At 36.3% G+C, this 72,089-nt stretch overlaps 2 protein-coding genes across 2 annotated transcripts in view; one reads left to right on the top strand and one right to left on the bottom strand.

Annotated features, from left to right (window-relative positions):
- The window catches only part of LOC148311485 (isocitrate dehydrogenase [NADP], mitochondrial-like), a 28,535-nt gene extending 15,592 nt beyond the window's left edge, over positions 1 to 12,943 (bottom strand). The window contains exons 1-4 of the mRNA XM_088256623.1: positions 12,761 to 12,943; positions 7,573 to 7,688; positions 3,251 to 3,395; positions 355 to 554 (exon numbers count right to left, since the gene is read on the bottom strand). Coding sequence (XP_088112749.1) covers positions 355 to 554; positions 3,251 to 3,395; positions 7,573 to 7,688; positions 12,761 to 12,860 — 561 coding nt within the window. The 5' untranslated portion in view covers positions 12,861 to 12,943. The remainder of the gene's footprint in view (positions 1 to 354; positions 555 to 3,250; positions 3,396 to 7,572; positions 7,689 to 12,760) is intronic.
- A 21,955-nt stretch (positions 12,944 to 34,898) lies between these two features.
- On the top strand, positions 34,899 to 71,870 carry LOC148311484 (NAD(P) transhydrogenase, mitochondrial-like). Its single transcript, XM_088256617.1, has 23 exons — positions 34,899 to 35,192; positions 44,140 to 44,351; positions 45,086 to 45,240; positions 46,302 to 46,442; positions 47,900 to 48,022; positions 48,828 to 49,015; positions 49,737 to 49,892; positions 53,294 to 53,498; positions 54,252 to 54,467; positions 56,862 to 56,942; positions 57,191 to 57,336; positions 59,434 to 59,522; positions 60,399 to 60,483; positions 61,506 to 61,619; positions 62,787 to 62,953; positions 63,638 to 63,775; positions 64,385 to 64,602; positions 66,364 to 66,515; positions 67,098 to 67,251; positions 67,544 to 67,648; positions 68,386 to 68,505; positions 70,305 to 70,396; positions 70,780 to 71,870. The coding sequence occupies exons 2-23, from the start codon at positions 44,158 to 44,160 to the stop codon at positions 70,924 to 70,926; spliced, it is 3,186 nt and encodes a 1,061-aa protein (XP_088112743.1). The 5' UTR covers positions 34,899 to 35,192; positions 44,140 to 44,157; the 3' UTR covers positions 70,927 to 71,870.
- The last annotated feature ends 219 nt before the right edge of the window (positions 71,871 to 72,089 follow it).

Here is a 72,089-nt window from a genome sequence, read left to right as displayed (position 1 = left end):
CAACAGATCTTTTCAAGTAAAACCTGAATGTTTTTTCTCCATTTGAAAAATATTTAGTATATTTCAAAAAATAATTAAACAATACCTTTTCTTCAAAATGCAAAAACAACATTTTCTGCCCTGTAGCGGGTAAATAGTAAGTTAAAAATATGCCGCTTTTGCTGGGATATAGTACATATTCTGGGCATTCCGAAAACACGCACAAGTGAAAATTGTCAATTTTTATATATGACGTTGTTGAAAGGAGTGAGCGATATCATTAGGGCTGTATATGATCCCAAATGTCACCGAGACCTACATGGATCCATTGCAAAGTGATCAGACGTGAGTCGGTGAGATTGGAGGTGCACTTACCTTTCCGGGGTTGGACACCACCATGTCCTGCGCCTTGTACTGGTCCCCGTGGGCGTGGCGCCCGATCACGATGGGCCGCGTCCAGCCCGGCACCAGCTTGGGGATGTTCTTGCAGATGATGGGCTCCCGGAACACGGTGCCGCCCAGGATGTTCCGGATGGTGCCGTTGGGACTCAGCCACATCTTCTTCAGCTTGAACTCTGCGCAGACACATCCACATACAATAACGTCTGGCTAATTTTATGATTCTTATATATTGACATTTATGATATCTTACATGTATTTATGGTATGTATGAGGAGTTAATATACTAACTAACTAACTAACCATCACGCCGCTTCCCCGCAGGGGTAGGCAGAGAGAATCGAACGCCACACCACTCTGTCCTTGCAAACATTCTTTGCCTCTTCTACATTCATGCATCTCCTCATACATACCCGACGATTATTACGACTCCTGACCCGGCCGCTTTCAAGTATTTGACATACCTGATTGTGCCAAGTTTTCCTCCGTCGTCCTCTGCTTCTTTTTCCAACTACATTCGCCTCATAAATTTGTTTAACCGTTCTTTCTTCACTCATACGCTCCACATGTCCAAACCATCTCAACACACCTTTCTTAATTTTATCGATAATGCTTATCTCAGCCTTACATTCTTTCCTTATTCCATCATTCGAACATCTATCAAACATCGTTTTGCCACACATTCGTCTGAGGGATCGCATTTCGACTGCATTCAGTCTGCTTTCATCCTTCTTTTGCCAACTCCATGCTTCGCTTCCATACATAAGGGTTGGAACAAAAAAATTAATTTACAATAAAAGTTATTTTTATTATTATTCTTTGAAAGGGAAATCTTTAAAAGCGGACTTGAAGTTAAATTCCCGTGGGTTTCTCTATCTTAATTCAATCTCGTTCAAATAAAAAAAATATTTTTTTTTACAAAAATGTTAGTAATGTTATATAATATAACCACTCACCTAGATTTTTATGTCTACCGGTTTCAAATACCCTCAAAATACATACATAGATACTCAAAATATTGAAACTGGACATACCCTCAAAATACATATGTACATAGATACTCGAAATATTGAAACTGGCATACCCTCAAAATACATACATAGATACTCCTAATATTGAAACTGGCATACCCTCAAAATACATACATAGATACTCAAAATATTGAAACTGGACATACCCTCAAAATACATATGTACATAGATACTCGAAATATTGAAACTGGCATACCCTCAAAATACATACATAGATACTCAAAATATTGAAACTGGACATACCCTCAAAATACATATGTACATAGATACTCGAAATATTGAAACTGGCATACCCTCAAAATACATACATAGATACTCCTAATATTGAAACTGGCATACCCTCAAAATACATACATAGATACTCAAAATATTGAAACTGGACATACCCTCAAAATACATATGTACATAGATACTCGAAATATTGAAACTGGCATACCCTCAAAATACATACATAGATACTCAAAATATTGAAACTGGACATACCCTCAAAATACATATGTACATAGATACTCGAAATATTGAAACTGGCATACCCTCAAAATACATACATAGATACTCCTAATATTGAAACTGGCATACCCTCAAAATACATACATAGATACTCAAAATATTGAAACTGGACATACCCTCAAAATACATATGTACATAGATACTCGAAATATTGAAACTGGCATACCCTCAAAATACATACATAGATACTCCTAATATTGAAACTGGCATACCCTCAAAATACATACATAGATACTCAAAATATTGAAACTGGACATACCCTCAAAATACATATGTACATAGATACTCGAAATATTGAAACTGGCATACCCTCAAAATACATACATAGATACTCCTAATATTGAAACTGGCATACCCTCAAAATACATACATAGATACTCAAAATATTGAAACTGGACATACCCTCAAAATACATATGTACATAGATACTCGAAATATTGAAACTGGCATACCCTCAAAATACATACATAGATACTCCTAATATTGAAACTGGCATACCCTCAAAATACATACATAGATACTCAAAATATTGAAACTGGACATACCCTCAAAATACATATGTACATAGATACTCGAAATATTGAAACTGGCATACCCTCAAAATACATACATAGATACTCCTAATATTGAAACTGGCATACCCTCAAAATACATACATAGATACTCAAAATATTGAAACTGGACATACCCTCAAAATACATATGTACATAGATACTCGAAATATTGAAACTGGCATACCCTCAAAATACATACATAGATACTCCTAATATTGAAACTGGCATACCCTCAAAATACATACATAGATACTCAAAATATTGAAACTGGACATACCCTCAAAATACATATGTACATAGATACTCGAAATATTGAAACTGGCATACCCTCAAAATACATACATAGATACTCCTAATATTGAAACTGGACATACCCTCAAAATACATACATAGATACTCTCAAATATTTAAACTGGACATACCCTCAAAATACATACATAGATACTCAAAATATTGAAACTGGACATACCGTAGTCGTACAGGAGAAAGTGACCAACTACCAAAACGTAAAATGTTTAGGAGGGCCATTTAAGTCACTTTTGCTTGGCAAGAAAATAAACACCAATGCAGTTAGTCATTAACAAGTCAATATATTATACTTCCAAGTTTATTGTCCTTATATCCTTTGGGATGTTTTTCAGGGCAATATTAAGCTAGTAATATATGAAATAGTCAATGATCACGTTTTTGTAAAACAATGCACTTGGTCACTTTCTCCTGTATACGATACCCTCAAAATACGTACAAAGATACTCAAAATATTGAAACTGGACTTACCCTCGACCCTCTGCTCGTCGGGCGTGATGGTGGCGCACTTGACGGCCACGTTGTACTTGAGGGTGGCGTGCGCCGAGTCGATGGTGACCTGGTCGCCGGTGGCGTCCCGGTGGGGCAGCCCCAGGTCAAAGTACTTGCAGTCAACCTGCGACCAAACAGGCAGTCAGACACACAACTTCACATCACACGGGCGATACTCAAACTTACTGTCAATACCACCCTTTTGTGACACACACAGTCCTGTGTCGGGTTTCCAACACAGATTCAAATACAGTGAAACCTCTATCTATCGTTCCTCGAATAATCGTTTTCCCGGATGTGTCGTTTATTTCTTCTACCCCAAATTAATTTTATACAAAAATAGATTGCTTCTATCCACCGTTTTACCGCATTCATTGTTTGAATAATGCTACATATTTGACATAATTTGTCTGTTATTTTTCCATTCTTTTTAATTCTACACTTTACATTTAACATAGACTTCTTCGAGAATAACCACAGTAGTGTGTGGCGTTTACTCTCTGAATAATGGTTAATTGTGCATATGTATATATATGTGTATGTGTATGTGTGTGTGTGTGTGTGTGTGTGTGTGTGTGTATGTGTCCATGTGAGCGTATGTGTGTGTGTGAGAGTGTATAATTGCGAATGAACGTTTTTATATATCATGTATCTATTTGGGACCTGAATTTGGCTTTATTTAATGTCTTGTATTTGTAACTGTTGGTTTTCCTAAAAATATATATAAAAGTAAAAAGTAAGAGAACAGTTTGTACTAGTATCACAAAGAATTAAAATCATTCATATTTTTAATATAGTTAGAGCATTTTGAAAATTTCTATCTTGTCAGCATATAGTGACGCAATATTTTTAACCTAGGGAACGTTTTGATAAATATAGATATAAAATAACAGAAAACTAAAATGTAATAATAATAACTATCAAAATTATTGTAATATATTTACGTGTTAACAAGATTTACTGCTTCGAAATGATATGATCCGTGTAATATCGTAGTGACATTGACCCTACTAGATAACAAGTTACAATAATTTACAGTCAATTCCACTTCATTGGGACACATCCCGGGGCCTGGGATATTAATCCCGATCAAATGGATTTGGATATACAGTGACTGCATTACTCCTATTCTATTATACAGCTCTGAGACATGGCACCTTACACGGGCCAAGATCAGCCGTATACTCAGCAATGAGAATAGATTTCATTAACCGTCCCTTCCCGGTGTTGTGTACCTGTACACATTGCTTCTTCTTCTTCTCTGGTTTCAATCCTGGGATTGGTTTGCAGCAACTTCCTCTGTTCTTCTCTTCCATTCTTCCCTGTCTTGTGCGGCTTTTTTGAAATGTGCATATGATGAGCAGCGCACGTCCTAGTCTCAACACAGGTACTCTGGGCGTGGGGGTCCCCTAGAGTTTGTCCCCTCGATCATACCCTCCATTACGGCATGCAAGAGACCTTCTTGACGTATTACACGACCAATCTATCTTGCACGCCTTTCCTGAGCAGGTGCCTTCCTCCTTCGATGCATTCAAGAACTTCCTCATTCGTGATGTGGTCTCTCCAGGAAACTCTTAAGAGTCTTCTATAGGACCACATCTCGAAAGCCTCTAGTCTCCGCTTATCCCTTTCGGATAGACAGCATGTCTCGCAGCCGTACATCAAGACACTCTATACATAGGTCTTTATGAGGAGTATTCTCAGTTTTAGGTCTATATTATATTATATATTGCTTCTAATAACCATAATATCTCTATAAATACAATAAATACAAGGCTAAGATTTTAAGCATTCCTCCATGACATTTTTGCGCATTGATTTAAAAAATAATATCAATAATAATCAGAATTTATCGGGTACATCGGAGGTATTTTGTGAATATCGAAAACATGTCGCGTATAAACAGGGCGTGAAGAGTGTGCGGGAAGCGCGACACTACATTCGCACCTCACTCTCGCATACTTGCACTGTGCAAGCGTGAGGAGCTCAAAGCTCAATGTTCTCTGGCTAGCGGCAGTAGCTCTCGGGCTTCCGACAAGAGTGGAGCTTCTTGCATACTTGCACTGTGCAGCGTGAGGAGCTCAAAGCTCAATGTTCTCTGGCTAGGGGCAGTAGCTCTCGGGCTTCCGACAAGAGTAGACCTATGCTTGTTCCGTGAGCGTTGCCAGATGGTTTTTTAATGTTTTTAGCAAATAAATCTATATTATTATTATTTTTGACTTCATTTAGATTTAGATTTAAAGAAATAGTGGTATTTACTTTAAGTAAAACTTAAATAAAAAATGGATAGATTTTATCACAGAGTGACTGCTGAACCAATTAACCTTTCCCTTCGGGTGCTAGAATAAAAATGTGCATTCCGGTGTTGGGTAGTCACTACACAATAAAAAATTAGCGATTTTAAAAAGGAAATATACAGATATTCATAACTAATCCCCTTAATTAATTATAATAATTTAGATTTATTTGCTGAAAACATTAAAAAAACCATCTGGCAACGCTCACGGAATAAGCAAAGGTCCACTCTAGTTGGAAGCCCAAGAGCTACTGCCGACTGCCGCTAGCCGCTAGCTAGAGAACATTGAGCTTTGAGCTCCTCACGCTTGTACAGTGCAAGTATGCAAGAGTGAGATGCGAATATAGTGTCACGCTTACCGCTCACTCTTCTTGCTCTGTTCGAATTTGTTTCCGATATTCACAAAACGCCTCCGATGTACCCGATAAATTCTGATTATTATTAATATTATTTTTAAAATGAATGCGTAAATATGTTATGGAGGAATACCTAAAATTATAGTCTTGTATTTATAATATTTATAGAGATATTGATGGTTATTAGAAGCAATGTGTACAAGGTACACAACACCGGAACGGGAGGGTTAATGAGAATAGACGTCTGAGAGGAATTTTCAGCTTGCAGTGATTTGACATCAGAATGAGGAAATATATAATATTGACTTTTGTCAACGGACTTTCCTTTCCAATAGAAGAGATGAATCAATAAAATGTTTTATGAAGTATATGGATCGTTCGCTAAGTTAAAAATGGATATATAAAAAAGACATATTATTTTTGACATCTCATCAAAGATGAAGAAGAATATGGAAGTCTGGGCATTTACGGGGCTGACGACCGTCATAGGCTGGTTTAAGTGATCGCTTTACACACGTGTAACATTCACCAATTCTACCCATTATTGACAACCACACTACTTAAATTCTTGGAAGCTCTATATATATATGAACCAATTTAGAAGAGACATCACTAGAGACATCTATTGGTGAGATGTAAAGAAGCTTTTTACTAAGCAGAAACTCTTATATTAGTATGTGAGGTCCGAATCCTGGATTATAATCACACACATGAGAAAAGCCAGAAAATAACATTTTCATTTTTATTATTAAGCTTATAATTTTTATTATTAAGATTGTCAATAATGGGTAGAATTGGTGAATGTTACACGTGTGTAAAGTGATCACTTAAACCAGCCTATGACGGTCGTCAGCCCCGTAAATGCCCAGACTTCCATATTCTTCTTCATCTTTGATGAGATGTCAAAAATAATATGAAGATAACTCCTGTAATTGGAGATAATCCACATTTTGTGAACAAGTATTTGGACACACTCAAAATGTTGTAAAAAAGACAGTTTCTTTGCAGTACTGTCCGCCTCCGTAGTGTAATGGTCAGCACGCTCGGCTACCGTTCTGGAGGTCCCGGGTTCGATTCCCAGGGGGGGTCAAATAAATAAAAGTGATTTATTCACTCTAATATTTATTCAATACTGCTGGTGTTCCGTGTCTCTAAGATTTGCTGGTCGGGGTCGTGGGCATCTGTGTACCGGCCAACGTCGAGTCGGAATCGGATCTAGCTGACTAATTGAACTTAACAATAATCCCTTTCACTGCCTACACCGGGGTACTTCTAGAAAATTTGGTGATGGACTTACAATCTTGTATTTATTTAGATTGGCAGTGACAGGGATATTAAAAGCTTTTAAATGTAAATTCACAGTAAAATCAAAATACAATTTTATATTGTTTCACATTTTCAATAAATTTCGCAACAAAAAATTGCTTAGCAAGAGCAGATCTGTCAGGAAGCCTAGATGCTTCTGTATCAGATCTGGGCATGCGGTGGGACAGCTTTCAATACCCTGGACTGGTACCTGAAGCGGAGGGCTGATCACCTTTCCTTCGTGTGTCAAAGATCAAGATAACACTGTGTTTATATAATGCAGTGCCCTATGCACCATTGGGGTGCGGATAAGGGTTTGAATTGAAAAGTTTCTTTAGGCATACCTTGACATAGGGGAAGATGAGTCTCTCCTTGATCTTCTCCCAGATGATCCTAGTCATCTCATCTCCATCCATCTCCACGATGGGGTTGGCGGCTTCCACGCGTTTGCCCGCGCCATCTACGCAACAAAAAGAATAACAATGTAATTTGTTTAACAAAAAATCAACCTCTCATAGTTCACTATCCATTCACGCAAATTAAGCCTAATGTGTAAAGGCAACTAGCCGTAACTCAAGATGCGGCCGTTTGGCGTAACACGGCTCAAAGCATTCTTATAGCTGGCCTCTATCATATACAATCACAGATTTTACTCTATCTCTTTCCTTTACCGAGATATTCATTATCCAAATAGTCGCAAAATTGTATTCATTTGATATATCGCTCACTCCTTTCAAGAACGTCATAAATCAAAAAATTTGATTTTTCAGTAAACCGTTTTTAAAATTTAATAATATAATACAATGTATTAAAAATAAATATCAAGCCACTTACTGAACTTTTAACTTTGTAACCGATCTTTTAAGGTAAAACCTGAAGTTTTTTCTCCATTTGAAAAATATTTAGTTTATTTAAAAAAAATAATTAGACAATACCTTTTCTTCAAAATGCAAAAACATCACTTTCTGCCCTGCAGCGGGTAAATATTTAGCAGTCCGGTTTTGAAAAATAAAAGCAACTACGACAGTTTAGTCTGATTGAATTTACACGCACCGTAATTACGCGCCGATTGAACACACCGATCCGAAGAAAGAAAGACAAAAGCACAAGCCAATCATCCGTTTTATATGCTAACTGAAGTGCCGGAAGGTGAAATTCCGTGTAGTGCACAAACGCCCTGAGGCGCCGTTTAAGTAGTATTTTACGAAAATGGAGCCATATAAATTATCCAAAATTATTTATTAAATATCGGTTACTAAATAATAGGTCCGCCTCCGTAGTGTAATGGTCAGCACGCTCGGCTACCGTTCTGGAGGTCCCGGGTTCGATTCCCAGGGGGGTCAAATATATATATTTATATATATATATATATATATATATATATATATATATATATATATATATATATATATATATATATATATATATATATATATATATATATATATATATATATATATATTCATTTTTTTATATAAGTGATTTTTTCACCCTAATATTTATTCCATATTACCCTGGACTGGTACCTGAAGCGGAGGGCTGATCACCTTTCCTTCACGTGTTAACAATCAAGATAACACTGCATTTATATGACGCAGTGCCCTATGCACCATTGGGGTGCGGATAAGGGTTTGAAAAATTTGAAATTGAAAAATAATAGGTTATAGTGACACAATCATATAAAAAAAAAATCACATTTTTATGTATATTTTGGCCCGACCATGCTTATATCGAAATACAATAGAGTGAAATTACACGTTCCTGCTCCATAGTGCAATGGTTAACGCATTTGGTTACTATATGCTGGAGGTCCCAGGTTCGATTCTTAGGGGGTCAAAATAAATTTTAATAAAACACCTGTAAATGTGGAGTATTTAAAATCAAACTTTTTTTATAATAAATAAAAAGTAATTAAGAGAAAAATTAAAATACTACTAAATTTAAATACATTAAAGAGATAATATTCTGGGTCCGTGGGGTAAAAATACTCGATACAACTAGTTTAGGAGGTCAAATGTCAACAACCAGTTTTTTTATCATTATTTTGTCACGGTTGAATACTAATACATTTTAACAATACAGAAACATAAAAAGACATAGAAAGGAGAGTGAATGCTGGGAACAAAGTGAATAGTGCACTGAAATCAGTTATAGCAAATAAAAACCTATCAGCGGAAGCTAAACTGGCAGTGCACAACGGAGTCCTGGTTCCAACTCTAATGTATGGAAGTGAAACATGGAGTTGGCAAAAGAAGGATGAAAGTAGACTGAATGCAGTCCAAATGCGATCTCTCAGAAGGATGTGCGACAAAACGATGTATGATAGATGTTCAAATAGTGAAATAAGGAAGGAATGCAAAGCTGAGATAAGCATTATCGATAAAATTAAGAAAGGTGTGTTGAGATGGTTTGGACATGTAGAACGAATGAGTGAGGAAAGAACGGTAAAACAAATTTATGAGGCGAATGTTAGTGGGAAAAGAAGCAGAGGAAGACCGAAAAAAACATGGCACGATCAGGAATGCCAAATACTTGAAAGTGGTCAGGTTAGGAGTCGTAACAATCGGCGGGTATGTATGAGGAGATGCATGGACGTGGAAGAGGCGAAGAATGTTTGCAAGGACAGAGTGGTGTGGCGCTCTATTCTCTCTGCCTACCCCTGCGGGGAAGCGGCGTGATGGTTAGTTAGTTAGTTAGTTAGGAATGCCCAGAAAATGTACTATATCCCAGCAAAAGCGGCATATTTTAAACTTAATATTTACCCGCTACAGGGCAGAAAGTGTTGTTTTTGCATTTTGAAGAAAAGGTATTGTTTAATTATTTTTTTAAATATACTAAATATTTTTCAAATGGAGAAAAAACCTTCAGGTTCTACCTAAAAAGATCTGTTGCACAGTAAGTTCAATAAGTGGCTTGATATTTATTTTTAATACATTGTATTATATTTTTAAACTTTAAAAACGATCTCCTGACATTGTTGAAAAGAGTGAGCGATATGTTACCATAATATGGTAAATATGCACCTCTGAAATTTCTTAATTGCGGAACACTGGCTTATCTCACGAGGACAAGGTGATCAGTCCTGCATGCTGTGAAGGGATCATCAAATCGCTTTGATTATCTCGTCATTCCAGTTTTCTGAAGGCCGCGAGAGATATCACACTGACGCGTAACAGTATCACGCGTTACCACTCGTGGTCAAGGGTCATATTGAATAGTTGCATTCCATATTGCGCAACGCTATAATGTTGATAACAACATATGGACGGGTCAAAACTAACCTGAGGTCAATTTTGACTTTTTTTTTTTGAATTACCTAACGTCCGAGTGACTCTGAACTCTCTAGCTACGGCTTATGCAACACCGCTTATCATGACCCTACTCAGACTTTTTTAAGTTTCATAGCCTATGCCTACTTGTGAGTGGATTTACTCTTTATGTTTAAAGTTACTATAACTTCATGTAATTCATGAGTGAAAATTCTAGGCAAATGACCACTCTGCACGAGGACAAAATGGCTCTTTTTTGTATTGAAACATTTATTTGATAACTACATAAGTATTTTATTTATTGTTTCGGCATTAACTTTGTGGTAAGACATGTTACAATGATTAAAGAAAACACTTCGTTTTTTACCACTTGAGTTTTATTATAGACTACATGTTTCAGAAGTTAAACTTCCATCATTCAGGTCTGTATAATAACTAAAATATAAAATGTAAAATTGTTCTATAAATAAGGAGAGGGGAAAGTAAGGGGAAGGGGTTAGTCAAGGGACGGAGTTTAAAAACAAAGGAAAAATGGAATTTTCAAGATAATTCATTATTTGGCCTTTTATTTGAAAATTTAGAAATCCAAAAAAACCTGAATTCTAATAATAATTTATTAAATCATATATTGTTTCAAAATTCTTCACCATTGCTTTCCATTTTTCCTTTGTTTTCAAACCCCGTCCCTTGACTAACCCCTTCCCCTTACTTTCCCCTCTCCTTATTTATAGAACAATTTTATATTTTATATTTTAGTTATTATACAGACCTGAATGATGGAAGTTTAACTTCTGAAACATGTAGTCTATAATAAAACTCAAGTGGTAAAAAAGAAAGTGTTTTCTTTAATCATTACTACATAAGTATATGCACATAAATACATTCATTCAAAAATTAATAAACATAATTAACTTGTGGCGGAGACCCACCAAGCACCTTGTGTGTCTTGTCGGTGGAGTTCTTTTTACATAGGTTTTTTTTAAAACTATTTTAACCTTATATACAATTCTCTCTACCTAACCCTACGGTAAGCGATGTGATGGTTAGTTAGGTAGATACAAATTCCTTTCCCATGAAAATTTACTGATGGTGACCACCCTTTCCCCACCTAAGTCACTTACTTAAACCTTAAAATATATTATTTAAAGTAAATATTGAAAGAAAGCATATTTCAAAAGAATTTTATAATTCTACTAAATTAAATCTTCTCTTTGTGCCAATTTTTTTAAATTAATTAACAAATAAACGTGAAATATGACCATGCGTTAACTTTATAACTACTACTACTACTACTACTACTACTACCATCACGCCGTTTCCCCGCAGGGGTAGGCAGAGAGGATGGAACGCCACACTCTTCTGTCCTGACATACACTCCTCGCCTCCTTCACATCCATACATCTAGTCATACATGCCCTCCGATTACGCAGACTTTTAACACCGCCAGATTTTAGGTTCTGATTGATCTGATAGTGTCAAGTCTTTTTCGGTCGTCCACGTTCTGTTTTCCCTCTCACATTCGCCACATATATTTTCTTAGATTCTTAGATTCTTATATTTCTTTTTTCATGTCCATACCACCGCAAAGAGCTCTTTCTAATCTTTTCAATTATTCCTCGTTCAGCCTTACATTCCTTTCTTATATCGTCGTTTTTAATTCTGTCACTAATTTTTAATTTTAAACTTTATAACCCTCTTTAAAAAGTGGTAAAATGATTTTTTTTGTTAAACACATTTCAATAAAATCACCTAAAAACACGTCATTTTAAATTGATACATTACAAAAAACCCTAATAAAAAACCAAATACACAAAAAATATGTTAAAATATACATTATATTATTTTCCCGATAAATATACATTTTACTGTCGAAATCTTGAAAAAAAACGCACTCAAACGATTGAAAAGCAGCTGAACCAATAAATAAATACAAATATTTACATAATACACGTAAAAAATATTAATTACATATGTATTTTAGCGTTTATCCTGTAACTGTTTAGGATTCTAATGTCACGAATTCCGTCAATTCTAACCGAAATTTATCAGATTACACCTTTATTTCAAGCTACAAGCAGATTAGCAATCAATAATGAATTAAGATTAGATTATTATAGAATACAGTCTATGTTTTCTGAATGAAATATATTTATTGTACGATTCAAAACACGTACGCGCCGGAGTAACCAAGCGCTGAACGAAAGGATGCAAAAGGTGTTTTGAAACATAACCTTATCGGGGTATTATTTGTGAATTTACTTACAATTTCTGACTTGAGAGAGGCAGGGGAGCGAGCTGTTGACACCGGTGGTAGTCACTGCTTTGACGCTGGCACCAATTACCTTCGCTAAATTACCGGCCATTTCTGACGCTTCGGATAGAAAAATTAGACTACAAACGTCAAACGGGAAGGCACGTCACGCCAAGAACTCGCCCTCTGAAAACTGGCCGAAATGTATATCACAATTCGCAAACTCAGAATCTTGACTTTCAAACATAATTCCTACTAGAGACAGAGACAACGCTCTATAAAATCCGCCCCATTTCTGTTTAACGACAAATAGGCTGGTGGTTTTGTTTCTTTTTGTCTACGTTTTGCTACATTAGATAAAACGAGATAAAGATATTCAGTACCTTTATCTCTGACCCTTCTATTAAGCTTAGAGTACTTGCGTTGCAATTTAGCAATATTCGAATTTGCCAGTTGGCAACTTTGCCATTATTCGACCAATCAAAAGCCATGCTTTATCTCGATGCGTCAAGGAGTTGACTGATAAATTAAGCGTTATCGTAAAATAAGTATGATAGCAAAAGGGTTTGATATCGATACTAAGGAAATTATTTGACTTTTTGATAACAACATAAAACCAGATGATTTCATCAATCCATGAAAACGTACCGAAATGGCGCCAATTCTTTAAACTTCTATACATTTTCAATTGCTCATTCCAATAGCTCAAAGATAAGATTTCAGGGAGAAAACATAATTATATTTTCATATTTATTTTTTTGTAAAATTTGTTATTCATAAAACCGTTTCGTCAAAGTTCTAAAGCTCGTTCTTTGAATTATATAACAATACCCAGGATTTTTCCATAAAAGGTCTTAGATTCCAAGAATTTCCATACAAAAGTACGAACAATGAAGGATTTAAATATTTTTTTTTACGTTAGTATTAATTTCACTTATTTACATTTTTTAAATAATACCGTAGGTAAATGAGCTTAGAGAATTATATACATATATGCATATTTAAAAGTAAATCAAATAATCAAAATTAGGTATATTATAATTCATAAAAGTAGCCATCTTTTGGATAATTTATAGCGCCATTTTCGCCATTTTCGTAAAATACTACCTCAAGAGCGCTTAGTTTTAAAACACTCCTTGTCATTCATCGTTCACTTTGTGTAATACCACTTTAAAACTTTATATAATAAAACAACAACTATTTAATTTTTTTCACGTATATTTTATTTGACCATTGACTGGTCTGATAACGACGAAACCCAGTCACTGACCAAATAAAATTATGTATTTATTGTAACTGCAGACAGTTGGTAGAATATATGTGTAAAAAACTATATAGTTGTTATTTTAACTAATTTAACTAACCAAAGGCGTGTTGGGAAAGTTTGGACATGTGGAACGAATGAGTGAGGAAAGAACGGTAAAACAAATTTATAAGGCGAATGTAGTCGGAAAAAGGAGCAGAGGAAGAGCGAGAAAATCTTGGCACGATCAGGTATGCCAAATACTTGAAACCGGTCAATCCAGGAGTCAAAATAATCGTCGGGTATGTGGAGGTGCATGAACGTGGGAGAGGCAAAGAATATTTGCAAATACAGAGTGGTGTGGCGTTCTATTCTGTCTGCCTACCCTTGCGGGGAAGCGGCGTGACGGTTAGTTAGTTAGTTATATATTTATTTTTAAATAATACCCTAAGAAAATGAGCTTAGAAAACTATATGCATTTAAACAGAGCTTTTTTTATAAACAGAAAAGGTCCCAGAAAATAGTTGAAATATTGAAATATTTATTACAATACCATGTTTTGTCATTTTGACGAATTTTATAAATAAAGGTATAATTATGTTAGCACAAACATCGTTTCGTCCAATTGATTTAAAAAACAAAAATATACCTATATGTTTATATAAGATATATTTATATATATATATATATATATATATATATATATATATATATATATATATATATATATATATATATATATATATATATATATATATATATATATATATATATATATATATATATCTGTGAAAAAAGATGCCGGAAAGCCGTTCTACCGCGTTGCATGGAAAAAAAAGTCCTGCATTTATATATATACATAGTTAATAATGTTAAATAATAAGTTTAAAGTAACAAAAAAAAGTGGTCTTATATAAGTGTTTTATTTTAATATTTAAATCGTGATGTTATTCCGCAAAGTTAATGCCAAATCATTAACGGAACGGAAAGCCGTTCTACCGCGTTGCATGGAAAAAAAATCCTGCATTTATATAAACATGGTTAATAATGTTAAATAATAAGTTTAAAGTAACTAAAAAAAGTGGTCTTATATAAGTGTTTTATTTTAATATTTAAATCGTGATGTTATTCCGCAAAGTTAATGCCAAATCATTAACGGAACGGAAAGCCGTTCTACCGCGTTGCATGGAAAAAAAATCCTGCATTTATATAAACATGGTTAATAATGTTAAATAATAAGTTTAAAGTAACTAAAAAAAGTGGTCTTATATAAGTGTTTTATTTTAATATTTAAATCGTGATGTTATCCCGCAAAGTTAATGCCAAATCATTAAATAATCTTGTTTTAAATTTAAGGAATTTTACATCATAAATTTTACCTGTAAGATAAATATTATTGTTCCGTGCAATGACCGGGTGTTCTTTAGAAATTTTAAAGATCCTGGGTTTTTTTTGCTGAAGATAACCCAACATACAGGTAACATTGGCAACCTCGCAAATCCTTACAGCTGGAATCGTCAACTTGCGAATATTGAATTAGGATAGGATGAAATAGTATTAAAACAAAAAACTTGTAAAAGACCACATTTTTGAGTTTTATTGAACTTATTATTAAACATTATTTTTGACCACGGGACATGTAATTAAGGGTTAAGATATTAAGACATTTTTCATGCGTTTTATTTCAGGAGACTGCAGAAACCTGGCATTGAGCTCACACAAATCCTTACGTGTCACGATGGGTTCATGAGCTACCTACATCGCTTCAAGCTCTCCTATACCAACAGCTGTACGTGTGATGATGAGACACCTCAAGATGCCCCTCACCTGTTGATGCTTTGCCCTCTTTTCAGCTTTTAAAGACAACAGCTGGAGGCGCGTTGCAGGAGCCTGGGTGAGGACCTCCAACATCAGATCCGTGATAGTTCATAATGAACTGTCACGAGAGGTAGTAGTATACATGATAAAAATAGCGAAGGTAACATAAACCAAGCTAGGACACAAAATGCCGAACACTCTTCTAGCGGAACGGAAGGTCTGCTGATGACAGTCAACAGCCTTCTCCTGAGGAGTTTTACGTGGTTTCCTCCCAGCAATGAGCAAATACTGAAAACTTTCTGATTAGCCCACACTAAATTATCCCTTCTGTTCCCAATTTGGATTCAAATAAAAACATATTGAATTGAATTGAAAAGACCGATAAAAAGTTGGCACGATTAGGTATGCCAAATAATTGAAAGCGGTCCAGTAAGGAGTCGAAACAATCGGTGGGAATATATGAGGAAATGCATGAACGTGGAAGAGGCGAAGAATGTTTGCAAAGACAGAGTGGTGTGGCGTTCTATTCTCCGATTATGTAGACTTTTGACACTACCATATTTTAGGTTCTTTAAAAGGTTTGTGGCCTCTGTTTGTGGCGTCATCAGGACTAAAAACAGTCAGAAAGATAGCAGGTACAAAGTGGCTTTATTGATGAATTTGGGTTCGCAAAATATACTTGCAAAACAAGTAAAAAAAAAAACCCAAAACATGTTATAGCGGTGAATGGTCGAATGGTATATCGCTCACTCCTTTCAACAACGTCATATATCAAAAAACTTGATTTTTCAGGATATCGTTTTTAAAGTTTAAGAATATAATGAAATGAGTTAAAATAAATATCAAGCCACTTATTGAACTTTTTACTTTGCAACAGATCTTTTTAGGTAAAACCTGAATTTTTTTCTCCATTTGAAAAATATTTAGTATATTTAAAAAAATTATAAAACAATACCTTTTCTTCAAAATGCAAAAACAACGATATACCAACTTCAGGAAATGGCAAACCAACTAGTTATGGCCAAAATTCGAAGAATGGAAAAACCTTGAAGTGGTTAGATAGTAAATATGGGAAATCCAAAATTGAAAAACCAAAACAAATGACTTTTTTTCTTGAATGTTTCTTGCAATATAACCACTTTGTGGCACATTTTATGAAACTTCATAAAACAAATCGGTAATGTAAAGGCAAAGGGGTGTGTACCATATCGCTCACTCCTTTCAAGAACGTCATAAATCAAAAATCGTAAATTTTGAGTTATGCATGTTTTCGTAATGCCCAGAAAATGTACTATGTATATCCCAGCAAAAGCGACATATTTTTAACTTAATATTTACCCGCTACAGGGCAGAATGTGTTTTTTTTTGCATTTTGAAGAAAAGGTATTGTTTAATACATTTTTTTTTTAATACTAATATTTTTCAAATGGAGAAAAAACCTTCAGGTTTTACCTAAAAAGATCTGTTGCACAGTTAAAAGTTCAGTAAGTGGGTTGATATTTATTTTTAATACATTGTGTTATATTTTTAAACTTTAAAAACTTTCTCCTGAAAAAACAAGTTTTATGATTTATGACGTTCTTGAAAGGAGTGAGCGACATGTGGAAAAACTAAATTGTTGTTATTTTTAATATGTTTTTAGATTAAAACCAATATTTTTAGCTTTTCCACTTTATAATAAAGTGGAAAAGCTAAAAATATTGGTTTTAATCTAATAATGTATTAAAAATGCAATTCCATCACGAAGTGTCAGTGGATAAAATAAATCTGTTGTTATTTTATTATATAAAATGCAGTTGCACCAAGAAATTTCAGTACAAAGCTTAAATCTAATTTGCATTGGATAGTACCAAGTCACAAGATAGCCATTAGCTTGTACGAGAGACTGGATTATAATTGATGGGTCCACTTGTATGATCTAGGAACACGTAATTCTTGATCTTATACTCAAACTTGTTTATTTCTCTCCGTTCAAGACTCAAGGGCATTCTAATTTATAAGTTTTTATTTTTATTTTGGCGGAGCTTGTCTTGTTAACTTCGGTTAGCTATGTTAAATGGATCTTTGTCAGACAGAAGGAATATCTAATTTAACATACTCAACCTTTAAAGGATTGTATTAGACTTGTTTTGTGTTTACAACAGCCGAAATAATTAATATTTTCATTCATCGTTTTCTTTTGAAAAAATTACCTTCGAAAAAACGTTATTTTCGTAAGTTGGCAATGATTGACGTCACAGAAACGATGGAGTTATTTTAATATTGGTAACATTGCTAAATTATTGGCGGCTGTATTTATTGATGTCTATTGCCCACCCTCCCCTCCCCTCATATTTGTATAACACAATTGGTAGTGTAGTGGTAAACAAACAATCCACACTACTACTATTACAGCTCTATAAACCAAACACAATAAACCGTATGACGTCATAAAACGTTCGATGACGGAAATTTGATGACGTATGCGAACGCACGTTTTTCGTTTTATTCAAATATGTAAAGTTTAAACTTTCATATGTCCCTTAGTTCTCTACATATTTAAAAAATAATGCTAACGATAGTCTAGTGATTTTTCATACTAATTTATCAGCCAATAATCACACATCGTGATATTAATCCATCGGGTATTTCCATTTCCCGAGATAAAATCAACTCAAAAACTGTGTATTTTGTATATTGAAAGCATTGTTAACTTTGTGGTATGGTAATATAACACTCTCCTTATCAAAGTGAACGATGAATGATAAGGAGAGTTTTGTAAAACTATTTGAGTATTTGAAGGGAACAACATTTTGTGTGCCCAAATTTTACATATTTTTAATGTGACCAAATCATTCCCTACATTTTTAATGAATCAAAATCGTTGACAGTATTTTCAACTTCAAAACCGTTATCCGCACCCCAATGGTGCATAGGGCACTTCATCATATAAACGCAGTGTTATCTTGATCGTTAACACACGAAGGAAAGGTGATTAGCCCTCCGCTTCACCAGTCCAGGGTAATATTTAATAAATATTAGAGTGAAAAAATTGCTTAAATATTTATTTGACCCCCCCTGGGAATCGAACCTGGGACCTCCAGAACGGTAGCTGAACGTGCTGACCATTACTCAACGGAGGCGGACACAGTATTTTAGGCGTGGCTAAATATTTTAAAATATTTTAGGTGCGACCAAATAATTTCCTGTATTTTTAATGATCTAAATCTGTCACGATATTTTGGGCGTGACCAAATATTTCGGAGTATTTTTGGTGTGACTAAAATATATCACGATATTTTGGATGCGACCAAATCATCCACAATATTTTATATACAGTACTCGGTTTTTTAACTTATATTTAGAATGAATCCAAATCATTCGCGATATTTTTGGTGTGTCCAATCATTCACAATATGTTTGGTGTGTCCAATCATTTACCATATTTTTGGTGTGTCCAATCATTCACAATATTTTTGGTGTGTCCAATCATTCGCAATATATTTGGTGTGTCCAATCATTCGCAATATTTTTGGTGTGTCCAATCATTCACAATATTTTTGATGTGTCTAATCATTCACAATATTTTTGGTGTATCCAATCATTCCCAATATTTTTGGTGTATCCAATCATACGCAATATTTTTGGTGTGTCCAATCATTAACAATATTTTAAGTGTGCTCGAAGTTTCGTCCCCAAATTCTGGATTTGCTACATAAATTTGGGACCCAGAGTGGACAACGAAGAACATCATACTATGTAATAGATACGTAAATAAATGTTACATTTGATGCATCTGACCTTGTCTCGATGTCACTGAACTACTCGGTGACGCATGGAACGGGATTGGATTAATCGAGTCAACTTAAATTGAAACAGATGGTCATAAATATGGACAAATTGGACTATCTGGTAAAATCATAAAAAAAACATATCGCTCACTCCTTTCAACAATGTCATAAATCAAAAATCGTCAATTTCAATTGTGCATTTTTTCGAAATTCCCAGAAAATGTACTATATCCCAGCAAAAGAGGCAATTTTTTAACTAAATATTTAACCGTTACAGGGCAGAAAGTGTTGGTTTTGCATTTTGAAGAAAAGGTATTGCTTAATATGTTTTTAAAATATACTTAATATTTTTTAAATGGAGAAAAAACATTCAGGTTTTACCTAAAAAGATCTGTTGCACAGTAAAAAGTTTATTAAGTGGCTTGATATTGAGTGAGCGATATGGATACGTTATTTAGGATCTAGGTTTTATAATACAAAGATCACGCTGTTTCTTGCAGGGGTAGGCAGAAAGAATAGTACGCCACATTCATGCATCTCCTCGTGCATACCCGCCGACTATTCCGACTACTGGCCTTAATATGTAAAGTTTTCCTCGGTCTTCCTCTGCTTCTTTTACCTCATTATAGACTATTTATTATGGTTATAGAACCACATTCGCCTCATAAATTTGTTGTTGTTGTACTGTTCTAACTTCACTCATTTGCTCCACACGTCCAAACCATTACCGATAAAATTAATAAAAATGTGTGTAGACACATCAACCAAGGCAAAAAAATCAATAAAATTCGTTACATTTATTAATTGTAGCAATCTATCCATTTTTAATTGAAGTTTTTATTTTCTTAAAAACCACTAGGTCAAAAACCACTAGGTTAAAAACCTCTGTCCGCCTCCGTAGTGTAATGGCCAGCACGCTCGGCTACCGTTCTGGAGGTCCCGGGTTCGATTCCCAAGGGGGGTAAAATAAATAGAAGTGATTTTTTCACTGTCATATTTATTCAATATTATCCTGGACTGGTACCTGAAGCGGAGGGCTGATCACCTTTCCTTCATGTGTAAACGATCAAGATAACACTGCGTTTATATGACGCAGTGCCCTATGCACCATTGGGGTGCGGATAAGGGTTTTATTATTATTATTATAAAAACCACTATCCGCACCCCAATGCTGCATAGGGCACTGCGTAATATAAACGCAGTGTTATCTTAATCACATGAAGGAAAGGTGGTCAGCCCTCCGCTTCAGGTACCAGTTCAGGTAATATTGAATAAATATTTGAGTCACAAAATTATTTCACCCCCCTCTGGGAAACGAACCCGGGACCTCCTTGCTTGCTGACCATTACACTACGGAGTCGGACCTAAGCTTACGTTTTACTTTAAATAAACAAATGAGAAAATATAAAAAAATGAGAAAATATTAAAAACAATAGGTAAAAACGGCGCGTATGTATGAGGAGATGCATGAACGTGGAAGAGGGAACAAAGTGAATGGTGCACTGAAATCAGTTATAGCAAATAAAAACCTATCAGCGGAAGCTAAACTGGCAGTGCACAACGGAGTCCTGGTTCCAATTCTAATGTATGGAAGTGAAACATGGAGTTGGCAAAAGAAGGATGAGAGTAAACTGAATGCAGTCCAAATGCGATCTCTCAGAAGAATGTGCGACAAAACGATGTATGATAGATGTGCGAATAGTGAAATAAGGAAGGAATGCAAAGCTGAGATAAGCATTATCGGTAAAATTAAGAAAGGTGTGTTGAGATGGTTTGGACATGTAGAACGAATGAGTGAGGAAAGAACGGTAAAACAAATTTATGAGGCGAATGTTAGTGGGAAAAGAAGCAGAGGAAGACCGAAAAAAACATGGCACAATCAGGTATGCCAAATACTTGAAAGTAGTCAGGTTAGGAGTCGTAACAATCGGCGGGTATGTATGAGGAGATGCATGGACGTGGAAGAGGCAAAGAATGTTTGCAAAGACAGAGTGGTGTGGCGTTCGATTCTCTCTGCCTACCCCTGCGGGGAAGCGGCGTGATGGTTAGTTAGTTAGTTAGTTAAAATCAGACGCTTAGCCCGTTTTGTGAATTGGACTGTGAGACCGCTAAAAATAAATCGTTATCATGTTGAAACAGCTTCCGACGTCTCTGGAGAGGAGCTGGTGTTGGTTAATGGCTATGCGCAAATTTCTTGACGCCTTACGACGTCATAGCTGTCTAATAAACAAATTTTCTTCGTAACTTTTGTAACGGTCTAAATTCTAAATAAAACTAGGCGCCAACGGGAAGCGCCACTCCGTGTTCCGCACAGCGAAAAGAATATTACGTAGTCGTACAGGAAAAAGTGACCAACTAACCAAACGTAAAATGTTCAGGAGGGCCATTTAAGTCACTTTTGCTTGGCAACAAAATAAACATCAATGCAGTCAGTCATTTTTAACAAGACAATATATTATACTTCCAAGTTTAAAATCCTTTGGGATGTTTTTCAGGGCAATATTAAGCTAGTAAGATATCAAATAGTCAATTTTGGGGCAATATTAAGCTAGTAAGATATCAACGTTTGTGTAAAAAAAGCACTTTCTCCTGCATGAGCGATAATCCACAACCTGGAATTTGACAGTCCGGCAGTCCGGTTTTGAAAAATGAAAATGACAGTTTAGCGTGATCGAATTTACGCGCAACGGCTAAGCACAAGCGGCTATAGAGAGCAATCCAATTCAAGCCAATCATCCGTTTTATATGCTGACTGACGTGCCGGACGGTAAAATTCCTTGTAATTCCGTGTAGTGCACAAACGCCTTACGACTACGATATGTATATTCAGGGTGGCGCAAAATTAATAACCCCATCGGAAGATGTCATAATTTTTGCAGATGGCGTCGTAGGTCAATCATATTTGACGTTTATCAACTAGACAGGTCGGCTGTCCAAATTTAAAACACAGTAAGGGACATTTTTTTGTAGTACGTTTTTTTTTGCATTTTCGGACTAAGTAGAGTCTACTTAGTCCATAAATGCAAAAAAAAAAACGTACTACAAAAAAAATGTCCCTTACTGTGTTTTAAATTTGGACAGCCAAGCTGTAGTTACAAACAGATTGATGAAACGGGCACAAATATGTATTTACGGATATCATCTTTTTCACTTTACAAAAAAAATAAGGTCCAAATAAAGATTTAAAAAGGTTATTCGAAAACAAAATTAGACGATTAATTTTGCGCCATCTTGAATTTTTCTGCATACTAGAGCAGAGCTGTCTAGGTCACAACGCCACGCCACGACGTACGACGCCATTTACAAAAATTATAACATTTTCCGATAGGGTGACTTATTTTGTGCCACCATATATGCATTATAAACTAACATTTAAAGCGTATACATTAAAAACATATCGCTCACTCCTTTCAAGAACGTCATAAATCAAAAATCGTCAATTTTCAGTTGTGCATGTTTTCAAAATGCCCAAAAAATTTACTTTATCCCAGCAAAAGGCATAGTTTAAACTTAATATTTACCCGCTACAGGGCAGAAAATGTTGTTTTTGCATTTTGAAGAAAATGTATTGTTTAATTATTTTTATAAATAAACTAAATATTTTTCAAAAGTAGAAAAAACCTTCAGGTTTTACCTAAAAAGATCTGTTACACAGTAAAAAGTTCAATAAGTGGCTTAGTATTTATTTTTAATACATTGTGTTATATTTTTAATCTTTAAAATCGTTCTCCTGAAAAATCAAGTATTTTGATTTATGACGTTCTTGAAAGGAGTGGGCGATATATTAAAAAGTAATCAAGAAGACTCCCGTTAAAGAAATCATCAAGTCAACCGCCCAGATATTTATTTACGTTAATATAGAGTTCATATTATTTTTGACATCTCATCAAAGATGAAGAAGAATATGAAAGTCTGGGCATTTACGGGGCTGACGACCGTCATAGGCTGGTTTAAGCGATCACTTTACACACGTATAACATTCACCAATTCCACCCATTATTGACAACCACACTACTCAAATTCTTGGAAGTTCTGTATATATGAACCAATTTGGAAACCTTGTTCTTGAATCACTAGAACTTCACTAGAGACATCTATTGGTGAGATGTAAAGAAGCTTTTTATTAAGCAGAAACTCTTATATTAGTATGTGAGATCCGAATCCTGGATTATAATCACACACATGAGAAACGCCAGAAAATACCACTTTCATTTTTATTATTTAAGCCTATAATTTGACCAGATAATTTATTTACAACATTTTGAATGTGTCCAAATACTTGTTCACAAAATCTGGATTACAGAACATCCAAGAATTTGAGTAGTGTGGTTGTCAATAATGGGTAAAATTGGTGAATGTTATACGTGTGTAAAGTGATCACTTAAACCAGCCTATGACGGTCGTCAGCCCCGTAAATGCCCAGACTTCCATATTCTTCTTCATCTTTGATGAGATGTCAAAAAATAATATGAAAATGACTCCTGTAATTGGAGATAATCCAGATTTTGTGAACAAGTATTTGGACACACTTAAAATGTTGTAAATATAGAGTTCTACATAAATATTTATGGATGTGTGCAAAAATAAATAAAAGCTCGATTAAACTTTTAGCGCGGATATTTTAAGCTCCGTTTGAAACCTGCGAAGGTGGGGCTCACGGCGAAAAAGCTTCACATACAAATTATAACGTAACATATTATGTTTTAAAATACATCATAGATAAACCAAAGTCCACAAAATCCTTGCCAGAATCATTTATCAAAAAATACCGAATATAATGTTCATAAAAAAATTGTTTTCGCTTGCGTTCGGCTAAGCACGTCTAACTCTTGCTAATGTGACGCACTTGGGTCAATACTGGGGCCAAAATTCCACCAAGATGAGAGACATTTTATTTGTCTGTACGCGTCTGAGAATAATTTATTAATTTTTTTTTAATTTTCGTGGGTAATTTAAAGTGTTTTTTTTTAGGTCTGCTCATCCCAGAAACCACTGACGTGCATTTACAATGCAACTGATTCATTCATCAGACTCTTGACTTTATTTATTTATATTTCAAAACATATTACACACATAAGTCATATACCTTCTTCTTCTTCTTCTTCTTCTTCTTCTTATTATAGGCCTTGCGGCCTGTTTTTAAGAGGGATTAGCCTCCTGCGACGTCGATTCCCAGCTATCGGCCCATCTCTTTGGTGGTCTGCCCGGGAGTCGTCTACCATGGGGTTGGCCGTACAGTGCGATGTGGGGGAGTCTGGATGGTTCCATTTTCCTCACATGCGCATACCATTGTCTTCTTCGTTGCCTTCCCCACCTAACGACATCTTCGATCTCGTTAAATCAATCAAATCAGGGTAGATGGTAATCTCTCAAATCCCGTAAGAGTCGGTACCGGCATCAGGCATTGCGACAGTCTGAGTCCATTCCTCTTAAATCTCATCATGGATGGGATTGTGGGATATTAAAGGACTACATAAAGGATACAGACTGGGAGAGAAAACCATCGATGTTGTCTGCTATGCGGATGATGCCGTTGTATTCGCTGAGACTGAAGGGGAGCTGCAACTACTCTCGAACACATTCCACCTTGCTAGTCAAAAATTCAATATGGCTATATCCGCTACAAATACCAAGAGCATTGTGTTCTTTCGCACCCCAGTGGGATGTAGCGTGACTGTGGACGGCGTCTTGGTAGAGCAGGTGGAAAAGTTTAAATACCTGGCTGTGGACCTGTGTGCTCAGACGGATCTGCGATGCGAAGTGATGGGGCAAGTGAACAAAGCTGCAGCCATCTCAGGATGCCTGAAAAATGCTATATGGAAAAACCCTGAGATGAAGATCGGCAGCAAGATCAAGATATACAAAACTTGTGTCCGACCCATCATGACGTATGGAATCGAAAGTAGAGCAGACACCGCTGCCACAAAAAACGCGCTTAGAGTGTCAGAGATGAAGACTCTGAGAAGCATGCAAGAGGCAAGAGTCTTCGAGATAGATTGAGAAATGCCAAGATCAGGGAAATATGCGAGATCGAAGTCACATATACATATAATATTCCCGATGAGTAATTTCTATTTCTCATTTTGGGACATGGGATTAAGGTTAACAAGACTGGAACACAAATAATAAAAGTGACAAAAAAGTTTTTTTTGGTAACCAAAACTAATACTAATACATGGCAAAATAAAAAAGTACTTTTTCAGATCATTTATTTTGGATCCCCGAATGGGATATGATAGATCTTTAAGCATCTTTTTCTTTCAACATACTCTACAACACAAAAAAAGAATCTGATTGTCGAAAGACGAAGATGATTCTGGAACCCCATGTCATCTCTATGATGTGACTCTAATACAGGTCAATAAAGCGACTGTACCTAATATCGGGGTGCCGAATATAAAAAAATCTGGAAGAATAAACACATAAATATTGAAAGCAGAGTGAAAATATACAAGACATGTCGCTCACTCCTTTCAACAACGTCATTTTTCAAATAACTTGATTTTTCAGGAGATCGTTTTTAAAGTTTAAGAATATAATAAAATATATTGAAAATAAATATCAAGCCACTTATTGAACTTTTTACTGTGCAACAGATATTTTAGGTAAAACCTGAGGGTTTTTTCTCCATTTGAAAAATATTTTGTATATTAACCAATACCTTTTCTTCAAAATGCAAAAACAACACTTTCTGCCCTGTAGCGGGTAAATATTAAGTTTAAAATATGTCGCTTTTGCTGGGATATAGTACATTTTTTGGGCATTCTGAAAACATGCACAATTGACGATATATGACGTTGTTGAAGGAGTGAGCGATGTGTAAGACCGATTGCCACATATGGGAATACTAATACTGATTCAATATTACCCTGGACTGGTACCTAAATCGGAGGGCTATTCACCTTTCCCTCATGTGCTAACGATCAAAATTATATGATGCTGTGCCCTGTGCACCATTGGGATGCGGATACGGGTTCGAAGATGTATGAGGAGATGCGTGAACGTGGAAGAGACGAATAATGTTCGCAAAGACAGAGTTGCATGGCTTTCTACCTCATCTGCCTACCTCTGCAGTCAAGCGGAATGATGATTATTTCAGTTATCAAACATACCACCGTAATCAGAGAAAATCAACAAGAATCAAATGATACTGCGGAGTGTTATATAACACAGTGCGAATTCCTCAGACACAAATGTTTGCCTTTTTCTTAAAATACATCGCTTATCGTGATAGTCGAGTTTATTAAATCAACTGAAATAATAATACAACTAGAAAATGCTAAAATACATAAGGTAAAGTAATTCTTCACACGTCTACCGCGTGACAGAATGAGTTCTCTCTGGTGTTACGCAAGGCTGCGATCTTGGCCTTGATTTTTTAAATGATGTACGTCTGAATGACGTTTTTTCTTTTGGCAAAGGTTTCTGTGAATTATTTCTTGTTTGTCAATATTTACTGCGCAAATGTAAACAACACTCTAATACATAAATATACTAACTAACCACCACGTCGCTTCCTCGTAGGGGTTCTTCTTCTCCGTCTTATTCCTCATTACTGAGGATTGTTACCTTTGTCAAAGCAATGACTCTTTTCCGGTTATCCCTCGACTGCGCTGCACGTAGCGCTCCAACTACCCTAACTTGATCGGTCCATCGTGTGGGATCTTCCTCTCCCTGTCTTTCTCTCCAGGCTACCGATCACAACCAGTCATTCCAGGCTATACTCATTACCAAAACATACACGAAAACATGACAAAAACCAAGTGTTTTATGTATTTAAATTTAATGTACAGAAAATAAATAAGTACATTGGCGGACTTATGCTAAAACCAACAGCTTTCAACCAACCAAAAACAGACTAGTGATATTTGTTAAAACGTTTTATACCATATATAGCTGTTTGCAATCAGAGGTTTTTTTAGATGGGAATTACATTTGTTATTTACCTTGCTTATTATGTACAAGGTTTATAGATCATTTAGTGGATTTTGGTTTCTTCCAGCTAATTCAATATGTTTTATCTGTATCTGTGTTGGGAACAAGAGGGATAAGCTAGTGTGCAATCAGATAGATAGTACTTGAAAATTCGAATAACATAAAACACAATTTGATGATAATAAGGAAGGCAAAGTAAAAAGGGCGTTTAGGGAAGGAGGTAGAGGGAAAACTAAGGGAGGAGGGTTGATGGACAGTTAGAATTCTAATGATAGATAGTAATGTCTCAGACGTTTCTTAAAAGTTATTAGAGAAGGTACATTTTTTACAAGGAGAGATAATTCATTCCATAATCTGGCCGCTTGGACAGAGAAATATGAGTATTGAATAAAAAAGAATTTGTATGAAAATTTCAGAAACATATTTTGTTTTACAAAGCCCAAGTATTTTTCAAAGCATCATTTTAAAATATTATTTTGTCTGACGGTTTACGATTTTCCGTGCTGTCTGGCGCTACATGTGAATTCTATTTACACAGTTTTAATACTATTTTTCTCGGCCGATTCCACTTCACGCAGTTTATTAAAAGTTAATCTTCTACTCCCACACTAGAATTTCTAATAAAAATCGCTTCTTCTTTAATGCCGCTGTTCAGAAATAACCGCGGAACTGTATAACATACTTGAACTCTTTCAAGACTCTAGAATCCACTACGAGTTACTTTTGTTGGTTTGAACTAAAGTTGGGAGTTTTATTATTTTTTTTACTAACATAAATTGTACACATTTATATATATATATATAAAAAAATTAAACATACATATTTAAAAAAAATGCAGAGACCCACCAAGCCACCTTGTGTCTTGTCGGTGGAGTTCTTTCTACATGTTATTTTTTGACATCTCATCAAAGATGAAGAAGAATATGGAAGTCTGGGCATTTACGGGGCTGACGACCGTCATAGGCTGGTTTCATGTTTATTATTTAAGCTTATAATTTGACATACTTTTTAAATACATTTTTTTATTGTTTTTATCCATTTTAACCTAATATACACACAAAACAGAGAGAAAAATATAAGAATATAAACTATTTTACAATTTTCATAGAATTCACTCTTGATCATTTACCCATTTCTTTATTTTGCCTTTGTTCCATGTTTTATTTTGACCTCTAACCTTCGTCGGCTACAAATTAAAGACGTTTGGAACGATATATTGCAGTGTTCGACTCCGATATTTAATGTTAATTTTTGGGACTATCAAAAGTTGCATTTATTCTTTGTCTTGCTTATTATGTACAAAGTTTATAGATCATTGAGATGATTTTTACAACATTACGAGTGTGTCCAAATACTTGTTCACAAATCTGGATTATCTCCAATTATAGGAGTTATTTTTCATATTATTTCTTGACAACTCATCAAAGGTGAAGAAGAATATGAAAGAATACGGGGCTGACGACCGTCATAGGCTGGTTTAAGTGATCACTTTACACACGTGTAATAGTCACTAATCACTGATCACTTAAACCAGGCTATGACGGTCGCCAGCCTCGTAAATGCCCAGACTTCATATTCTTCTTCATCTTTGATGAGATGTCAAAAAATAGTACGAAAAACAACTCCTATAATTGGAGATAATCCAGATTTGTGGACAAGTATTTTATTTATTTATTTAAACTTTATGTACAAAAAAGAAATAAGTACATAAGAGGGCTTTTGCTAAAAAATCAATATCTTCCAACCAACCAACAGACTGGGGATATTGATCAAAACGTTTGATACTATATATATATATATATATATATATATATATATATATATATATATATATATATATATATATATATATATATATATATATATATATATATATATATATATATATATATATAAATATCCGCACCCAAACGGTGCATAGGGCACTGTCATTTAAACGCAGTGTTATCTTGATCGTTTATACATAAAGGAAAGGTGATCAGCCCTCCGCTTCAGGTACCAGTCCATGGTAATTTTGAATAAATATTTCAGTGAAAAACTCACTAATATTTATTTTACCCCCCTTGGGAATCGAGTCCGGAACCTCCAGAACCTCCGGTAGCCGAGCGTGCTGACCATTACACTACGGAGGCGGACATATAAATATAAATATAAATATAATATATATATATATATATATATATATATATATATATATATATATATATATATATATATATATATATATATATATATATATATATATATATATATATATATATATGTTTATATATATATATATGTATATATATATATATATATATATATATATATATATATATATATATATATATATATATATATATATATATATATATATATATATATATATATATATATACATATATAACGTCAAAACGTTTGATACCATATATAGCTGTTTGCAATCAGAGGGTAGATAGTACTTGAACATTTAATAAACATAAATTACAAAAGATGATAATAAGGAATGCAAAGGAAAAAGGGAGTTTAGGGAAGGAGGTATAAGAAAAATCTAAGGGAGGAGGTTTAATGGACTAACTCAAAATGTTATTTTAGCAAACACATAATTTTCTATTCTTTAGTAAGTTCTGTTGGAATGTACGATTGACGATAACAGCTGTGAAACGTATCAAAATCACAACCGCAATTTTGTATCGGTAACTAGTCTAATCCAGTTTTAAATCGATACAGGACACTTGACAGATATAATCGTTGAATATATCATAATTCTTGAATAAAGATAGCATTATAAAGAGGTAATATTGAAGTGCTATATACAAATATAATGATAATCAATGATAAATGATAACAATTTGGTGACATTTGCGTCAGTGCATGCAATTGTGGATATTGATAAGAGATCGCTTCAGAATGGACCATTGTCAGACGGGAGGAATATCTATTTGAACATACTCAACCTATAAAGGATTGTATTAGACTCGTTTTGTGTTTTCAACAGCCGATATAATAAATATTTTCATTCATCATTTTTTTGTGGAAAATTTGCCTTCGTAAATACGTTATTTTCGTAAGTTAGCAACAAGGCCTACTAGAGACAGGCCTGGGCGCGCAAACGTCGAATTACGAAGTCAGTGCTATTGTCCGCGTGCGATATGCGAGTGGAATTTCGGATTATTTTTTAAAGTTTTAAACCTACAATTTTCGAAAATCCAGATGTTTAAATGATAACAGTTTATACAAAAAAGGAAAGGTAAAAATAAAACGAATTAATATTACATAAAAAGGCATTATTTATTTTCTTATATACACACACATACACATATACATGTATATATATATATATATATATGTATATATATATATATATATATATATATATATATATATATATATATATATATATATATATATATATATATATATATATATATATATAAAATATACTATATCATACTCAAAAACACAAAAATAGTAATGGAACCTACAGTAAATTATACAAGTAAATTATAATAATGACATCAAGAAAATGTTGCATTTACCAAGTAAAATTAAAATTTAAAATGGACAGAAATTACCACAAAGCTATAATCTCACCATAAAAGACATGCATCAGGAATATAATTATTTCTAATATGTATATTTATATATATATATATATATATATATATATATATATATATATATATATATATATATATATATATATATATACATATACACATTTAACATTAAAAACATGTAATATAACAGTAATTGAAAAAAATCTATTCAACACAAATATTTTAAGCATAAGATATCAAATGGAAAAATAATTGGACATGAAAAGAAGCTTATAATTATGTAAGTAAATTTCTTAATATTGGTGACCATATAAGTCGATTCAATTACAACATTAGCATTTAATCTTGTACTACTCAATTTAACAAAATACTTCAATTTTGTTAAATTGACAATTGAGAATATGTGATTTATGTTATGTGAAGGATTTAATTTAAAGACATGTTACATTAATTTACTCAAACAGTTTACACATTAGGTTTGATAGTTGATGGTTATGGATGAGAAAAAACTAATAAAATTTTAGTACTTTTCTACTTGATCCCGAACAACTTTGTGCAGCAAGTTCATCATTTTTGATTTTTGCTAAGTTACTTAAAAGGATTTTACAGGTTCTATGGCAAATATTTTCTAATATTATTAGCAAAGTCTTATTACAAATACATTCATTTAAAAAATCACCTTGATTCAAGAAATAATAATTTAATTTAGAAACACTTATCTTATTTAAAATATAGAGTTGATTCTGGCCACTAATAAAAACATCAGGACAATAATCTAAAATTGTTTGCAAACTAAACCATACCAATGCTGTAGCAAGAGGAATGCACAAATAATTAGTATTAAATAACATATGATACGTAGCCGAGGAGTGTACAAACATTGACGATGCAAATATCAAAGTATTCCCGCTGTATCGACGGAGATTTTTTAGGGTAGCGGCATACTTAATTTGTTCTATAATGAACATAATTCTCTGATCACTATCTGGGAAGTGTGATTGCAACATAATTAGAACATCATTTAAATCAATGGCGGGGATGGTAATGTCATGGATAGAGGATTCAATAAAATTTATCACATCACTTAAATCATCTACGTTTTTGATTATACTCACATTTCTTGGATGACGACTTTTACTTACTAACTTATTACCTAAATATAAATGTATTTTTAAATCACTCACTACTTTAATAGCGCCCAAAACACAAGGCGCATCATTTAAGTCAATTAAACACAAAACTCTTTGTAACGCTGTCTCCGTTAAAACCCATTCTGGTTTAATTTGATTGGTCTTAGTTAAATCGTCTAAACTGTTTATGGATTTTGCTTCATTCAGCTTCCTTAGGTCATCGAGGCTGTTTTGAAGAGCGATCTCCATCCGGGATGTCTCCACATCAGCGAGTCTTCTAGTTGATTGGGGTGCGGTGGATAGATATTTGGGAGCACTCGGAAATATTGTAGGAATTGCTCCCTCACGAAGCTTGGGAATTTTGCGAGGTACATCTATAGCTTCCTCGCGTACTGTGCATCTGTCGCTTCGTATAATCATGGATTCTTCGAAATGCTTGATGCAAACATATGGATTTTTTATTCCAGAAAAATCCGTAGGAATCCGACAAAGCCATTTTTTTCCGTAGAGCATCGTTTTTTGGAAGAGCAAATGTGGATACATTTTCTTTTTGAGAGCGGTAGTTGGATTTACATCCAAAAACGCTGCAACATCTCCCCATTTTGTTTTGTAAACCACCTGTAATGAAACAAAGAAATTAAGCGTAGGAATTTAAGAATGCTAAGTTTGGTCATCCGAGGTTATCGTTTGGTTATCTTGGATAAACTCAACATGAATAGTGTATGTTTAATACAATAATTTAATATGATAACGAAAACGAACAGAAATTTGAGTCGACATCATCTCTCGTGAGTAAGCTCATGGATTCGTATGCGAAATATAACCTCAAATGTGAAATAATGATTTTGTTGAAGATATTAAGTATTGTTATAAATAAAACACGTGTCAATATTCACGTTACATAAACACTTAAAAATGAAATACAAATAAGTATGCATTGTTATATAAGCTAAAAAGTAGCAACGATTTATTGAAACGTCAAATGAGATTTAAACTCGTATAAACATCGAAATTGTGTTATAAATACGAAAATTACTTACCAATTCAATTTTCAAATACACTTCACTGTCTAATCACTCACTTTGAAGTTTATATGCTTTTAATTCAATATCAAAACAACACACAAATAAAGCAACAACGAACATCAACATAAACAATCGCGGCCATTTGTAAACACTGGACGCACCGACGCACTCCGCTTGGCTCGAACTGCAAATTTTAGAACACCGATTTGATCACGTGACATTTCAAAAACCCTTGTGCGCCCAGGCCTGTCTCTAGTCGGCCTTGGTTAGCAATGAGTGACGTCACAGAAACGATGGAGTTATTTTAATGTTGGTGTCATTGCTAAATTATTGGTGGTTCTATTTGTTGGTGTTTATGGTCCACCCTTTTACCTGTGTGACTACGATGTATGTTATATATTTAAATAAATATCCACGCAAAGACTATCGAGGGTTAATTAGTTTACGTTTTAAATATTTGAAATACAAAAATCCATTTTCTTAAGGTCCGACAAAGTACTGAAATTTTTTAAAAACCAATTCTTATGGATTTATAAAAATCATTTCGAAAGTTATGTTGACAATTCTGTTGGCAAAATTTCAACTGAATTTTTTTCAGCGGGAAAATCTAACGTCGAGGATAAAGCGCTACGAATTTAACGCAGGCCATTGGTTATTATGGACAGGCTTGTAAAACTTATTGTAGATCATTTTATGTGAGTTATAGTATCGGAATGATAAAAACGCGCCACATAAGCTGCTTGTGCACTACACAGATTTTTACCGTCCGGCAGCCGGTTTTGAAAAATAAAAGCGACTACGACAGTTTAGCGTGATCGAATTTAAATCAAGAGCACCGATCCGAAGAAAGACGGACAAAAGCACAAACCAGTCATCGTTTTATCATGCTAACTGAAGTCCCGGACAGTAAAATTCCGTGTAGCGCACAAACGCCCATATAAGTACTTTCTTAGTCATTCTCTCGTTATCCATTCAATCCACGTGTCCATACCACCAGTGATGAGATTCAAAAATTTTATAAACCGGTGCGCCCTTTAGGTACTATATTCATTGCCAGATTATTTTCCATACACACATCTAAGACAAATGATATAATGTGGTTCATTTTATGAAAAATCGTTTTTCGTAATGTTAAAAATAACAGTAGGAACATAAATATAACCTGGATAAGACGCAACGCAAGAGAAAATGAAAATATCACGAGTCTTTTATTATTTTGAGAGTCGAGAAATTTTTCAAATCATTATTTTTAAACAGTAAGTAAACACAATTCGTAAATAGGTACCTACGTACCAGATTTAATTCACCGGGGTATGTAATCATTATTTTGTAAAGAATTCTCAATTGGAAAGTAAAAATAATTACCAAATAATTAAACTCCATTTCGTTTAAACATGTAAAAGCTAGGCGGCAAAAATTCTGAAAAAATGACGTTATTTAATAATTTAAGAGTTCGCTGTCAGTTTTAGTAACGATCCTCGCCGCTAGAGCTGAAAATGTAACGAATACACCAATCAAATTATAAGTGTAGTATGTATAGAATATGTACAAAAGTTTTTTCAATTGAACTATTATGTTAGTTTGTCGGAGTACTTGCTGAAACCTTTTTGCTCGACTGCAATTTTTCTTCGCTTATTTTATTACATATGGCGTTCGCTTGTAATATCGCGAGAGCTTTCGGCTCGCCGATTCATTTTTGGATTTATCGTGTCCCGCGTGCAGGGTCACTGGCACGCGGAACATTCATTCAAAATTCACAAAAAACTAAAAAAAATACCGTGAAATTGAACACAACACACGAACGAATCGAATCATAGTTAATTATATCTTAAATTAGTGCAATATTTTGTTGTATCGCGACGGAACGGTCGGGAGTTCGCCGCGCTCCTTTGCCGGCAATTGTGCTCACAAAATACAGTGATTTTGAAAGCCAAAGTGTCCTTTCGAGGCAGAAACCACCTGAGGTTTCGGTAAACACGTGGTAAGTCTTGTTTATTTACATTTTCATACATAATATTTGATTTCCGAACCGGCGTCTCCTGTACAAATATGCTCTTCAAACAGCTGCTACCTGCTGAATCGGGTATGCATTTTTTTTATCTCGTCCTTTGTTCGAGAGAAGGATCGTAAAATAATATTATCTAGTAATATCACGCGCCTAATGTGTATTTTATATTGTTCGTGCTACGAATAACTTTAATAATATTTTTATTATCACGATCTGTTACTGTAAAATTTCTTAACTCGTACGAACGAATATGGAAGCCAACGAATACAGATTTTTACATATAAACGTTATAAAATTGATAAAATCCTTCTCACATACGAGCATAATATATATTAATCTTATTTTTATCCGTATCCGCACTACCTATGATACATAGGGCATTGTATCAAAGTAATACAGTGTTGTCTTGATCGTATATTGTAGTAAGACGCCGCTTAACGCTATCTCTATTTTATGTATTAATATTAAAATTACCTACCCGATATCGTATGAGATATTGGTATTTTTTTTAAATTACGTACGCTTTTTTTGCTTTATTATTCGCATTCAGTCTCGCGGGGCTTGTTAATGTATAGTTTTTAATGTGACTTCATTTAACGCTGTTTTGTTTACCGCTAAAATTTATCGCTTGCGTCAAGCGGTCTCACTACGCGTAGGCGAGGAATCAGTCTTAAGTTAAGGTCACTTAAAGCACTGAATGAATTGAACTTCGGCTGTTTCCGTTAAACTTCGGTCGTTTTTAGGCGCCAATTTGACAGCCGAAGTGTAATTAATAAAAAATATGCCCAGAAAAGCTGCGTGGGAACTTAATCTTAAGTAAAATGTATTGCACTAGGTAACATTGTAGAACTAACTAACTAGGCATCACGCCGCTTCCCCGCAGGGGTAGGCAGAGAGAATAGAACGCCATACCACTCTGATTTGCAAAAATTCTACGCCTCTTCCACATTCACGCATCTCCTCATACATACCCGCCGATTATTTCGACTCCTGACCTGAACACGCCTAAGTATTTGAGGGTCAGGCCCGGCCGCATTCAAGTATTTGTTGACATACCTGATCATGCCAAGTTTTCCTCAGTCTTCCGCTACTCCTTTTTCTACTACTAACTACATTCGCCTTATAAATTTATTTCCTTCGCCACTCATTCGTTCCACATGTCCAAACCATATCAACACGGTTGGTAACCGATCAAGAGTTCTTTTCGTTGAGAATTGTATAAAAGTTTTTTCCTCTTGTGGATATATGTTCTTATTGTATTAAAAAAATATATGAAAACTGCTGGCTTGGTAGAACAGCAAAAAACAAAAACAAAAAAATCATGTATTTTACAAATGTATACACGCTCGAATAAATTATTCAACCCTTCAACCACGTGAATTTTTTACCGTTATTGTACCTTGTCTCCCTATAGGTTGGATGCCCGTCGTAAATTTTACGAATATTCCGTAATCCAGGGTTAAATAAAAAATCCACATGAATATCGAATATGACATTATTTTCCAGCATAATTTTCCGAATATCGAAGCTAACGAATATGGAAGTTCTTCCATATACACTGTATGTCACAAACATCACGCCTCAGTTACTCTATATCACAAATATTATTAGTATTTATATTTATCAACGCTCATATCGCCATTCGACTCTGGTATGTGCGCTAGCACAAATTTTAGTGTGATATATTTTTTTTCGTTCATGTCCAAATATTTGTACACACATCGCTCACTCCTTTCAAGAACGTCATAAATCAAAAATCGTCAATTTTCAGTTGTGCATGTTTTCGGAATGCCTAGAAAATGTACTATATCCCAGCAAAAGAGGCATATTTTTAACTTAATATTTACCCGCTACAGGGCAGAAAATGTTGATTTTGCATTTTGAAGAAAATGTATTGCTTAATTATTTTTATAAATAAATTAAATATTTTTCAAATGTAGAAAAAACCTTCAGGTTTTACCTAAAAAGATCTGTTGCACAGTAAAAAGTTCAATAAGTGGCTTGATATTTATTTTTAATACATTGTGTTATATTTTTAAACTTTAAAATCGTTCTCCTGAAAAATCAAGTATTTTGATTTATGACGTTCTTGAAAGGAGTGAGCGACATATGGAGTTGAATTCGCTCAGGAACTCAGGATTCGTATATAAATAAGACAATATTCGCAATAGTAAAATAGCGAGTGTTTTTGCCTAGAATTTTCACACATGAAATTATAGTAACTTTAAACATAAAGAGTAAATCCACTCACGAGTAGGCATAGGCTATGAAACATAAAAAGTTGAAGCCTGAGTAGGGTCGTGATAATCGGTGTTGCATCAGCCGTAGCCAGATTTCAGTCACGTGGACGTTAGGTAATTTTTTTTTTTTAGTAAAATTAAGTTAGTTTCCGGCAATGCATTCAGCCGGACGTCAGGTTATGCCCAATTTAAAAAAAATACGTATTGGATTTTTGTTTGTTTTTTAGAATATGTATTGAAAAAATACTTTCATATAATTTTTTTAACTCCTTGCCTTTCTTTCAATAACTCTTTTCTTTCGTTAATTGATTCGGCGGTCACTTTGTGGTAAAATCTATCCATTTTTAATGTAAGTTTTATACACGGTGTTTGAAAATGATACGGAATGCATCTGAACACGTGTCACAGTATCACGTGTCACAGCATCTGAATACATAGGTCCAGATATTGATGCTACCATTGGGGTAAAAATAAATAAATGTCTGGGAAAAAAATCACTCGATAAAAATATTTTATGTGTTCCGCACTTTTGTGTTCAAACCATCCACCCTCTCCCCTATTGCGACCAGCCGAATTTGCAAATGAAATGATTTAAATCTCGGATTTTTATAAATACTGATAGAGAAAATAAAAAAATCCACGTATACTGAACGCTAAATCCGATGTTCTCTTTCTGAAAATAACCCCTAATGATATAGGCAGGCGGGTAGGTACCTACCTACTCTGAGTTGCCAAAACCCATTTTGCAACACGGTGTTTGTATTTATCGTCTAGGAGGCGGTGGCTATCACCCGCCATATTTGTTTTGACAGAGACATTAGGTATGCATAAACTGACCATTTATTTTTGTCCCCAAAACGGGACATTTACCAATTTTAACCTTATAGTATGGATATTCAAGAAAATACGTATTTTTTCATAGTTTTTATGTATTATTAAAAAGAAAGGAATTGATAAAGAAATTAAGAGGAATAAATTTTATAAATATGAAAAAAATATGTTGTTTTATATTGGGACAGGCTATGTAAAAACGGGACGGTCCCGTTCAAAACGGGACGTATGGTCACTTTAGGTATGCAGTGAAATCTCTATCTTTCGTTTTTAAAGGGACCTATTAAAATAAACTATGAATGCGGGAAAACAATGAAGTGAGTAAAGATACCGTCCTCCCAATCTGCATAACCATTCGTAGGCTAAAATTCTAAGAAGAATACAGGTTTCAGATGCAAATGTATTTATTTGAAAAAAAAAATACAAACCTGAATAGAATTTAAAAAAAATACTAATAAATAAGTTACTACCGGAAGCGGCTCCTTTTCATCAATATTGACCTCTCCTGCTATCGGTTACACAAGCTTTCGATAGTTTCTATCCCATACGTTGCTGTTGAATGTAAGAAAATTGAAAAGAATGTAAAAAAACAGACATGTATCAAATATGCAGCTTAATTCGAACGATAAATGCGATAAATGGTGATAGAGAAACGATCGATGCGGTTTAGTTTAGTATGAAATTGATTCGGGATTGAATAAATAAACGACACATCCAGGAAAACGATTATTCGAGGAACGATAGATAGAGGTTTCACTGTATATCGCTCATTCCTTTCAAGAACGTCATAAATCAAAAATCGTCATTTTTCAGTTGTGCATGTTTTCGGAATGCCCAGAAAATGCACTGTATCCCCGTGAAAGAGGCATATTTTTAACTTAATATTTACCCGCTACAGGGCAGAAAGTGTTGTTTTTGCATTGAGAAGAAAAGGTACTGTTTAATTATTTTTTTAAATATACTAAATATTTTCAAGTGGAGAAAAAACCATCAGGTTTTACTTAAAAAGATCTGTTGCACAGTAAAAAGTTCAGTAAGTGGCTTGATATTTATTTTTAATACATTGAATCATATTTTTAAACTTTAAAAACGTTCTCCTGAAAAATGAAGTTTTTATTTTTATTTATGACGTTCTTGAAAGGAGTGAGCGTTATGTACTTTTAATGAGATTAAAAAGGTTCCATACTTTATCTAGGATATTTAAAATTCTTTATTTAGCTGGAACGGTATAAAAACGGTTTTTGATAATGATGCTCATCGTGTCGAAACACGTGTCATAATAGATTTTTTTAAATAGTGGTATTTACCAAATAAGTTTAAACTAAAAATAGATGGAATACTTTTAAACTCACAGGGCCATAATATTCAATAATGGCTGTCGTTATTAATGTCACGTGGTATCAGGTTTGTCAAAATGGCCGCCATAATAAAACCGCCTTTAATTAATTTATTTTATCAATAAATTTTAAAATAAATTTTCGATCGGTTATCTGCGCCCATTTCTCATTTATTTTTACGAAGACCGCCAAATGAGACGTTTTGAGATATATTTTGTGCAAACAAAATGGATTTTAAAATAATAAAATAAAATAAAAAATCATAATAATATCGCTGACATTCTTATTGAAATCTGCAGAAAAGTAAGGGATATGTTAAGGTTTAAACTTCAGATATTTTAATAAAACGAAAAACGGACACCGCTATACGTCATCGGGTGTGTTGTGGGCGCATCCCTTTATGTATCTGCCTTATAGAACTGTAATAGTAGTAGTGTGGAATCGTTTCTGTGACGTCATTCGTTACCAACTTACGAAAACAACGTTTTTACGAAGACGAATTTCGCAAAAGAAAGCGATGAATGAAAATATTTATTATATCGGCTGTTATAAACACAAAACGAGTCTTACACAATTACTTAAAAGGTTGAGTATGTTCAATTAGTCATTCCTCCCGAGTGGTAAAAGAGCGGGTAAATATTAAGTGGAAAATATGCCGCTTTTGCTGGGATATAGTACACTTTCTGGGCATTCCGAAAACATGCACGACTGAAAATTAACGATTTTTGATATATCGCTCACTCCTTTCAAGAACGTCATGAATCAAAAATCGTCAATTTTCAGTTGTGCGTGTTTTCGGAATGCCCGGAAAATGTACTATATCCCAGCAAAAGCGGCATATTTTTAGCTTAATATTTACCCGCTACAGGGCAGAAAGTGTTGTTTTTGCATTTTGAAGAAGAGGTATTGTTTAATTATTTTTTTAAATATACTAAATATTTTTCAAATGGAGAAAGAACCTTCAGGTTTTACCTAAAAAGATGTGTTGCACAGTAAAAAGTTCAATAAGTGGCTTGATATTTATTTTTAATACATTGTATTATATTTTTAAAAACATTCTCCTTTAAAATTTAAAAACGTTCTCCTGAAAAATCAAGTTTTTTTTTATTTATGGCGTTCTTGAAAGGAGTGAGCGATATGACGTGGTTGAAAGGAGTGAGCGATATAAGGACACACTAAAAATGTTGTAACCAATCCAATTTCTTGGGGTGATTTGGTTTGGTCTTGTTTATTGTATATCCTATTATTATTTTGTCCGCCTCCGTAGTGTAATGGTCAGCACGTTCGGCTACCGTTCTGGAGGTCCCGGGTTCGATTCTCAAGGGGGCTAAAATAATAAGTGATTTTTTCACTGTCATATTTATTTAATATTACCCTGGACTGGTACCTGAAGCGGAGGGCTGATCACCTTTCCTTCACGTGTAAACGATCAAGATAACACTGCGTTTATATGACGCAGTGCCCTATGCACCATTGGGGTGCGATAAGGGATTTATTATATTATATTCTTATGCCTATTTATTATACCTGTTTATTGTTTTGTCCGCCTCCGTAGTGTAATGGTCAGCACGCTCGGCTACCGTTCTGGAGGTCCCGGGTTCGATTCTCAAGGGGGCTAAAATAATAAGTGATTTTTTCACTGTCATATTTATTTAATATTACCCTGGACTGAAGCGGAGGGCTGATCACCTTTCCTTCATGTGTAAACGATCAAGATAACACTGCGTTTATATGACGCAGTGCCCTATGCACCATTGGGGTGCGGATAAGGGTTTTATTATTATTATTATTATTATTACAGAGGACCTGTCCTATTACAAGGCCGAGGTATCTTGTGTAATGATGACACCTGTTACGTTTTTTTGTGCAAACAGAACTCTCCAACGATTGTGCTATGCATGAATTATTTGTGTGCTTTAGATACGAGCGTGGGGTAACACTATAGAATGACAAGTCGCGGATTGCGATAACTAAAGTCAGACGTGTTTATACAGGGTGTTTGATAACACTTGGGCATATATACCCTCGGCAAACATTTGCATAATATCACCGAATGTCTGCCGGACGGATTTTCAATATTAGTTTGCCTATTTTTTTTTTTTTTAACCCGCCTCCCTGGTGTAATGGTTAGCGTGTTTAGCTACCCGTGCTGGAGGTCCCGGGTTCGATTCCCAGGGGGGTGGGTCAAATAAATATAACTGATTTTTTCACTCTAATATTTATTCAATATTACCCTGGACTTTCCTTCGTGTGTTAACGATTAAGATAACATTGCGTTTAAATAGTGTAGTGCCCTATGCACCATTGGGGTGCGGATAAGGGTTTGAAAAAAAAAAGTTATTATTTACACTTTTTCCGCATGTCCTAACAATGTCAACACACCTTTCTTAATTTTGTCTATAATGCTTATCTCAACTTTGCATTCTTTCCTTATTGCACCATCGGAACATCTACCGTCCATCGTTTTGCCGCTTATTCGTCCGAGGGATCGTATTTCGCCTGCATTCAGTCTACTTTTATACTTTTGCTAACTACATGTCAACTCCGTGTAAAAATTCCTAACAGTAAATAATGAAAACTAATAAATAAAATTTGTATTTAATTATATTTCCTCACTCATTCGTTCCACATGTCCAAACCATCTCAACACACCTTTCTCAATTTTATCGATAATGCTCATTTCAACTTTGCATTTCTTCCTCATTTCACCGTTCAAACATCTCGTGGATCGTTTTGCCGCACATACTTCTGAGTAGACTGAATGCAGTCGAAATGCGATCTCTCAGAAGAATGTGCGACAAAACGATGTATGATAGATGCGCGAATAGTGAAATAAGGAAGGAATGCAAAGCTGAGATAAGCATTATCGATAAAATTAAGAAAGGTGTGTTGAGATGGTTTGGACATGTAGAACGAATGAGTGAGGAAAGAACAGTAAAACAAATTTATGAGGCGAATGTTATTGGGAAAAGAAGCAGAGGAAGACCGAGAAAAACATGGCATGATCAGGTATGCCAAATACTTGAAAGTTGTCAGGTTAGGAGTCGTAACAATCGGCGGGTATGTATGAGGAGATGCATGAACGTGGAAGAGGCGAAGAATGTTTGCAAGGACAGAGTGGTGTGGCGCTCTATTCTCTCTGCCTACCCCTGCGGGGAAGCGGCGTGATGGTTAGTTAGTTAGTTAGTTTGGATTTCTATTGTTTATGGTTTTTCGTATTAATTCATGAAAGCGTAAATAAAAATTATAAAAATAAAAACTCGTATTGAAAAACCGACCAATTCTAGATCACTTGATCACTGTCATAAGTGGAGTGCAAATAAAAGTATTATATGTTACATTCCCAATTGGACAATTTCTTTGCTTTTATCGCGTTTGTAGCAAACTTCACACTCAATTATAGGCGCTAACTGGCCATCAGGTGCGCGAATCCGGCTGACAAATTTGATTTATTTAAAAAAATAAATAAAAAGAGAAGTACCTATTTCGCTCACTCCTTTCAACAACGTCATATATCAAAAAACTAGATTTTTCAGGAGATCGTTTTTAACGTTTAAAAATATAATAAAATGTATTAAAAATAAATATCAAGCCACTTATTGAACTTTTTACTGTGCAAAAGATCTTTTTAGGTAAAACCTGAATGTTTTTTCTCCATTTGAAAAATATTTAGGATATTTAAAAAAAAATAATTAAACGATACCTTTTCTTCAAAATGCAATGACAACACTTTCTGCCCTGTAGCGGGTAAATATTAAGTTAAAAATATACCACTTTTTCTGGGATGTAGTACATTTTCTGGGCATTCCGAAAACATGAACAAATGAAAATTGAGGATTTTTGATATATGACGTTGTTGAAAGGAGTGAACGATTTGTGTTTTTAATATTTACAAAAATACTTCAATTTCATACTATTTCTGTGAGCCTAAGCGGTTCATTATTAGAAATAGGTATCAAATTATGGCAGAGTGGGTTCGAACCAAGAAACTCTGACTCAAGAGTCTGCGACACTTACCATGGGACCACAACCCGACAAACCAATTTTGCATATTATTTTTTGACATCTCATCAAAGATGAAGAAAAATATGGAAGTCTGGGCATTTACGGGGCTGACGACCATTATAGGCTCGTTTAAGTGATCACTTTACATACATGTAACATTCACCAATTCTACCCATTATTGACAACCGCACTTCTAAAATTCTTGGAAGTTCTATATATATGTATATATATATATAAATAAAGAAACCTTGTTCTTGAATCAATAGAACTTCACTAGAGACATCTATTGGTAAGATGAAAAGAAGCTTTTTACTGAGCAGAAACTCTTATATTAGAATGTGAGGTCCGAATCCTATTTATTGACATACATGAGAAACTCCATCACTAGTAATTTTGGTCGGTTGGAAGATAACGATGATCTCCTGTAGAAGTATGGGGGGTTCTTCAGAATTCTGTGGTGCTAGAGAAAAGGATGAAGTCATTACAGATCGCTCTCTCTCATTCCAGAATCCAGCCCAGTTCCCGATGTGCGGCATGTGCGGAGTGCGCGCGGCGCTGGCGGCCCGGTCGGCCCTGTGCGGCCGCCGCGCCCCCGGAGCCGCCCAGCGCTGGAGGCTGATGGCCTCGCAGGCCGGAGCGCCCAAAGCGCCCCCCGCGGGCGTGCCGTACACCAAGCTGACGGTCGGCGTGCCCAAAGAGTCCTGGACCAACGAGAGGAGGTGACCCTGCAATTCTTATTTTCCGTCTTATTCCTCATTACTGAGGGTTGTGACTCTGGTGGAAGTGATGACTCTTCTCCAGTTATCCCTTGACTGCGCTGCACGTAGCGCTCCAAACACCTTTACGATCGGTCCATTGTGTGGGGGATCTGCCATAAAATACGCACAGCATAATATATTGTTTTGTTAACAAGTTGAAATAATTTATTTATTCTTTCGGCATTCACTTTGTGGTAAGACATGATGAAAACACTTGTTTTTTTTTACCACTTGAGTTTATTTTATTATGACAACTAGTTTTGGAAGCTATACTTCCATTTTCAAGACTAAATATAAACATTCTTCTTCTCCGTCTTATTTTTCACTACTGAGGGTTGTTACCCTTGTGGCACACTCACATTTTTAATAACCAACTAGTTTCGGCAACAACCTGTTGCCCTCTTCAGGGCAATAACTTTAGTCATAAATTAAACCCTGAAGAGGGCAACAGGTTGTTGCCGAAACTAGTTGGTTTATAAAAATGTGAGTGGATCAAAACACAAAGTCTTTTTATTTCTCGAAATAATATATCAATATGATCCACAAAGTTAATGCTTTCAATATTCAAAACTCTATGTTATGTTCAGGCATGTTTGGCGTGCGTCTTAAGACGCTTTTGGCAGTTAACCGGTTATGAAGATTCACCGCGATATCTGATAATTTGTACGATGGACGTTTGAATGGCCAAATTTCAGAGTGGCCGTGTCCCCTGCCTCCGTGGCCAACCTGGTCAAGAAGGGCTTCAACGTGGCCATCGAGGAGAACGCGGGGGCCCTCGCCAAGTTCCCCAACCAGATGTACGAGGAGGCCGGAGCCAAGATAACCGACGCCAACAAGACCTTCGAATCAGGTAATGTGTTACCGTATTCAGCTGAGTGGAGAGATTCCTTCTCTATGTTCCCGATAACTCTGTCCAGTTTTATGGCTGTTAGGTAGTTCTGTCGCCCAGTTGGTAGAATCGACCTGCCAATGATGATGCCAAATGCACGCCTTATAAACAATGGCATCTATATGGCTGGTCCCAAATTTGTGCATTATTTATAAAGGCATCTGCATGACTGGTTCGAAATGCATACCTTGATAACAATGGCATCTATATGACTAGTCCTAAATGTGTGTCTTGTTATCATGGCATATATAAGTGCCAAATGCGTGTCTTGTTAACAGCGGCATCTATGTGTGAGAAATATATCTCTGGATAACAATGGCATCCATATGACTGGTCCCAAATGCGTGCCTTGTTTATATTGGTATCTGTATGAGCCAAATGTATGCCTTGTTATCATGGCAAATGTATGCCTTGTTATAAATGGCATCTATATGACTGGTCCCAAATGCGTGCCTTGTTTATAATGGTATCTGTATGTGCCAAATGTATGCCTTGTTATCATGGCAAATGTATGTCTTGTTAACAATGGCATCTATATGACTGGTCCCAAATGCGTGCCTTGTTTATAATGGTATCTGTATGTGCCAAATGTATGCCTTGTTATCATGGCAAATGTATGTCTTGTTAACAATGGCATCCATATGACTGGTCCCAAATGCGTGCCTTGTTTATATTGGTATCTGTATGTCCCAAATGTATGCCTTGTTATCATGGCAAATGTATGCCTTGTTAACAATGGCATCTATATGACTGGTCCCAAATGCGTGCCTTGTTTATAATGGTATCTTTATATGCCAAATGGGCATCTATGAGTGAGAAATATATACATACCTTGTTAATAGTTGCATCTATATTGCCAAATGCGTGCCTCGTTAACAATGGCATCTACATGTGCCAAATGTATGCCATGTTATCATGGCATATACAGGTGCCGAATTCATGCCTTGCTAGCAATGCCATCTATAGGTGCATGAACATATAAAACTAACCTTTTGATTGCTAAATTGACCTTGTCTTTCCAGACATCATCCTTAAAGTGAGACAGCCCTCGGACAAGGAGGTGCCCCTCTTCAGGGAGCAGTCAACTCTCATCTCCTTCCTGTATCCCGCCCAGAACAAGGACCTCATCAAGCTGCTGGGAGATAAGAAGATGAACGCTTTCGGTGAGCCATTGACAAACCTCTGTTTGCCTCTCTCTGTTGCCATTTTATTTTATCCGGATCCACGTGGCTCGCATAACCGTATATGTTTTCACAAAACATGCCCTATACGCGGCTGACATAAGCGTATGTGTTTTTACTTTGCTCCAAGTTTCGAACCTCAGTTCAACTTGGAGGGATTTTTTCATGGTGTGGAACTTTGAATAAATGATACGTCAATCCTTGGCCTTATGACATCTGTTGAAATATCTGACTGATAATTTTTAACATCACAAGGATAAATAAAAGAACAGATCCCTGATTTTTCTTGAGGTCGGTAATTAGTCCGCGCCATAATCATGCCCTATATCTGTCTCACTCTCGACGCTGCGCATCGCCAGTGGGTAAGAGTGACACACGATGCGTGCTTCGATTTATTTATGTTACGATCTTATTTATTTATATTACGATATATTTCAAGAATAATGTGACACGAGTGTATTATAGAGTACCAAAAAGGCACAATGAATCCCATTGACCGTTTTTGTTTTGCGAAAATAAATCGTTTCTTAACTAAATACATGATAAAAGTAATCATTTAAAAATGGCGAAATACCACTGCGTACGGGCGTCTCTCAGGAACAAAGTTAACGCGGTTTAAAAGGTTAATCTGTTATTTTTTGACATCTCATCAAAGATGAAGAAGAATATGGAAGTCTGGGCATTTACGGGGCTGACGACCGTCATCGGCTGGTTTAAGTGATCACTTTACACACGTGTAACATAACATTCCCCAATTCTACCCATTATTGACAACCACACTACTCAAATTCTTGGAAGTTCTTTATATATGAACCAATTTAGAAACCTTGTTCTTGAATCACTAGACCTTCACTAGAGACATCTATTGGTGAGATGTAAAGAAGCTTTTTATTAAGCAGAAACTCTTATATTAGTATGTGAGGTCCAAATCCTGGATTATAATCACACACATGAGAAACGCCAGAAAATACCATTTTCATTTTTATTATTTAAGCTTATAATTTGACCAGATAATTTATTTACGGGGAGCCCCGTAAATGCCCAGACTTCCATATTCTTCTTCATCTTTGATGAGATGTCAAAAAATAATATGAAAATAACTCCTGTAATTGGAGATAATCCAGATTTTGTGAACAAGTATTTGGACACACTCAAAATGTTGTAAGGTTAATCTGTGTTGGGAACAGGATAAACTGGCGTGGGCCAGTCAGGAACTTATTGGCATTTGCTCATTGCTGGGAGAAAACCACGTAACTGAAGAGGGTTCAGCATTTTTTGTCCTAGCATGATATATGGTACCAATGTCCTTCGCTAGTTTTATCATATCGCTCACTCCTTTCAACAACGTCATATATCAAAAAACTTGATTTTTCAGGAGATTGTTTTTAAAGTTTTGGTGATGTTTTTATTGAAGTGTGTAATTGTCATGGTGTTTTCAGCTATGGACTGCGTGCCACGCATCAGCAGGGCCCAGGTGTGGGACGCGCTCAGCTCCATGGCCAACGTTGCCGGCTATAGGGCCGTCATAGAAGCGTCCAACTACTTCCCTAGGTTCTTCTCAGGTATATCTCACCGTCATTCCTACATGTTTCCATATGTGTGATATGCGATTTTTAACTAAGGAGTTACCTCCCTAATATATTGTACTGCTTTTGTTTAGGTAGGGAGTTTGCGACACAACTTGAATATAATTTGTTAAGTAGATTAATTAGTTTGTCTGCCTTCATGGTGTAATGGTTAGCCTGTTTAGCTACCATGCTGGAGGTCTTGCGTTCAATTCCCAGGAGAGGTCGAAAGATATTACCCTCGACTCGTTCCTGAAGCACAGGAGTAATCGCCTTGCCTTTATCTGTTAACGATCAGGATAACACTGCGTCAATAAGATGCAGTGCCCTATGCACCGTTGGGTGCGGATAAGTGTAAAATTAAAATTAAAATCAGTAGACTTCAAATTAATCCAGCTGGCGATCCGTCTCTTCAGAGGTCTGCTGGGGGTCATCTACTTTGGGTGGCCGTGCAGTGCAATGTGGGGGAGTCTGGATGGTTCCATTCTCCTCACATGTGCATACCATTGTCTCCTTCGTTGCCTTCCCCACCTAACGACATCTTCATCTCGCATATTTCCCTGATCCTGGTTTCTTATTCTATCTCGAAGACTCTTGCCTGATATGCTCCTTAGAGTCTTCATTTCTGACACTCTAAGCGGGTTTTTTGTGCACGTTGTCCGCTCTACTCTCGATTCCATACGTCCTTCCCCACCTAATGACGTCTTCATCTCGCAATTCTCCCATCCCGGTGTTCCTTATTCCATCTCTGTTCTTTGATCTTCTTATCTTGTCGAGTGACACGGGTGTGTCTCTGCTGCAGGTCAGATAACGGCCGCGGGCAGGGTGCCCCCCTGCCGCGTGCTGGTGGTGGGCGCCGGTGTGGCGGGGCTGGCCGCGGCCGCGCAGGCGCGCTGCATGGGCGCCAAGGTCAGGGCCTTCGACACGCGCCCCGCCGTCCGCGAGCAGATCGAGTCCCTCGGCGCGCAGTTTGTCACCATGGACATGCAGGTAGGGTTGCTCTTGATGTCAATTTTTTATGCAATCATGATTTAATGTTGGGCGCATCCTATGTTGGGCGCATCCTATGTTGGGCACATCCTAGGTTGGGCACATCCTATGTTGGGCACAACTTATTATGGGAGCGTCCGATGTTTTGCATTTCCGATGTTGGGCATATTTGAGGTTGGGCACATCTGATATTGGGCACATCTGGTGTTGGACATATCCAATGTTAGACGTATCTGATTATAGACATATCAGACACATGCTAGACACATGCGATGTTAGACACATACAATGTTGGACACATACAATGTTGGTCAGATCTGACTTTGGATACTTGATGCTAGATACATCTCGGCTGTCCAAACTCAAAACACAGTAAGGGACATTTTTTTTTAGTACGTTTTTTTTTGCATTTTTAGACCAAGTAGATTTTACTTGATGTTAGACAAATTTGGAGAATCTACGCCCCAGTATATGAAATACTTGATCATACCAAGTTTTCCTCGATCTTCCTTTGTTCCTATTTCCAAACTACATCCGCCTCATAAGTTAGTCTACTGTTGTTTCTTCACTCATTCGTTCCACATGCCCAAACCATCTCAACACACCTTTCTTAATTTGATGGAGAATCTTTATCTCAGCCTTGTATTATTTCCTTATTTGACTATTGGAACATCTATCGTATATCATGACTGATTGCATATTATGTATCCTTTCTCCACAGGAAGACGGCAGCGGTGGCGGCGGCTATGCCAAGGAGATGTCGGACGCCTTCATGAAGGCCGAGAGGGAGCTGCTGGGTAAGGAGGCACGCCAGGCGGACGTGGTCATCACGACGGCTCTGATCCCCGGCAAGCCGGCACCTCTGCTCATCCTGGAGGTAAGATTAAGATTAAAGATGCTAGAAAACATGATTTACAATTTTTATTTCCCTTCTATTTGTACCCTTCACCTTCCATGTGCCCAAATACTTCACAAACCTGGATTATCTCCAATTAGGAGTTATTTTTAACATTTTTTTGACATAGATGAAGAAGAATATGGATGTCTGGGCATTTACAGGGCTTACGATTGTATTAGACTTAACCGTTCCCTTACGGTGCTAAAAACTTCCACATGCTCCAGTGATATGTCGCTCACTCCTTTCAAGAACGTCATAAATCAAAAATCGACAATCTTCAGTTGTGCATGTTTTCGTAATGCCCAGAAAATGTACTTTATCCTAGCAAAAGCGGCATATTTTTAACTTGATATTTACCCGCTACAGGGCAGAAAGTGTTGTTTTTGCATTTTGAAGAAAAGGTATTGTTTAATTATTTTTTTAAATAAACTAAATATTTTTCAAATGGAGAAAAAAACCTTCAGGTTTTACCTAAAAAGATCTGTTGCACAGTAAAAAGTTCAATAAGTGGCTTGATATTTATTTTTAATAGTTGTATTATATTTTTAAACTTTAAAAACGTTCTCCTTAAAAATCAAGTTTTTTGATTCATGACGTTCTTGAAAGGAGTGAGCGATATATGTATTCATATTATGTTGTATAATACAAAAGAATTTGAAATAAAGAAAAAAAAATACCAATCTCTTTATTGATGTTAACTATATATATGTACATAATAATCAAATCCTGTCGCCAGCGGTCCTCAGGCGTAAAAAACACCCTTCCGAAATATGTTAAAAAGTACTTTTTTTTTTTTTTTCCATAGATCATATCGTTTTCACTATTTTTCTAACTACTAGTGTTTATGAGTATTATTTAGACTAGATTGTAGATGAAAACACTTGTTTTTTACCACTTAACCGGATCCACGCGGCTCGCATAACCGTTTGTGTTTTTACAAGACATGCCCCATACGCGGCTGACATAAGCGTTTGTGTTTTCACTTTGCTCCAAGTTTCGAACCTCAGTTCAACTTGGAGGGATTTTTTCATGGTGTGGAACTTTGGATAAAATAATACGTCAATCCTCGGCCTTATGACATCTGTTGAAATATCTGACTAATAATTTGTAATATCACAAGGATAAATAAAACAACAGATCCCTGATTTTTCTTGCGGTCGGTAATTAGTCCGCGCCATAATCATGCCCTATATCTGTCTCACTCTCGACGCTACGCATCGCGAGTGGGTAAGAGTGACACACGATGCGTGCTTTGATTTATTTATGTTACGATCTAATTTGTTTATATTACGATATATTTCAAGAATAATGTGACACACGTGTATTATAGAGTACCAAAAAGGCACAATGAATCCCATTGAACGTTTTTGTTTAGGAAAATAAATCGTTTCAAAACTAAATACATGATAAAAGTAATAATTTAAAAAACGGCAAAATACAGCCGCGCACGAGCGTCTCTTAGGAACAAAGTTAACGCGTTTAAAAGGTTAATATTACATTGTGGCTATACTAGCAAAAATATGACATTTTGACTTAACACACTATCTGCGGGCGGATTCGCGCTCATAATAGAAATAAACGTCTCTGAAAAGAAGTGATAACATTTAACCGTACTGTATACATGGATATGAGATCAATAGATGCCGCAAAAGTCATGCGTAAAAATAACTTACACGCAATTTTCGATGAGGCGAGTGAAAAGGTTAAATGACCCTTCCCGCCCAACACACCAGTCGAGTGAAACGGTCAAATTACCCTTCCCGCAGATAGTGTGTTAATGATGCATATCATAAAGTTTGCAACATTCTATAAACTGGCAAAATACACAAAGTAGTTTGAAATGTCATATTTTTGTGGTTTTAATAGTAAATTTAAGTAACTGTGGCCATTTCATTCAGGCTAAAAGCTTTAAATATCAGGGATTATTCAAACAGGGATTTTAGAGTTAACGTTTTTTGCCAGTATACCCACGACATTCATTTTTGACGGCTAGTTTCGAAAGCTACAGTTGCTTTCATCGACAGGTAAATAGTAATACTTACAACATTTTGAGTGTGTCCAAATACTTGTTCAGAAAATCTGGATTATCTCCAATTGCAGGAGTTATTTTCATATTATTTTTTGACATCTCATCAAAGATGAAGAAGAATATGGAAGTCTGGGCATTTACGGGGCTTACGACCGTCATAGGCTGGTTTAAGTGATCACTTTACACACGTGTAACATTCACCAATTCTACCCATTATTGACAACCACACTACTCAAATTCATATTCATCTTCATCTTTGATGAGATGTCAAAAAATAATATGAAAATAACTCCTGTAATTGGAGATAATCCAGATTTTCTGAACAAGTATTTGGACACACTCAAAATGTTGTAAATAAATTATCTGGTCAAATTATAAGCTTAATAATAAAAATGAAAATGGTATTTTCTGGCGTTTCTCATGTGTGTGATTATAATCCAGGATTCGGATCTCACATACTAATATAAGAGTTTCTGCTTAATAAAAAGCTTCTTTACATCTCACCAATAGATGTCTCTAGTGAAGTTCTAGTGATTCAAGAACAAGGTTTCTAAATTGGTTCATATATATAGAACTTCCAAGAATTTGAGTAGTGTGGTTGTCAATAATGGGTAGAATTGGTGAATGTTACATGTGTGTAAAGTGATGACTTAAACCAGCCTATGACGGTCGTAAGCCCCGTAAATGCCCAGACTTCCATATTCTTCTTCATCTTTGATGAGATGTCAAAAAATAATATAGTAATACTTACCACTATTTTTTTACCGCAAAGTGCTAAACAATAAATAAAATTTCTTTTTCTAACTACTAGCCTTTATAAGTGTTATTTAGAACATTGTTCCGCCGCGTGTGTGCTGCGGCACGCTGGTGTACCGTGGCGATAAGTTGGTGTGCCGCGGAAAAAACGTCTAGTTTTGTGAAGATATTAAATAAACTTTGTTTTTTTTTCTTTGCTGTACCTTTTAAATTTCTTAATTTGCTGTCCGTCCGCCTCCGTAGTGTAATGGTCAGCACGCTCGGCTACCGTTCTGGAGGTCCCGGGTTCGATTCCCAGGGAAGGGGGTCAAATAAATATAAGTGATTTTTTCACTGTAATATTTATTCAATATTACCCTGGACTGGTACCTGAAGCGGAGGGCTGACCACCTTTCCTTCATGTGTAAACGATCAAGATAACACTGCGTTTATATGAAGCAGTGCCCTATGCACCATTGGGGTGCGGATAAGGGTTTTGTTATTTTTATTTTTATTATTATTAATTTGCTGTACCTTTAATAGAAAAAATTCCAGAACACTGATTTAGACTGACTCCAGTTTGCACCGTCTCTGATTGGTTGTCTCTGTTTCCCAGGACGCCATCCGGGGCATGGCGCCCGGCAGCGTGGTGGTGGACCTGGCCGCGGAGGCGGGCGGCAACGTGCAGACCACGCGGCCCGGGGAGGTGGCGCAGGTGCACGGGGTCACGCACGTCGGCCTCACGGACCTGCCCTCGCGCATGCCCGCGCAGTCCTCCACGCTCTACGGGAACAACATCTCCGGCTTCCTGCTCAGCTTGGGTGAGGATCCCATTCTCACTCACTCGCATTACTTGGTGATCGATATCACCGAGGCGTCAGCCTGGCAATTGCATATAGCTCATTCAAAGAGTTACATCAATATTTTGAAAATGCATCCTTGGGCAAAAGTCTCCTTACCTACTTAGTGGGAAGGTCCATTTTAAAGATACGACTTCGAAATACGGTCTGAAAATGTCTCTAATCATGTGAATTTGAATGTGAGTGTTAGGTTACAAGTTTCATTTGAATGTGACACTGTAATGTTAGGTTAGAAATTCAGATGTGATCATGTCGCTCACTCTTTTCAACAACGTCATATATCAAAAAACTTGATTTTTCAGGAGATCGTTTTTAAAGTTTAAAAATATAATAAAATGTATTAAAAATAAATATCAAGCCACTTATTGAACTTTTTACTGTGCAACAGATCTTTTTAGGTAAAACCTGAATGTTTTTTCTCCATTTGAAAAATATTTAGTATATTTAAAAAAAAATTACACTATACATTTCTTCAAAATGCAAAAACAACACTTTCTGCCCTGTAGCGGGTAAATATTAAGTTAAAAATATGCCGCCTTTGCTGGGATATAGTACATTTTCTGGGCATTCCGAAAACATGCACAACTGAAAATTGTCAATTTTTGATTTATGACGTTCTTGAAAGGAGTGAGCGATATAGTAAAAATAAAAATGTATGCATCTATGAAATAAATAAAATAAAATAGAAATATTAATTAAACGTGTGTTTGACAGGCCAAGACTCTCACTTCAACATCAATCTGCAGGACGAGGTGACCCGCGGCAGCATCGTGCTGCACCGCGGCGAGCTGATGTGGCCGCCGCCGCCGCCGCCCAAGGTGGCCGCGCCTCCCCCCACGCCCGCCGAGCTGCGGGCCAGCGCGGCCAAGGACGCGCCGCCGCCCGATCCCTTCCGGGACACGCTCAAGGACAGCTTCCTCTACACCACCGGTACGTGCACTGCCTCTCCTCAAGAGAGACTAATTTTTTTTGTTGTTTAACCTGTTAACTGCCAAGAGCGTCTTAAGACGCATAATTTTCTGTGAACGGAGCGCCGCTCATACAAAAATTGCGTTTTAAATGGGCTTTTAGCAAAGAAAATCAATTATTTTAAATGTACAAATATATTGAACGCATAGTGACATCTATTGAGAATATCTTTGCATACTTAGAATTGAAACAGAATTTGTTTTTACCACTTTAAACGTAAATTAAAGAGAGCTTTGTCGTCAGAACAACTAATGGCGGTCAGGATTGCCCAATAATCCCCGAGTTGCCGTCACTGCCGAATCTGATGACAGTGATTTTAGTGTCGATTCTAATGATTTTTAAGTTTTTTTTAAATCAAAGTGTGTGTGTGTGTGTGTGTGTGTGTGTGTGTGTGTGTGTGTGTGTGTGTGTGTGTGTGTGTGTGTGTGTGTGTGTGTGTGTGTGTGTGTGTGTGTGTGTGTGTGTGTGTGTGTGTGTGTGTGTGTGTGTGTGTGTGTGTGTGTGTGTGTGTGTGTGTGTGTGTGTGTGTGTGTGTGTATACTTTTAATATTAAACTAACAAAAACAATTAGTTTTGACACATAAATTTAGTTTGCATATTATCTATGACAAATTTTGTGACAACCCTGCACCATGAACAATTAATTTTATGATAATGGATAAATGACTAAACGACTGGCGCGCTCTTCATTTATTTGGCAAGTTTTATTAATAAATGTTAATACACTTTTAATAACAATATGTTAAGGAGGTTTTATTTTAGTGGTAAAATACGCGGCGTGCTGGGTACCGCCATACATGTACCTGCCGGCAGTTAACCGGTTAACCGGATCCACGCGGCTCGCATAACCGAATGTGTTTTAACAAAACATGCCCCATACGCGGCTGACATAAGCGTTTGTGTTTTTACACTGCTCCAAGTTTCGAACCTCAATTCAACTGAGAGGGATTTTTCCATGGTGTGGAACTTTGGATAAAATAATACGTCAATCCTTGGCCTTATAACATCTGTTGAAATATCTGACTAATAATTTGTAACATCACAAGGATAAATAAAAGAACAGATCCCTGATTTTTCTTGCCGGTAATTAGTCCGCGCCATAATCATGCCCTATATCTGTCTCACTCTCGACGCTACGCATCGCCAGTGGGTAAGAGTGACACACGATGCGTGCTTTGATTTATTTATGTTACGATCTAATTTGTTTATATTACGATATATTTCAAGAATAATGTGACACACGTGTATTATAGATTACCAAAAAGGCACAATGAATCCCATTGAACATTTTTGTTTAGGAAAATAAATCGTTTCTTAACTAAATACATGATAAAAGTAATCATTTAAAAAACGGCGGAATACCGCCGCGCACGGACGTCTCTTAGGAACAAAGTTAACGCGGTTAAAAGGTTAATATTGTTACAAAAACTTTGTAAGAGTAAGAGCGCCTTGTTGTAGGCAAATTGCACAGCAGGACGCTATGCAATTTGCCTACCGTAGGAGTTTTTTCATACCAGTATACAGTGGAACCTCTCGTAACGAGCATAATTCGTTCCAGAAACTCACTCGTTAAATGAAACACTCGTTAAGCTAAACATTTTTTGAACAATTGTTGAGATGAAAAGAAGCTTTTTATTGGGCAGAAACTCTTTTATTAGTATGTGAGGTCCGAATTCTGGATTATAATCACACACATCGCTCACTCCTTTCAAGAACGTCATAAATCAAAAAACTTGATTTTTGAGGAGAACGTTTTTAAAGTTTAAAAATATTATACAATGTATTGAAAATAAGTATCAAGCCACTTACTGAACTTTTTACCGTGCAACAGATGTTCTTAGGTAAAACCTGAAGGTTTTTTTCCAATTGAAAACTATTGAGTATGTTTAAAAAAAAAATTTAAAAATATCATTTCTTCAAAATGCAAAATCAACACTTTCTGCCCTGTAGCGGGTAAATATTATGTTAAAAATATGCCTTTTTTGCTGGGATATAGTACATTTTCTGGGCATTCCGAAAACATGCACAACTGAAAATTGACGATTTTTGATTTATGACGTTCTTGAAAGGAGTGAGCGACATGAGAAACGCCACAAAATATCATTTTAATTTTTATCATTTAAGCTTATAATTTGACCAGATAATTTATTTACAACAAATGTTGTAAATAAATGAAAACCTTTATTTTTCTGACCATTATCCGCACTCAGTGGTTGACATAGTGATATTTGCTCACATGAAGGCAAGGTGATCAGTCTTGCGCTTCCGGCACCAGTCCACGGTGATATTTAACAAATATAAGAATAAAAAAATCACTCATAACTTTTTGATAACCCTGTTTTTCTTTGTCTCCAGGTTTGACCAGCTTGATTGGACTGGGAATGGTGTCACCGAATCCGGCATTCACCACAATGGCGACAACTTTCGCTCTATCCGGTACGTCTCATCTAATTTTTGAATCCATAATAAATCCAGCTTCCGTGGCAATATTGAGGATGCTTGATGGAGGACGGAGGGTATGGTGACGTTTTTATTGAAGTACGTAATTGTCATGGTGTTTTCAGCAATCAGCTATGGGCTGCGTGCGTGAGTAGTAGTAGTAGTAAGAGCATAGTCTCTCTCTGGCTTGGTTCCGTTGGGGTCGCACAGCCTTCTGACGATTTCCGTTTGGTGTTCCCACTCAGGTGTCGTCGGCTACCACACGGTGTGGGGTGTGGTGCCCGCCCTGCACTCGCCGCTGATGTCCGTGACCAACGCCATTTCCGGCATCACCGCCGTGGGGGGCCTCCTGCTGATGGGCGGAAACTACTTGCCCAGCAACACAGTACAGGTAAGGAGACGGAATTGTATCAAATCAAATGTTTTGGTGAGGTTAGCAGCGGATAGCAGCATAAGAGGTAGCAGACCCCCAGGAATACCACCTAAACGATGAAGAGACAGCTGGTCTTCCACCTCCCAGGAGCGGACCGGAGAATGACAGGACGTAGTCCTAAATAAAGAGAAAGAAGAAGTTTACAACATTTTTAGTGTGTCCAAATACTTGTTTGCAAAATCTGGATTATCTCCAATTACAGGAGTTATTTTCATATAATTTTTTGACATCTCATCAAAGATGAAGAAGAATATGGAAGTCTGAGCATTTACGGGACTGACGACCGTCATACGCTGTTTTAAGTGATCACTTTACACATGTGTAAAACTCTCTTATTAGTATATTATTAGACTAATAAAAGAGTTTAGAAACTCTTTTATTAGACTAATAAAAGAGTTTCTAAACTCTTTTATTAGTACTAATAAAAGAGTTTCTGCTCAATAAAAAGCTTCTTTCCATCTCACCAATAGATGTCTCTAGTGATTCAATAATAATGTTTCAAGATTGGTTCATACCATATATATATATATATATATATATATATATATATATATATATAGAACTTTCAAGAATTTGAGTAGTGTGGTTGTCAATAATGGGTAGAATTGGTGAATGTTACACGTGTGTAAAGTGATTACTTAAACCAGCCCATGACTGTCGTTAGCCCCGTAAATGCCCAGACTTCCATATTCTTCTTCATCTTTGATGAGATGTCAAAAAATAAAGAAGAAGTGTTTCAAATTTTAATTTTACATGTTAACCACTACCGTATTTAGCAGACTATAAGACGCTTCAGACTATCAATCGCACCTTAATTTTTTCAGCATTTTTTTTCATATAACATTTTTTTCAAATTCATTCATTCAGATTCAAAATTCTAAATTTTTTTGGGATATCAACATAGATGAAGAATATGGAAGTCTGGATATTATTTACAGGGTCTAAGACCTGTCGCAGGCTGGTCAAATTATCACTTTACACATTGCTCACTCCTTTCAAGAACGTCATAAATCAAAAAACTTGATTTTTCAGGAGAACGTTTTTAAAGTTTAAAAATATAATACAATGTATTAAATTAATATCAAGCCACTTATTGAACGTTTTACTGTGCAACAGATCTTTTTAAGTAAAACCTGAAGGTTTTTTCTCCATTTGAAAAATATTTAGTACATTTAAGAAAAATAATTAAACAATACTTTTTCTTCAAAATGCAAAAACAACACTTTCTGCCCTGTAGCGGGTAAATATTATGTTCAAAATATACTGCTTTTGCTCTGATATAGTACATTTTCTGGGCATTCCGAAAACATGCACAACTGAAGATTGTCGATTTTTGATTTATGACGTTCTTGAAAGGAGTGAGCGACATGTGCAACATTCACCATTCTACCCATGATTCTACTTAAGTAGAGAAACCCGGAATTGTGATCACCTAAATTGTGACACACCTAAAAATGCTGTGAACACATTCAGTTAATGCCGAATGAATTAATGAAATTTTATATAATCTATAATTGAAGCACTAACTTTGATTTTCCATTATTTTTTTTATTTTTTTTTTAACTCTTTATTCCAGCTTGACTAAGTGGTGGGTGCAATACTTAGTCAGCCATATATGTTTTACAACATTATATAATTAAAATGTAACTTTGTTTTTAAATCACTATAAATATTTCATTGTAACTTAATTATAATGTTCACCGGTTTCGAAGCTAACCACTTCTTTATCAAGACCGATCAGTATTAATCAGTCTTGATAAAGAAGCGGTTATCTTCGAAACCGGTAGACATTATAATTAAGGTATAATAAAATATTTATAGTGATTTAAAAACAAATGTACATTTTAATTATATTTTTTAAAATTTTTATTTATTTATTTTTTATTTTTTCATTTCTTAAGTTAGCTTAAATTACAAGTAATATAAACTATTATATACTCGTTATTCACTTCCTCTACATATATATATATATATATATATATATATATATATATATATATATATATATATATTTACATTTCCTATATATGATGAAGTGTTGCTATTAATTTATAGGGTTTGGCGGCCACGGCTGCTCTCATCTCGTTTGTGAACGTGTTTGGGGGCTTCCTGGTCACGCAGAGAATGTTGGACATGTTCAAGAGGTATTGTGGCATTTCTCTATTTCCGCATTCTTCTTCTTCCTGGCTAACCATCCCAACTTATCGTCTTTGTAGACTGTTGAGGTCAGCTCTCCTCAGGTTGTAGGTTCCTTCTATCATATACATCACCTAGATCAGGCCTGGCTAACCTGAATTGCACCCCGGGCCGCATTGATGATCTAAAATTTTCCCAAGGGCTGCATACAGACATTAATAATTTTAAAAAATTGTTACGAATTTCATACTTACTGATTTGATTTAATTGTACTGGAGGTCCCGGGTTCGATTCCCAGGGGGGGGGGTCAAATAAATATAAGTGATTTTTTCACTCCAATATTTATTCAATATTACCCTGGACTGGTGCTGGAAGCGGAGGGCTGATCACCTCTCCTTCATGTGTTGAGGATAATAACAATGCAAGATAACACTGCGTTTTATGACGCAGTGCCTTATGCACCATCGGGTGCGGATGAGGGTTTGAAGAATATATTTTGAATGTCTAGATTTTTGTCCACCTCTGTAGTGTAATGGTCAGCACGCTCGGCTACCGTTCTGGAGGTCCCGGGTTCAATTCCCAGGGGGGTTCGAATAAATATGAGTGATTTTTTCACTATTACCCTGGACTGGTACCTGAAGCGGAAGGCTGATCACCTTTCCTTCATGTGTAAATGATCAAGATAACACTACATTTATATAACGTGGTGCCCTATGCATCATTGGGGTGCGGATAAGGGTTTTATATATATTTTATATGTCTAGATTTGATTTTTGTTCACAAATGTTGGATCATGTTCACAAATGATGGTCACTAGGAGCTATTTGTATATAGATGACTGAAGATTGATCGGTGAAGATGACTGATGGGTATTTGTGTTGCAGGCCGACTGATCCCAAGGAGTACGGGATGCTGTACTCTATCCCCGCTGCTGCCTTCCTGGCCGGCTACGTCGGCTCCGTGGCGCATGTAATGTCTTACTTCTCTTGTATATTTATCTCACTAATGTAAAATTCCACATCTATCAAATTACAACTAACATACGAAAGGAATCCTACAACGGTACTTTTATGATACTTGGGATTGGATTTTCTATATTGGCAGAATGGTAAACTTAACACCCATGTTTAAAGTGATCACTCAAGCCAGCCAAATGTCCAAAGTTTATTCATCATCTTTTTGTAAATTATCACAGAAAAATATTACAAACGGTTTAACATCGTAAGTTATACTCTTCGTAAAATCCTATATATACCTGAATATTCCCACCTCTGTATATACTTGAATTTTTTTTTTTTTTTTTTTTGCTTGTTAGAGTTTGTAATCACCCGTTGATGAAAACATCTGTAATTTTCAAAACTAGTTCTGTGTAATGAAATAAAAATCACTTAAAATATATTTTTACATATAGCTCACTCCTTTCAACAACGTCATATATAAAAAATTGTCAATTTTCAGTTGTGCATGTTTTCGAAATGCCCAGAAAATGTACTATATCCCAGCAAAAGCGGCATATTTTTAACTTAATATTTACCCGCTACAGGGCAGAAAGTGTTGTTTTTGCATTTTGAAGAAAAGGTATTGTTTAATTATTTTTTTAAATATACAAAATATTTTCGAAATGGAGAAAAAAAACAGGTTTTACCTGAAAAAATCTGTTGCACAGTAAAAAGTTAAATAAGTGGCTTGATATTTATTTTTAATACATTTCATTATATTTTTAAACTTTAAAAACGATCTCCTGAAAAATCAAGTTTTTTTGAAAAATGACGTTGTTGAAAGGAGTGAGCGATATATTTATACAATAATTTGGGGGTTTATCTAAAAAATGTTGAATCAAATACTGATTTTTTCAGTCTACTGCTTAGTAGACTAAAAAAATCAGTGTTTGATATAACATTCAATACAAAAACACACATTTAATATAAATGGAGTTCTACATATTGAATGCCAAATCTTTAAAGAAATAATTTGTGTTTTGGTGGTTCCAGGGTTATCCGGAAGTCCACCAGATGGCCTACCTCGCCTCCTCGCTGTGCTGCGTGGGCGCCCTGGCCGGACTCAGCTCCCAGGCCACCTCCCGCAGGGGCAACTACCTGGGAATGGTAAACACGCTCATTCATTCCACATACTCACTTGCCTACATACGTCAGCCTTCTTCTTGTGTCCAGTATTGAACAAAGCCCTCCATCTTGGACTTCGACAGTTGTCTGTTTATTTATTTATTGAACGGCTGAAGCCTTTAAGATAATACATATAATACATATATACAGTATCTAATATAAAAATAAAAAAAATAAACTAATGAATACACCAATAGAGAAACAAAAAGTCTTATAATATAAAATCAATATTCTTATAATAAAATAACAAGTACTAAGCACTGGTAAATACACGTCTCCTTCAAACACTATCGGCGAGCAGTAAGAGACAGTGAAACACACCGTTTAAATTTATCCATAATAACATGGAGAAGAAATGCTGAGAAAGTACAGATTTCAAGGAGGTTAACATTATATTAAATAAATCTATACTTTCAAAAGCATTGGCTAACATGTGAAGCCGCGGAATGGGAGAGAACATGGCATAGTTTGCATTATGTACAAATACTGGGAATACAGATTTTTGCCTAGTACCTCTTTGGCGCACGCTAAGCTTTATTTGATTTAGTTTATTAGATTCTCTGTTGTGACTTTGTGCCAGGTTGTGAGGGTTGTTCTTCATTATTATTATTATTTTTTATGTCCATCGTTTGTTAGGTTTGTGATAGGCGTATACCAAGAAAAAATATATATGTATGTGTGTATATATGTGTCGTTACTTGTGAAAGGGATCCGAAATAGTGTCGATGAATAATGGTTGAGTGGAAACGCGATGACTGACCATTTTCTGTAAATGTCTTTGCACTGTTCCGTGTCCGTCTGCTGTGCTGGTCGGGGTTGTGGGCGTCTGTGTACCGGCCAACGTCGAGTCGGAATCGGATCTAGCCGACTAATAGCTAGCCACGTCAGTTAGCGTTTTAAAACGACAATTGGCTTGGATTGGCTTGTGCTTTTGTCCATCTTTTTTCGGATCGATGCTCTTGATCGATGCGTGAACACGTTGCGCGTAAATTTGATCACGCTAAACTGTCATAGTCGCTTTCATTTTTCAAAACCGGACTGCTGGACGGTCAAATTCCGGGTAGTGGACTGTCGCCCAAATAGAGTTTAGTTGCCCTATTTTTCTGGCCTGCCTGAAACACGGAGTTAATAATGTTGTCCCTCCCGCAGATTGGTGTCTCTAGCGGCATTGCAGCCACGCTGGGCATGCTGGGGCCCAGCACGGAGGTGCTCTGCCAGATGGGGGGCACGGCGGCGCTCGGGGGCGCCATCGGGGCCATCATCGCCAAGCGGATCCAGATCACGGACCTGCCGCAGCTGGTGGCCGCATTCCACAGGTGTGGCTAGAGAGAGTGACCCTCTGTTGGTCTGTTAATGACCCTTTTGGTCTCTTGAATTTGAATTACCTATCGTCCAAGTGATTCAGATCTACGGCTTATGCAACACTGCTTTATAAACAATGTTTTATAGCCTATTCCTACTTGTGAGTGGGTTTACTCTGTATATTTAATCTTCCCGGGAGTACAATAATTGCCTTCTTTTTGCGTCCAGTATTGAACAAAGCCCTCCCTCTTGGACTTGCATAGTTGTCTGTTGGACGCGACTCTCTTCCAGTGCAGGCCCGCCACTTTCCTAATGTCATTGGATCATGTTGTCTGGGGCCTACCCACGCTTCTGGGCCTCCAGTAGAGCACCTGCTTCGTCCATCTATCCTCAGACATGCGTGCCACATGACCCGCCCAGTTCCACTTTAGTTCAGCAATTCTTTGAGCCACATATGTTACCTTGGTCTTTTGGTATTTTCCCTTATCCAAACGTTTGTTTTTCGGTCCCGAAGAGGTATCTTTAGCATTCTTCTCTCAATTTCTTTTTGTACTACCCAGAGTTTGTGATTGGTTTTGTTAGGGTAAATGTCTCAAATCCATATGTGAGCACACATACACACATATACATCACACCTGGGGACTATTTACTGTTTATTATTAGCATGTTTGTGTAATTTCCTTATTGTCTGTCGGCAGTCTTGTCGGGATGGCCGCCATGCTGACCTGCATCGCCACGTACATGCACGACTTCCCGGCCATGGAGCTGGACGCCGCGGCTAACGCCATCAAAACCGCTCTCTTCCTGGGAACGTACATCGGGGGCGTCACCTTCAGGTAGGAACCAAACATTTACAACCTTTTTTTTTGCAGCTATTTCCACTTTGACCATATTATTAACACACACATCTCATGGTGGGCCTATCAAGCGTAAGTCATTTTATTCATTGTTACGGCATTAACTTTGTGGTAAGACATGTTACAATGATTAAAGAAAACACTTGTTTTTATACCACTTGAGTTTTATTAAAGACTACTAGTTTCGGAAGCTAAACTTCCATCGTCAGGTCTGAATAATAACATTATTATTATTAGTTATTATTCAGACCTGACGATGGAAGTTTAGCTTCCGAAACTAGTAGTCTTTAATAAAACTCAAGTGGTATAAAAACAAGTGTTTTCTTTAATCATTGTAAGCGTAAGTTAATGAGTGACATGGGCGTATTTTAGAACAATATCACGACGGATATTGATCTGTTCCATGTTTCTGAGGGGGTATTTTGAAGCAGGATTATTCTACAATTTTTAACAATTTATTTAAAAAATTAAAAATTATTAATTATTCATTTAAAGGCATCCGCTGCGACTGGACAGTCAGTTATCGCCTCGGTAACTGACTGTCCAGTCGCAGCGGGTGCCTGACAGGCTATGACTGTCTGTTTGCAGCGGGTCGCTGATAGCCTACGGCAAGCTGCAGGGCGTGCTGAACTCGGCGCCGCTGCTGCTGCCCGGGCGGCACGCGCTGAACGCCGGCCTGCTGGCCTCCTCGCTGGGCTGCGGGGGCGCGCTGCTGGCGCTGCCCGAGGTGCCCGGCCTGCCGCTGCTCGGCGCCACCGCCGCGCTCAGCTCCGTCATGGGCGTCACGCTCACCGCCGCCATCGGGGGTGAGTGCCCCCTCTGTCAAACCAGACTCTCTCTCTAATGAAAATAGCTTAGAGATATATAGAATAGAGATACATAGTATAGAGGTATTAACAATGAATACAGAAAACCTCCCTACAAGATACAGTAGACCCCTTTATCTAAGGAAATTTTATAAGGGGTTAATATTTTAAATTGCATTTTTACATTTAACCATCACAAATTACTGGAATGAGTCTAATTATGTCAAATTAGTCAAATAATGTTTATTTATTTATTTATTGAACAGCTAAAGCCTTTAACATAATACATATAAAAAAAAAAAAAAACCCTTATCCGCACCCCAATGGTGCATAGGGCACTGTGTCATATAAACGCTGTGTTATCTTGATCGTTTTACACATGAAGGAAGGGTGATCAGCCCTCCGCTTCAGGTACCAGTCCATGGTAATATTGAACAAATATTACAGTGAAAAATCACTTATATTTATTTTACCCCCCTTGGGAATCGAACCCGGGACCTCCAGAACGGTAGCCGAGCGTGCTGACCATTACACTACGGAGGCGGACAATACAAATAATACATATACAGTATCTAATAATAAAATACACCAATGAATACACTAATAGAGAAACAAAAAGTCTTAAACATAAAATAATAATAAAATAATAATTAGTAAGCACTGGTCAATACACGTCTCCTTCACACACTATCAGCGAGCAGCGAGAGAGAGTGAAACACAACATTTAAATTAATCCATTATAACACGGAGAAGAAATGCTGAGAAAGTACAGACTTCAAGGTGGATAACAATATATTAAATAAATCTATACTTTCAAAAGCATTGGCTAACATGTGAAGCCGCAATATAATAAGCCGTAATATATCATCATATAAGTCATAAGTCATTAAAATGACTACAACATTTTGAGTGTGTCCAAATACTTGTTCACAAAATCTGGATTATCTCCAATTACAGGAGTTATTTTCATATTATTTTTTGACATATCATCAAAGATGAAGAAGAATATGGAAGTCTGGGTATTTACGGGGCTGACGACCGTGTATAAAATATTGTGTAAAGTGAAGAATTTGAGTAGTGTGGTTGTCAATAATGGGTAGAATTGGTGAATGTTACACGTGTGTAAAGTGATCACTTAAACCAGCCTATGACGGTCGTCAGCCCCGTAAATACCCAGACTTCCATATTTTTCTTCATCTTTGATGAGATGTCAAAAAATAATATTAATAATAATAATAAAACCCTTATCCGCACCCCAATGGTGCATAGGGCACTGCGTCATATAAACGCAGTGTTATCTTGATCGTTTACACATGAAGGAAAGGTGATCAGCCCTCCGCTTCAGGTACCAGTCCAGGGTAATATTGAATAAATATGACAGTGAAAAAATCACTTCTATTTATTTTACCCCCCTTGGGAATCGAACCCGGGACCTCCAGAACGGTAGCCGAGCGTGCTGACCATTACACTACGGAGGCGAACAAATGATGTCAAAAAATAATATCAAAATGATAAAATATCGTAATGAGTATTTAAATGATATTTGCATATATTTTTTTTTGTTAAAAGCTTGACATGAAGTGAGTTCCGGAACCTTTTTGGTTTAAAAAAAAAACCCTGAATATAAATAACTCCTAAGTGTACAAACCAAGATTCGTGAGCAAAGATTCAAACACACTCAAAATATAATATATGTGGAATCATATGGTTCCTCAGAACGTCGCGACGCGTATGATTTGTTATAGTTTGATCTCTCTGCAGGTGCGGACATGCCCGTGGTGATCACGGTGCTCAACAGCTACTCCGGCTGGGCGCTGTGCGCGGAGGGCTTCATGCTCAACAACTCCCTCATGACGGTGGTGGGCGCCCTCATCGGCTCTTCCGGAGCCATCCTGTCCTACATCATGTGCAAGGTCGTGAACAATTCAACATTATCCTTATTTATTTTTTTACAAAAATGTTAACACACTATCTGCAGCCGGATTTGCGCTCATAATAGAGATAAAAATCTCTGAAAAGAAGTGATAACATTTAACCATACTGTATACATGGATATGAGATCGAAAGATGCCGCAAAAGTCATGCGTAAAAATAACTTACACGCAATTTACGATGAGTCGAGTGAAAAGGTAAAATTATGCTTCCCGCAGATAGTTTGTTAAAAATATTAGTATATAACCAATCACTTGAGATTTTTGTGTCCACCAGTTTCGAGACGTACCCGTCTCTTCGTCAGGACAATCACTACCACAGCATGCAAACATGATGCTATGGTGGTGAAGGGTGGTATTGTTCACATGCTGTAGTAGTGATTGTCCTGACGAAGAGACGGGTACGTCTCCAAACCAGAAATATGACGCTTTTGCTGGGATATAGTACATTTTCTGGGCATTCCGAAAACATGCACAACTGAAAATTGTCAATTTTTGATTTATGACGTTCTTGAAAGGAGTGAGCGATATATTGATATATTTAACCGAAGCGTCTTCCTGCAGGCCATGAATCGCTCCCTTCCTAATGTTATCCTGGGAGGATACGGAGTCACCGCCACCGGAACGTCGGCCCGTCCCGAGGGCACACACACAGAGATGAACGTGGACTCTGTGGCCGATCTCATCCACAAGGCTGGCTCCATCATCATCACTCCAGGTGAGATGTCGCCCACTTTGTGCCAAGAGTCTTCGGACCTCGGCACTAAGTTTGTCGTAGGCTGGTATAAGTGATCATTTTAATATATAAGGATTAGAAGAAGAAGATTTTAAAACAGCGTACGCGTACGCCTCGCCCAACATGTCAATTTTTATTTAAAGATATGCAATGTTCTTGGATTCCTTTCACATGTGGGTAGCATTTCAATAGATTTGGAAGTACGACTGAGAGTGGCGCCATCAGTTGAAACATTTGTGAAGTATAATATGGCATGGATTGTTTCTCTTTCCAGGTTACGGTCTGTGCGTAGCCAAGGCGCAGTACCCCATCGCCGAGTTGGTCAGCATGCTGAAGAAGATGGGCAAGACGGTCCGCTTTGCCATCCACCCGGTAGCCGGTGAGTCCATTCTACTGCTCAGGCGATATCATACATCGCTCACTCCTTTCAAGAATGTCATAAATCAAAAAACATGATTTTTCAGGAGAACGTTTTTAAAGTTTAAAAATATAATACAATGTATTAAAAATAAATATCAAGCCATGTATTGAACTTTTTGTTTGAACTCAACGAATGTCCGAAAACAATAAAAAAAAATTCGTTTGTGTTTTGTATTGTTTATTATGTCCGCCTCCGTAGTGTAATAGTCAGCACGCTCGGCTACCGTTCTGGAGGTCCCGGGTTCGATTCCCAAGGGGGGTAAAATAAATATAAGTGATTTTTTCACTAATATTTATTCAATATTACCATGGACTGGTACCTGAAGCGGAGGGCTGATCACCTTTCCTTCATGTGTAAACGATTGAGATAACACTGCGTTTATATGACACAGTGCCCTATGCACCATTGGGGTGCGGATAAGGGTTTACACAATTGTTTATTTATATATATATACTGTGTTTCTTATTTGAAAAAAACATTTTTTGTTGTTTAATTTAAACCTATTTTTATATAACGGACTTTCTGCTTTTAAAGGACATCCCCCCTCCCCTCATTTAGTCTGTTATATCGAGGTTTTACTGTACTGTATTTTTCAGATCAAAATACTTAATTTTTGTATTTTAAAAATTCAATAAAAAACTGCATAAAATTTTACTAAACTTTTTGCTATGTGACATTAATTTTTGGTATTTAAGGTCGTATGCCGGGACAGCTGAACGTGCTGCTGGCCGAAGCCGGAGTGCCGTATGACGATGTACTGGAAATGGAGGAGATCAACAGTGACTTCCCAGAAACGGAACTCACTCTTGTCATCGGTAAGCCATTCATAAGTCATTTAATTACTATGCGCAGCAAAACTTTGTAAAATAGATGTTCGAATAGCGATACAAGGAAAGAATGCAAGGCTAAGATAAGCATTATATCGCTCACTCCTTTCAAGAACGTCAAAAATCAAAAATCTTCAATTTTCAGTTGTGCTTAATTAAAGTTGCGTCAAAACGTGACCAATCCTGTGTTAAACTAGTATGAAATCATTATCACACCAAAACGTAACAATTTTACAACCTAGAATTCCTGATTACTAAAAATCACTTAAAATGGAACGTAACGTTTCGGTGCGGACCTTTACATATCACTCGCTCCTTTCAAGAACGTCATAAATCAAAAATTTTCAGTTGAGCATGTTTTCGGAGTGCCCAGAAAATGTACTATATCCCAGCAAAAGAGGCATATTTTTAACTTAATATTTACCCGATACAGGGCAGAAAGTGTTGTTTTCGCATTTTGAAGTAAAGGTATTATTTAATTATTTTTTTAAATATACTAAATATTTTTCGAATGGAAAAAAAACCTTCAGGTTTTACCTAAAAAGTTCTGTTGCATATTAAAAAGCTTAATAAGAGGCTTCATATTTATTTTTAATACATTGAATTATATTTTTAAGCTTTAAAAACGTTCTCCTGAAAAATTAAGTTTTTTGATTTATGACGTTCTTGAAAGGAGTGGGCTTTATATCAAATTGAGAAGGTGTGTCGAGATGGTTTGGCCACGTGAATGAAATGAGTAAAGAAAGAGAAATAAATCAAATATATGAGGTAAATATCATAGAAACAGAAGACGGCCGAGGAGTGATGAAAATATGATCACCAAGAAATTAAGGTTTTTTCCTCTTATTTTTATAGTTATCAGTAAATGTGTTTTATATCAAAATAAGCCATGTTGTATTTCATGGGTTTTCTTTGACAGCGTCATTACGATGACATCACACAAACTTTGTTTCAAGTAAAATGTCGCGGGTAAAACATATAAATAATCAGGACTATGGATCAAGTGTTTAAATACAAGCACAGATGGCAGTACAAGTGCCATTTTAGAAATAAATGTCACCAGGTTTTAGTTGTACTTCTTTAACTGGTTCCACGCGGCTCACATAACCGTATGTGTTTTTACAAAACATGCCCCATACGTGGCTGACATAAGCGTATGTGTTTTTACTTTGCTCCAAGTTTAGAACCTCAGTTCAACTAGGAGGGATTTTTTCATGGTGTGGAACTTTAGATAAAATAATACGTCAATCCTTGGCCTTATGACATCTGTTGAAATATCTGACTAATAATTTGTAACATCACAAGGATAATTAAAAGAACAGATCCCTGATTTTTCTTGAGGTCGGTAATTAGTTCGCGCCATAATCACGCCCTATATCTGTCTCACTCTCGACGCTACGCATTGCCAGTGGGTAAGAGTGACACTTGATGCGTGCTTTGATTTATTTATGTTACGATCTTATTTGTTTATATTACGATATATTTCAAGAATAATGTGACACACATTGTATTATAGAGTACCAAAAAGGCACGATGAATCCCATTGAACGTTTTTGTTTAGGGATATAAATTGTTTCTTAACTAAATACATGATAAAAGTAATCATTTAAAAAACGGCGAAATACCGACGGGCACGGGCGTCTCAGGAACAAAGTTAACGCGGTTAAAAGGTTAAGCAAAGTTTTGTTTGGACTACCATGTATGGCCATCCTCCCCGGACAGGTTAAAATTTTATCGTTTGAATAAAAAAATTGGAATTAGACTTAACACCCTTTTTCTCTTATCAGGTGCAAACGACACGGTGAACAGTGCGGCAGAGGATGACCCCAACTCACCCATCGCTGGTATGCCGGTTCTCAAAGTCTGGCAATCCCAACAGGTAAAGAATCTCTTTAACATCAATTGTATCGGACAAGGATATCATGAGGTGGGGACGACAACGAAGGCGATACTGGAATGATCATGTAAACAGAATGTCAGATGACAGACTTCCACATATCGCCCTTCAAGGAATCCCCGAAGGACGCAGACCCCCAGGCAGACCTCCGAAAAGGTGGAAAGACAGCTGGGAGTCAACGTCCCAAGAGCTGCAAGCGGAGGCACAAACAGATCCTTAGGATCTAGAAAAAGAAGAAAAAGAAGATCGATTGTAGGAGACAATATTTCCATTCACACTGATGTCTGGTAGACCCTGTACGATTGATGTACCTGATTGCACAATACATGTATCACCGATTTTCAGCGACAAATTGTTTGTTGCAGGTTGTGGTCCTGAAGAGATCTCTGGGAGTTGGGTACGCCGCCGTAGACAACCCGGTCTTCTACCGCCCCAACACGGCCATGTTGCTGGGAGACGCCAAGAAGACGTGCGACGCTCTGCTGGCGCGGGTGCAACAGCTCGCTGCGTAAACCGCTCGCCCAGTCACCAATAAATCTTACATCCCATGTAATGCAGTCATTACTGTCGTAAGAACACAGTATGATGTGTCCGTCATCTTCCTGTAAACACAGATCTATCCACTGTGTTATGTGGCTGTTATTGTCGCGTAAATGCTGATCTATGCACTGTGTAATGTGGTCGTAATTATCCCGTAAACACGGATGTATTTACTGTGTAATGTGGCTGTAATCATCCCACAAACACAGATCTATCCACTGTGTAATACAACTGTAATTATTCTATAAACATGGATCCATTACTGTGTAATATGACTGTTATTGTCCCGTAAATGCAGATCTATCCACTGTGTAATGTGGCTGTAATTGTCCCGCAAACACAGATCTATCCACTAATGTGTAATATGGCTGTTATTATCCCGTAAACACAAATTTATACTCTATATTAAGCGACAATTATTGTCCCATAAATACCATTACGAATACTCTCTGTAATGTGGCTATTACTGTCCTGTAAACATTGCATTATACAGGATGCAGGTCTTTTGTATCTCGTGATGTGACTGTTAATGTCCTGTAAACATTTCGCTATACAGGGTACAGGTCACTGTGTTCATAGGACATACAGGGACTAATCACTGTATAATTTTATAGCCATTATTCTCCATCGGACATACCGACTCAACCATCACAGTCGTGTAAGAGATATTATCCTATAAATATTTTTAGCCAATCAATGCTGGATAATTTCTGTATTTTAACTGTTTTCTGTATTTTAATTTTTGTATTTTAACATAAGGGCATTCTAGACAATCCCGCAGACTCCTTCGGCGGAGTAGATGTGTCTTTTAATGAATAACTTTGTCTTAAATAGACTAGTCTAGCGAAATTTTTAATACAAAATTTTATACTTGAATCGGCGAGATTCTATCTGATTTTAAATAGTCAAATAAAAATACCTTTTTTGGGGTGTAATTTTAATGCCGAATGTGTGTTTTAAAGTACGTCATTAAAAAGTTTGCATAATATTGTGAATTATAGTAATTCGTAATAAGTGGTGAAGTAATTTTGTATGTTTCCGCGCAATATTTCATTTTTAACGTGCTGTCATATTTTTATATGTCCATTCAAGGTTACGAATTTCTTTGCTTAACCATTTCCACAGTTTCCTTTTC

The sequence above is a fragment of the Brachycentrus maculatus genome, unplaced genomic scaffold (assembly GCF_059751285.1).
Source record: "Brachycentrus maculatus isolate JH-2025_06_01 unplaced genomic scaffold, ASM5975128v1 h1tg000064l, whole genome shotgun sequence".
Taxonomy (NCBI): domain Eukaryota; kingdom Metazoa; phylum Arthropoda; class Insecta; order Trichoptera; family Brachycentridae; genus Brachycentrus; species Brachycentrus maculatus.
This window is presented reverse-complemented; position numbering and strand designations above follow the sequence as displayed.

Bases quoted from the DNA above. Each gene is read 5' to 3' on its own strand.
- LOC148311484 (XM_088256617.1), top strand. From the start codon at position 44,158: ATGTGCGGCATGTGCGGAGTGCGCGCGGCGCTGGCGGCCCGGTCGGCC. The intron at 48,023-48,827 runs GTATATCTCACC...TCTCTGCTGCAG, and splicing joins CTTCCCTAGGTTCTTCTCAG to GTCAGATAACGGCCGCGGGC. The intron at 49,893-53,293 runs GTAAGATTAAGA...TCTGTTTCCCAG, and splicing joins CACCTCTGCTCATCCTGGAG to GACGCCATCCGGGGCATGGC.